This window comes from Rhinoraja longicauda, chromosome 31, assembly GCF_053455715.1.
Source record: "Rhinoraja longicauda isolate Sanriku21f chromosome 31, sRhiLon1.1, whole genome shotgun sequence".
In the NCBI taxonomy this organism is placed as follows: Eukaryota; Metazoa; Chordata; class Chondrichthyes; order Rajiformes; family Arhynchobatidae; genus Rhinoraja; species Rhinoraja longicauda.
The window spans coordinates 11,349,048-11,415,361 of NC_135983.1; the positions used below are offsets into that span (position 1 = coordinate 11,349,048).

Sequence of the window (66,314 nt, forward strand, 5' to 3'; positions counted from 1 at the left end):
TGTATAAAATAGGGTAAAAGCGTGGCCTTTTACCCAGGGTAGTGGAATCAAGAATCAGAGGACGTGGGTTTAAATTGAGAGGGGGAAAGTTTCATCGGAACCTGAGGAACAACTTTTGCACTCAGAATGGTGGGATATGGAACAAGCTTCCAAAGGAAGTAGTTGAGGCAGGTATTATAACAACATTTAAAATACCCTTGGACAGGTGCATGGATAGGAAAGCTGTAGGCGGATATGGGGCAAATACAGGCAAATGGGACTAGTTAGATGGGGCATCTTGGTCAGTATGGATGAGCTGGGCTGAAGGGCCTGTTGCCGTGCTGTATGACTCTATGACTGTACTCTGACACCAATCTTTGTAAGGCTGGCAAACTCTGATGTAATGCACCTCTTCCCTTCATCTCACCCACTAACATGCCGTCAAAAGCTAAGGGATTGGGGCCATATCAGTTTTGTTGCAATCTGCAGCTCACAAACTCTCTCATCCACACCAACTGTGATACTTATCTAAAATAATCCCATTTGCCTGCATCTCTCTGTGCCTTTTCTGTCTGAGTACCAGTCCAAATGCCTTTATAATGTTATAATTGTATCTATCGCCACCATCTCCTGTGGTAGCCTGTCTGGCCCAGCAAACCTCCTCTGGGTCATGCCATTCACTGCGAAGGTCCTACCCTGGTTTGACTCCCCAAACCGCAACAACTCATTGTCCTGGTCATCTTGTTTTGGGTCAGAGCTGGTCCTCACAAGGGATACGAGAATGGTCCTGCGTTTGAAAGCCCTGAGCCTACACTTGCTGGCGTTTACAAGGATGTCAGGGGATCTCATTGAAACATCGTATAACGAAAGTGCTAGATAGAGTGGACGTGAAAAGAATGTTTCCAGTAGTGGGAGAGCCTAGGACTGGAGGGCACAGTCTCAGAATAAAAGGACATACATTTAGAAAGGAGGAGGAGAGGAATTTCTTTAGCCAGAGGGTGGTGAATCTGTACAATTCATTGCCGTGGAGACCAAACCGTTGGGTAGTTTAAAAACTGAGATTGATAACTGTGTATCTCCAAACTAAACTAAACTAAACTAAACTAAACTAAACTAAACTAAACTAAACTAAACTAAACTAAACTAAACTAAACTAAACTCAACTAAACTAAACTAAACTCAACTCAACTAAACTAAACTAAACTCAACTCAACTTCTTGATTAGGAAGGGCATCAAAGGTTACAGGGAGAAGGTAGGAGAATGGGGTTGAGAGGAAAAAATGGATCAGCCATGATTGAATAGTGGACCAGACTTGAGAGGCTGACTGGGCTAATTCCACTCCTATGTCTTATGGTGTGTGGTGGAGATGCTCATTTTCCCTGCCCAATCCCCAGCCTGGCCTGTGGGTACAGGTTAGTGTAACATTTGAGAGGGGGGGTGGGGTGGAGAGGGGCAACTGGGTCCTTCTGCAATCTTCACCCCGATCACACCCACCAACCCAAAGGGTGGTGGGTGTATGGAATGAGCTGCCAGAGGAGGTAGTTGAGGCAGGGACTATCCCAACATTTAAGAAGCAGTTAGACAGGTACATGGAGAGGACAGGTTTGGAGGGACATGGGCCAAATGCTGGAAGGTGGGACTAGTGTAGCTGGGACATGTTGGCCGGTGTGGGCAAGTTGGGCTGAAGGGCCTGTTTCCACACTGGAAATGACTCTGTGACCCGTCCACACAATCTATGACTCTATGACCCGTCCACACAATTACTATTGTTATCGGGAAAATGCATGGTAGGATAATAAACAATAATACCAATTAGAAAAATGGGTCTTGGTGCTTTCTCACTGCATGTTCAGCTCACTCTAAAGCAAGAGTCCCTAAAAATCTACAATAAATGAGTGTAAAGAATTGGAAAATACCAGTCAAATTGAACACTGCTGCTTATACCTAGGGATCTCCCCTACTGTGGCTTTACACTGTGTGGTCTAGAAGTTGAATTCTGAGAAGTATTATCTCATTGCCAACAGAGTGAGCACTAAGGTGTGTGTTTAGTTTAATGTAGAGATACAGCGTGGAAACAGGCCCTTTAGCCCCACCGAGTCCACGCCATACTAGGGCAATTTCCAATTATACCAAGCCAATTAGCCTACAAACTTGTACGTCTTTGGAATGTGGGAGGAAACCGGAGATCCCGGAGAGAACCCACGCAGGTCACGGGGAGAACGTACAAACTCCGTACAGATGACACTCGTGGTCAGGATCGAACCGAGGTCTCCGGCGCTGTAAGGCAGCAACTCTACCGTTGCCCCTCAGTTGAGTTGTGAGTTGGCTTCACGAGGCAAAGCTCTAGTGACATGGATCAGAGCACTCTCACACAGCGCCCGATCACACCACCAAGTCATGCCACATCTCCGATCCCCAACCACCCCGGCAACCGGTCCAGAATTGGATTGAAACCAGGCCGTGAACAAGTCCTAAAAATCCTATTTTTAAATGATGGAAAGTTCCGGCGATAATTGACGGAAAGTTCTAGTGAAAGTTGTTGGAACTGTTGACGTGCAGCCCTGCAGCTGCTCTGCAAGTTTCAGCATGCGAGGGGCAGGCAGGGGGGAGCATTCAATGTCGTCGCATTAATCACGGCAAGAGACTGGGACACTCAGCTGATTCCATCCAGGCTTTTCTCAGCCCACGGACAGAATTCTTTCCTCATGGAAATATTTGATGCACAGAGTCTCTTGCCTAGTGTAGGGGAATCGAGGCCCAGAGGACATAGGTTCAAGGTGAAGGGGAAAAGATTTAATATGAATCTGAGGGGTAACCTTTCCACACAAAGGGTGGTGGGTGTATGGAACAAGTTGCCAGATGAGGTAGTTGAGGCTGGGACTATCCCAACGTTTAAGAAACAGTTAGACAGGTACATGGATAGGACTGGTTTGGAGGGATAATGGACCAAGCACAGGCAGGTGGGACTAGTGTAGCTCGATCATGTTGGCTGGTGTAGGCAAGTTGGGCCGAAGGGCCTGTTTCCACACTGTATCACTCTATGACTCTATGACTCTATTTCAGCTAAGGTGGAGCCCACAATTACCCATTTGCTTTTTTAAAAAAAATTGTATTCAACAATTCAAGAGTCAAGAGTGTTTAATTGTCATATGTGTGTGTGAAAATTCATCTAAAACATGAATTTTATTTCATGCTTTAATTTTGTTTTCAGTTATTTATTTAGATTTTTATTTAATACATTAATTAGAGTCATAGAGTGATACAGCGAGGAAACAGGCCCTTCAGCCCAACTTGCCCAATATGTCCCAGCTACACTAGTCCCACCTGCCCGCGTTTGGCCCATATCCCTCCAAACCTGTCTTTTCCCTGTAACTGTCTAACTGTTTCTTAAACATTGGGATAGTCCCAGCCTCAACTACCTCCTCCAGCAGCTTGTTCCATACACACACCACCCTTTGTGTGAATTCTGTAATCAATAAATTAATTCTGTAATTGATAAACTGCAAAGTTATTTGTCATATGTACGTGCAAAAATTAATCTAACTTTACTTTTGTTTTCAGTGATTTAATTTGATTTTTATTTAATACTTTAATTCTGTGATTAATAAACTGCAAAGGCAAAATAAAATATTTTGAAAACTTGAATAATTTTGACAGAATTATCAACTAATTATTATGCGATCTTAAAATAGGGGCCAGAGTGCTCGATAACATTTTCGGCCATGGATAAAACAGGTTGGGAGCCACTGTGCTGTATCGCCACACACAACTGGCTAGGCACCCCTGACAGCGGCTCGACCAGTTGTGCCACAGTGACGCACTATTTTTTATCGGAATCAAACAGAGTGGTTCAGTGACTGAATAAATAAAACAACTTGGGTACTGTTCATTGCAAGGTTTGCTTGGCTTTCTCCTTAAGATCACGGGTGGAGTGTGGGAGGAAACCGGAGCACTTTGGAGTGTGGGAGGAAACCGGAGCACTTTTGAAGTGTGGGAGGAAACCGGAGCACCCGGAGAAAATCCACAAGGTCACTGTGAGGAAGTACAAAGTCCGTGCAGGCAGCGCCTGCAGTCAGGATCCAATTGTGGGTCTCTGGCGCTAGAAGGCAGCAACTGTGCCACTGTGACGCCCCATTTCCAATGCAAACAAATTCAGAATTTCAAAAACACCCTCAAACAACCTTCCCACAACTGACGATAGACAGCACCTCTGGGGAGAAGGAATGGGTGACGTTTCGGGTCGAGACCCTTCTTTGCCCTGTCATGAGAGGTCACACTTGACTCCGCTCATGATGGCTCACCATGGCTTGGTGAGTAAACTTCACACCATAAAAACCTCACTTCCATCTAGGAGCTAGGCCGTTGTTTGTAAGAGTTGACATCACCCTTGTGGGGCATCTGATTAAGTCAAGGCAAAATTCGAGATGGATTTTTAAAGATGTACAACATTCCTTCCATAAGTTCATAAGGCCATAAATGATAGGAGAAGAATTAGGCCATTCAGCCTACACCGTCATTCAATTATGGCTGATCTATCTCTCTTTCTCAACCCCATTCTCCTGCATTTCTCCCCCATAACCCCTGACACCTGTACTAATCAAGAATTCTATCTATTTCTGCCTTAAAAATATCTATTGATGGCCTCCACAGCACTTCTGTGTCAATGAATTCCACAGATTCACTACTCTCTGACTGAAGAAATTCCTCCTCATCTCCTTCCTAAACCAACGTCCATTAATTCTGAGGCTATGACCTCTGGTCCTAGACTCCCTCACTAGTGAAAACGTCCTCTCCACATTGTCACTGTAAATTGTCCCCAGTGTGTCGGTGAACGTGTCAATCTGGGAGGAGTTGATGGGAAGGTGGGGAGAATACAATGGGGGAGGGTAGGATCAGTGTAAACGGGCATTTGATGGCTGATGCAGGCTCAGTGGGCCGAGGAGCCTGTTCCTGTGCTGTGTAGGACTCTACGATTCCAAAGTGACCCCACCTGCACATTCCTGCCCAATTGCTTCCTGGGTTGTGACCGTCGCTGGTGGGACTGGGATTTGTTGCCCCATCCCTAACTGATTGGAACACTCACTGACTAGGTTGGGCCGCAGGTGACCAGCTTGCCCTGACCCCCACCCAGAGTTTCCTAGTCACCATTACTCGGGCCCGTTCACTCCCTGTAACCTGGCCCCACCATGCACTTTAATGGCCTTCCTCTCTTTCTCTCACTGTACGTCTTGCTTCCCACTTCATTGAAGAAGGAGTCACAACAAATAAATGGTTCGGAGGAAAGATGGTGAGGGAAGATGTCTCGCAAGGGGAACAGGCAATGAGGCAGTCTGGCTCACGGAGTGTCTGACTGCACTGAGCTGCTGCCTGGCTGGTGTGTGGGACAGTTCCTTGTGTTAGTCAGGAGTCAAGAGTGAAGATTGCCGGCAGAATGGCACAGCGGTAGAGTTGCTGCATTGCAGCACCAGGGACCCGGGTTCAATCCTTGTTTTTAAGTTATCTGCCTTCTATAAATTGTCCCTCGGATAGTGTAGGAAAATAATTGCAGATGCTGGTTCAAATCGAAGGTAGACACAAAATGCTGGAGTAACTCAGCGGGTCAGGCAGCATCTCGGGAGAGAAGGAATGGGCGACGTATCGGGTCGAGACCCTTCTTGAGGCTGAAGAAGGGTCTCGACCCGAAACGTCACCCACTCCTTCCCTCCCGAGATGTTGCCTGACCCGCTGAGTTACCCCAGCATTTTGTGTCTAGCTCGGATAGTATAGTACACGGGTGATCGCTGATCGGTGTGGACTCGGTGGGCCGAAGGGCCTGTTTCCACGCCGCATCTCCAAAAAAATTAAACTTAAAAAAAAAAGAATTGCTTAATTGTCAAATGCACCAGAAATGGGACAATAAAATTCATACTTGATGCAGCTTTACGGGCACATTAAAAGTAACAACACAAGTAGATGTGCTATAAATTGTCAGTAATACTTGGTGCCATGGTGCAAGCTGAAGCACATGCTGCTAACTTATTCAAAGTCCATCGTACACATCATTGCTGAGGTGGGGTTGCAGTTAAGGTTGTGCTGTGTGGGTTCAAGAGCCTGATGACTGCTGAGAAGAAGTTGTTCTTGAACCTGGATGTCCTCAGGTTCCTGTACCTTCTTCCCCAAGGTACCATAGAGGTGAGGGTGTGGCCAGGGTGGTGTAGGTCTTTAATGATATTAGCCGCCTTCTTGAGGTAGATCCCTTTGATAGGTGGAGGGGGGGTGGGGGTGGGGGTGGGGGGGGGGGGCGGTCAGTCTCTGTGATGGACCAGGCAATGTCCATCACTTTCTGCAGCCTCCATCTTTGCAAGTTATCTGAGCTGAGAGTGACTTTGTGTTACAACATCTCCATTATTGGTTCACTGCTTCACCAAGCACCGACACGAAATAATCCCTGGACAGAAATTAAAATATGATCTTCGATAGTTTGGGATCTTGTGACACTGTTGCTGCCTATGGCATTTTCTTGAATGAAGTTATATTTCGAAAAAAAATCCAGGAAAGGCTTTCTCCACAGTTGTATCAGGTATCAGAAAGTATAAGGTTCAACTGGATTAGATTCAACAGGAGACTTTCAGGCTGATATCTGAAAATATCTGACAGATAAACTATCAAAACATCACAGTTATTCATCGTAATGAAATATGAGCAGGTTTCAAGGATTTGGATCAATGAATGGTGAAGCACTTCAAAGTTACAAACAATAATCTTCATGATGGCTAATTACAGTAAACAAACGTGAATGAAGCAACAAAGCTCACACCCCTCTGTTCACTGAACCTGATACGAGTGGCAGCTGATCGTAACGAGGCCCGCTGCTTTATACCCACTGGGGACTCTGGCTTGCCATGACTGGTGTTGGGACCTCGAGGGACCTGACACAGCGTTTGACAGCACTGGGCCTGTACTCGCTGGAGTTTAGAAGAATGAGGGGGGACCTCATTGAAACATACAGAATAGAGAAAGGCTTGGATTGAGTGGATGTGGACAAGATGTTTCTACTCAGTGGGAGAGTCTATGTCATAGCTTCAGACTTAAAGGGTGTTCCTTTAGGAAGGAGATGAAGAGGAATTTCTTTAGTCAGAGGGTGGTGACTCTGTGGGATTCTTTGCCACAGAAGGCTGTGGAGGGCAAATCAATGGATAATGTAAAGGAAGAGATAGATAGATTGTTAATTAGTACGGGTGTCAGGGGTTATGGGGAGAAGGCAGGAGAATAGTGTTAGGAGGGAAACATAGAAACATAGAAACAAAGAAAATAGGTGCAGGAGTAGGCCATTCGGCCCTTCGAGCCTGCACCGCCATTCAATATGATCATGGCTGATCATCCAGCTCAGTAACCTGTACCTGCCTTCTCTCCATACCCCCTGATCCCTTTAGCAAAAAGGGCCACATCTAACTCCCTCTTAAATATAGCCAATGAACTGGCATCAACTACCTTCTGTGGCAGAGAATTCCACAGACTCACCACTCTCTGTGTGAAGAAATGTTTTCTCACCTCGGTCCTAAAAGACTTCCCCCTTATCCTTAAGCTGTGACCCCTGGTTCTGGACTCCCCCAACATCGGGAACAATCTTCCCGCATCTAGCCTCTCCAACCCCTTAAGAATTTTATATGTTTCTATAAGATCCCCCCTCAGAAAGATAGATCAGCCACGGTTGAATGGCCGAGTAGACTTGATGAGCCAAATGGACTAATTCTGCTCCTGTCACTTAACTCACAAGATTAGGTTCATTAATGACTATTCACTTCAAGGCATGCAAAAACACATCACAGATAGAAGTTGCTAAAAAATTCAGAATGGAAATTCAAAACCACGTGTTATTTCCTGGTGAAACTTGCTTCATTTCAATCTGTCAGCAAGCCTTTGTCCTGAGGTTTCCAGGGACAGTGTCTCCCTCCTCAGTCAGGGACTGGAGCAAAGCAGACAGCTGCGTGTAGGAGCTTGGAGGATTTAGTTTAGTTTAGTTTTGTTTAGAGATACAGCTGGGAAACAGGCCCTTCGGCCCACCTGAGTCCGTGCCGACCAGCAATCCCCGCACACTAACACGCCAGGGACAATTTTACATTTATACCAAGCCAATTAACCTGCAATCTTTGGAGTTTGGGAGAAAATCGGAGATCCCGGAGAAAACCCACGCAGGTCACGGGGAGAACGTACAAACTCCGTACAGATGGCACCCGTAGTCAGGATCGAACCCGGACGGATCCCTGGCGCTGTAAGGTAGCAACTCTACCTCTGTGCCACCGTGCCGCCCTATAATCATTCTTGAATAATTTAAAGGGATTACAGATCTGTCCACCGCAGGCTATTGATGTCACAGCCGATCGCTAATGAGAATATAAACATTCTCAGTTACTCATGCTCCCAATGTAATATCAGCCCGTGGCGTTTTGGAGCTTGCTTCTTGTAAGATTATCTAACGTTGCTGATACTAAGAAAGATTTCTTGTGCTGTTGAGAGTATACAGATGGTTGCATCATGGACTGGAAGGCAATTCCAACATGCAGGAACACAAGTGGCACGGTGATACAACGGTAAAGTTACCGCCTTACAGCGCCAGAGACCTGGGTTCAATCCTGACCACGGGCGCTGTCTGCACAGAGTTTGTATATTCTCCTAGTGACCTGCGTTGGTTTTCTCTGCGTGCTCCAGTTTTCTTACACACTCCAAAGATGTATCGGTTTGAAGGTTAATTGGCTTCGGTAAAATTGTAAATTGTCCCTAGTATGTATGTGTAGGATAGTGTTAGAGTGCGGGGATGGCTGGTTGGCCCGGAGTCAGTGGGACAAAGGGTTTGTTTCCATTCTGTAACTCTAAAACTAAAACAAGAACGAGGCGCTGCAGAAAATGGTGGACTCAGCCCAGTCCATCATGGGTACAGCCCTCCCCTCCATCGAGAGTATCTAAATGAGGCGCTGCATCAAAACGTTGGCATCTATCATCAAGGATCTCCATCAATCATCAAGGATCATTCGGGTCACGCTCTCGTTTCACTGCTACCATCGGCAGGAGGTACAGAAGCATGAAGTCAAATGTCATAGATACAGAGACAACAGATGCATTAGTAGGCCATTTGGCCCTTCGAGCCAGCATCGCCATTCAATGTGATCATAGCTGATCATGCACAATCAGTACCCCGTTCCTGCCTTCTCCCCATATCCCTTGATTCCGCTAGCCCTAAGCGCTCTAACTAAGTCTCTTTTGAATGCATCCCGTGAATCGGCCTCCACTGCCTTCTGAAGCAGAGAATTCCACAAATTCACAACTCTCTGGGTGAAAAAGTTCTAAATGGCCTACCCATTATTCTTAAACTGTGGCCCCTGGTTCTGGACACCCCCAACATCGGGAACGTGTTTCCTGCCTCTAACGTGTCCAATCCCTTAATAATTTTATATGTTTCTATAAGATCCCCTCTCATCCTTCTAAATTCCAGTGAATCCAAGCCCAGCCGCTCCATTCTTTCAACATATGACAGTCTCGCCATCCAGCCATCCCGGGGATTAACCTCGTGAACCTACGCTGCACTCCTGCAAAAGCAAGAATGTCCTTCCTCAAATTGGGTTCCGGAACACCTATTTTCCCTCAACCATCAACCTCTCCCTCATAGCTCAGGCCCTCTTGTCCTGACAACATCCTTGCAAATCTTCTATGCACTCTCTCCAGTTTAACACCATCTTTTCTAGAGCAGTGTGACCAAAACTGAACACGATACTCCAAGTGTGACCTCATTGAAGTATTGTACAACTGTAACATAACATCCCAACTTCTATACTCAATACTCTGACTGATAAAGGACAATGTGCTAAAAGCCGTCTTCACCACCCTATCTATTTAGGACGCCACATTCAGGAAATTATATTTCACTTTTCACTGTACAATTATACAACCCTAACCCTAGAGACAAGAAACTGCAGGCGCTGGTTTACAAAAAAAAAGACACAAAGTGCTGGAGTAACTCAGCGGGTCAGGCAGCATCCCTGGAGAACATGGAGAGGCGATGCTTTGTGTTGGGATCCTTCTTCAGCCTCATCCTACCACGGCAACGGAGCATTAAAGACCACTTCTTGCATTACCATGGACGTGTTTTCTGTTTTTGCTCCAATATCTTATGTTTTGAACACTTTATTTTCACATGGGCTTCGCACAACATGGAAACAGGCCATTCAGCCCAACTTGTCCATGCTGCCCTATCACCAACAGTGACATTTTCCCACCTTTGGTCCATATCCCTCTTAACCGTTCCTATCCATGTACCTGTCCGTGTCTTTCAAGTGCTTTTATAGCATCTGCCTCAGCAACCTCCTGTTCCACATACCCACTACCCTCTGGGCCCCTCCTGTTCCTATTAAAAAGCTTTCCCCTCTCACCTTAACCCTATGTCCTCTCATTCTTGATTCCCACAGCCTGGTAAATGAAAAATGTGCATTCACCCTATTTATTCCCTTCATCATTTTAAGCACCTCTATAAAATCACCCCTCAGGGGTTCCTGTGCTCCAAGTCCTAACCTGCCCAGCCTTTCCCGATAGCTCAGTCCCTCGAGTCCTGGCAAAAATCCCGGTAACTCTTCCCTACACTCTTTCCAGCTTAACAGCGTCTTTCCAAGAGCCGGGTAACCAAAACTAAACAAGATACTCCAGGTACAGCCTCACTGAAGTGCAGTACTGCAACATAACACCCCAAAGAGTAGGAATAAATGGGTCCTTTTCAGAATGGCAGGCAGTGACTAGTGGGGTACGGCAAGGCTCAGTGCTGGGACCCCAGCTATTTACAATATATATTAATGATTTGGACGAGGGAATTGAATGCAACATCTCCAAGTTTGCGGATGGCACGAAGCTGGGGGGCAGTGTTAGCTGTGAGGAGGATGCTAGGAGGCTGCAACGTGACTTGGATAGGTTAGGTGAGTGGGCAAATGCATGGCAGATGCAGTATAATGTGGATAAATGTGAGGTTATCCACTTTGGTGGCAAGAACAGGAAAGCAGACTATTACCTGAATGGTGGCCGATTAGGAGAAGGAAAGATGCAACGAGACCTGGGTGTCGTGGTACACCAGTCATTGAAAGTAGGCATGCAGGTGCAGCAGGCAGTGAAGAAAGCGAATGGTATGTTGGCATTCATAGCGAGGGGATTTGAGTATAGGAGCTGGGAGGTTCTGCTGCAGTTGCACAGGGCATTGGTGAGACCACACCTGGAGTATTGCGTACAGTTTTGGTCTCCTCATCTGAGGAAAGACATTCTTGCCATAGAGGGAGTACAGAGAAGGTTCACCAGATTGATTCCTGGGATAGCAGGACTTTCATATGAAGAAAAACTGGATAGACTCTACTTGTACTCGCCGGAATTTAGAAGATTGAGGGGGGATCTTATAGAAACTTACAAAATTCTTAAGGGGTTGGAGAGGCTAGATGCAGGAAGATTGTTCCCGATGTTGGGGAAGTCCAGAACAAGGGGTCACAGTTTAAGGATAAGGGGGAAGTCTTTTAGGACCGAGATGAGAAAGATTTTTTTCACATAGAAAGTGGTGAATCTGTGGAATTCTCTGCAACAGAAGGTAGTTGAGGCCAGTTCATTGGCTATATTTAAGAGGGAGTTAGATGTGGCCATTGTGGCTAAAGGGATCAGGGGGTATGGAGAGAAGGCAGGTACGGGATACTGAGTTGGATGATCAGCCATGATCATATTGAATGGCGGTGCAGGCTCGAAGGGCCGAATGGCCTACTCCTGCACCTATTTTCTATGTTTCTATGTTTCTATCTTATTCACTCAACATGCTCACTGGTGAATGGCAGTGTTCCAAAAGCCTTCTTCACCACCTTATCTACCCGATGCCACTTTCAAGAAACTACATATCACACATTGCAATCCTGCCCCGAAACGTCACCGATCCTTGTTCTCCAGGGAAGCTGAATGACCCACTGAGTCACTCCATCACTTTGTGTCTTTTTTTTGTTGTAAACCTGCATCTGCAGTTCTTCATCTCCAGGATTATGGTTGTTTCCTGAATGCGGCATCACAGATAGATAGAGTGGTGAAGAAGGCTATAGCACATTGGCCTTCGTCAGTCAAGGGATAGCCGGCATCTGCAGTTCCTTGTTTCTAGATTCTGTCACCTCTCATAACTACTACCTGAACTATCTGCACTCCTTGAAACTGTGGCCTGAAATCTCTCTGTTTCCTCGATGCCCCCTCAGTTAATTAGCTACCGCCAGTGTAGGCAGTTGAAGGGCATGTGTGAGGGAGGATACATTGGACTTTAGACAAACAGCACGGCAACAGGCCCTTCGGCCCACCGTCTCCGCATCAATCAGTGATAACCCCGGACACTAGCACTATCTTACACACTCCAGGGACAATTTACAATTTTACTGAAGCCAATTAACCTACAAACCCGCACGTCTTTCGAGTGTGGGAGGAAACCGGAGCACCCGGAGAAAACCCATGGGATCACAGGGAGAAGGTACAAACTCCATACAGACAGCATCTGTAGTCAGGACCGAACCCACGTTTCTGGCGCTGTAAGACAGCAACTCTACCACTGCGCCACTGTGCTGCACACATTGCAGGAGCCGAGGAGTTAATGACGGGGAGGCAGTTTAGAGATACAGCGCGGAAACAGGCCCTTCGGCCCACCTGAGTCCGTGCCAACCAACGATCCCCACACATTACCACTATCCTACACATACCAGGGACAATTTACACTTATACCAAGCCAATTAATCTACAAACCTGTACGTCTTTGGAGCCTGAGAGGAAACTGAAGATCTCGGAGAAAACCCACGTGGTCACGGGGAGAATGTACAAACTCCGTATAGACAGCACCCGTAGCCGGGATCGAACCTGGGACAACTTAAGATGGGGCATCATGATCAGCATGGGCGAGTTGAGCCAAAGGACCTATTTCCATCCTGCACGACTCAATGATAGGTTTCACGTGCCTTTTAGGCACTTTAGTTTGTAGGTTAATTGGCTTGGTATAATTGTAAATTGTCTCTAGTGTGTAAGATAGTGTTAGTGTAAATGGACTGCTGGTCGGCGCGGACACAGTGGGCCTGTTTCCACGCTGTATCCCTAAACTAAACCACCGTACGCTGCTGCTGCAGGTTACAGGAACCATATCCTCCATTCACAAAGTCACCAGACAAATGTAGGACAGGAAGCTCATCACAGTCACCTTAACCACAAGCACCAAGAATAAAAGTCCAGTGAAAGCATTAAAACTCCGCCTGCGGTTAAAATAAATTGTCCCCACCGTTCCACCAGTGTTCCATTGCCGTATTTGATTATAGTATCTGCCTGGTGTGTTTACCTGATGAATACCCTAATCTGTGGAGTCATCAGCAGCTTGTTTTATGGTGAAGGCGCCTAGCAATGCTTTGCAAATGAGCTTATTTTAGTTTAGTTTAGTTTTGTTAAATTCAGTCCAGTTCAGTTCAGTTTAATTTAATTTAGTTTAGTTTAGTTTTGGGAAACAGGCCCTTCGGGTCTGCGCCAACCCAACTATCACTCATACACTCATTCTATCCCACACACTGGGGGCAATTTACAGAGGCCAATTAACCTACAAACCCGTACATCTTAGGAATATGGGAGGAAACCGGAGAACCCGGAGTAAACCCACACGGTCACAGGGAGAATGTACGAACACCATACGTACAGGCAGCACCCGTGGTCAGGATGGAACCCGGATATCTGGCGCTGTAAGGCAGCGACTCTACCGCTGTGCTACTGTGGCACCCCTTGCCACTCGTCTGATCGATCCCACTGCTAACAATCTCTGGGGATACACTCCAAGCTCCTCTGTTCCCCACACTGTTCCACATCCTCCCATCTATTGTTCATCCCTCTAAACTCTCCCCCCCCCCCTCTTCCCCAGTTCATTGACACTCCCAGCGTTGATACTTGTGTCATCTGCACACGTCTTGTGCGAGCCTCCTCGGGGTTATGTCCAAATTATAATGACGCGAGTACATTTCACAGAAGACAAGGAGACAAAGGAATTTGGAAATTCAGTGTTTGCCTTTTGCTGACTCATTATTTCAGCTTTGTGTGGGATGGAGGTTAGTGATGTGCACTTCCCTGTACTCAAACAGCCGATCGATTAACATTCCAGCCGCACCAGTATGTGAAAGCAAGGGCTAATCGCCTAAACCCACCTGATCTCCCGGTTGCTAAACACTTTAACTCCCCCTCCCATACCCACACTGACCTTTCTGTCCTGGGCCTCCTCCGTTGTCAGGGCGAGGCCCAGCGTAAATTAGAGGAACACCTCATATTTTGCTTGGGCAACTTACACCCCAGCGGCTTGAATATTGACCTCTAACGTCAAGTAACCTTTGCCTTCCCTCTCTCACCACCCCTCCCCCCTTCCCAATTCCTCATTTACATGTTATTTCTGTTTGCTCTGTTGTTACCTTCTCCTTGCTGAACAATTATCTATTCTACATTTTACTTGATCTCCATTCCCTTTGTCTCATTTTCACACCTTACGCTTCTTTATCCCTGTATCTCCCTCTCCCCTGACTCAGTCTGAAGAACCCGAAACGTCACCCATTCCTTTTCAGAGTTGCTGCCCGAAGGGTCTGTTTCCGTGCTGTAACTCCAAGCTAAACAAAACTAAAAACGAAACTAATAAACTGCCTGAGTTACTCCAGCATTTTGTGTCTAACTTCGATTTAAACCAGCATCTGCAGTTCCTTCCTGCAACTAATCGCGGGCTTGAGGGTGGCTTCAAAAAGTGGAACTAGTGTAGTGTGGTGTGATTACACGGTTGTCTGGGGAGCTGCCGGGTGACAATAGCATAAAAGTGGAGAGCCACATAATCATAGTCACAGAGTGATACAGCGTGGAACAGGCCCTTCAGCCCAACTTGCCCATACCGGCCAACATGTCCCAGCTACACTAGTCCCACCTGCCTGCATTTGGCCCGTATCCCTCCAAACATGTCCTATCCATGTACCTGTCTAACTGTTTCTTAAACGCTGAGATAGTCCCAGCCTCAGCTACCTCCTCTGGCAGCGTGTTCCATACACCCACCACCCTCTGTGTGAATAAGTTACCCCGCAGATTCCTATTAAATCTTTTCCCCTTCTCCTTAAACCTATGTCCTCTGGTCCTCGATTCACCTACTCTGGGCAAGAAACTCTGTGCATCTACCCAATCTATTCCTCTCATGATTTTATACACCTCTATAAGATCACCCCTCATCCTCCTGCACTGCACGGAATAGAAACCCAGCCGATTCAACCTCTCCCTATACCTCACACCCTCTAGTACTGGCAACGTCCTGGGAAATCTTCCCTGTACCCTTTCTAGATGACAACATCAGCCAGCCACATGCTGTTAACAAAGGGTGGCAGGGTGGCACAGCGGTAGAGTTGCTGCCTTACAGCGCCGGGGACCGGGGTTCGATCCTGACTACGGGTGCTGTCTGTACGGAGTTTGTACGCTCTCCCCGTGATCTACGGTTTCATCCCATACTCCAAAGATGTACAGGTGTGTAGGTTAATTGGCTTGGTCTATGTGTAAATTGTCCCTGGTGTGTGTAGGATTGTGTTAATGTGTGGGGATCGCTGGTCGGCGCGGACCCGGTGGGCCGAAGGGTCTGTTTCCGCGCTGTGCCTCTAAACTAAACTAAACTAATAAATTAAATTAAATCAGCCCAACCAAAATCCCTGCAATTTTCTCTGTCGGTTCTGAAACAATCATCATCATTGCTGCCGGCACTGTGGAGGGCGAATAATTTATTTGCCAAATTAACCAGATACATCAAGGAAAGCCACTCACACACCTTGCGGTGAGGTGGGAGAAAAGCCAGGAGATCTTCCTGCTGACAACGTTGTCTTGCATTCTGATTAACAAGCCCCGTTGCTGAGGTTCATGTTACATTTTCCTGAAAATACTTGGCATGCTCTTTGTCGCTCTCCTGCAGTACGGGGCTCCTATGAGTCACCTCATCACCTGCCCGAGTTCACTGTGAGTTCACAAGTGACTGAACAAGTGGCTGGGATCACCGCACATTCACCTGAGTACTGATCACCTGCAAGCTCCTGATCTTCCGTCTCACCATCGTCCCTGAAGGCTTGTTGCTGTGTGGAGCACAAACCAGAAAGTGCATGTTCATAAGTTACAGGGGCAGAATTAGGCCACTCTGCTGTACAATCATGGCTGATCTATCTCTCCCTCTCAACCCCAAACTTCTGCCTTGTTTATAAATTTGATATCACCCCAACACTTTAGACTTTGGAGATACAGCGCGGAAACAGGCCCTTCGGCCCACCAAGTCCACTCCGTACTCTAGCACTATCCTACACACTGGGGACAATTTACAATTATCCGAAGCCAATTAACCTGCAAATCTGTAGGTCATTGTAGTGTGAAAATAAACCGGAGCACCCGGAGAAAACCCACGCTGTCACAGGTACAGTGTCTGTACAGACAGCACCCGTAGTCAGGATTGAACCTGGGTCCCTGGCGCTGTAAGGCAGCAACTCTACCGCTGCACCACAGTGCCACCCCATCTATAAGGTTTATTGGCAGAATGCAGATCAGTGAATCCTCAACCATTATTCAAGAATCGATCACTCACTTGTGACAGCAAATGTAACCAATTGAAGGACTGGCCTGAAAACGTCATCTGTGCATTCCCTCCACAGATGCTGATTGACCTGCTGAGTTCCTCCAGAATTTAATGCCTTGCTCATGCAAGTACCTGGCATGGTGTAGGCTCAGCAATGGATTGCCAAAATCGTCTGATGATAGAGTGTTTAGTTTAGTTGAGTTTATTGTCACGTGCACTGAGGTACAGTGAAAAGCTTTTTTGTTGCGTGCTATCCAGTCGGCGGAAAAACTATAATGATTACAATCCACAGTGGGTCTGCAATGAGGAAGATAGTAGCTCAGGACCGCTCTCGAGTTGTTGATATTATACAATACAATACAATACAATACAATACAATACAATATATCTTTATTGTCATTGTACAGGGGTACAACGAGATTGGGAATGCGCCTCCCATACGATGCAATAAATTAATTAACTAGTCAGTATTAATTTAAACAACCCAATGAAACAAATTGGAACAGTTTTAAAACAGAATAAAGTGCAAGTAGATCTGTGCCGGTTCACTGTGCGATGTGACCATCCGGCTCAGCAGGACCGGTTCATAGCAGCTATGGCCCTGGGGATGAAGCTGTTCCTGAGTCTGGAGGTGCGGGCGTAGAAGGCCTTGTATCGTCTGCCCGATGGTAGAAGTTCGAACAGACTGTTGCAGGGGTGTGAAGAGTCTTTGTGGATGTTGGTGGCTTTTCTGAGGCATTGTGTGTTGTAGATACCCTCCAAGGCTGGTAGCTGTGTTCCGATGGTCCTCTGAGCTCTATGGACTACCCGCTGAAGAGCATTCCTCTCTGCCTCCGTGCAGCTGAGGTACCACACAGGGATGCCATGTGTTAGGATGCTCTCTATGGTGCAGCAGTAGAATGTCGTCAGCAGCTGTTGGGGTAGACCAGACTTTTTCAATGTTCTTAGGTAGAACAGTCGTTGCTGTGCCTTCATGACCAGCGCAGCAGTGTTATTGGACCATGTGAGGTCCTCCGAAATGTGAGTGCCCAGAAACTTGAAGCTGGATATCACGCCAGGTTCGGTTACCTGATGGCAACTGGGAAGATATTGTCCATGAATCTGGAGGTGAGTGTTTTCAAACGTCTATACCTTTGACTGATGAGAGAGGGGAGAAGCGGGAGTGACTGGGGTGAGATTCGTCCTTCACTTCCCACTCATGTCAAACTTATACACGACACCCACAAAAATAAATAACAGAGGCAATCTAATTAAAAACATGGGTGCGGCATGAATGCATTAGTTCAATTCTCCAATTAGCAGATTTGAATTGGACAGAAGCATCACTTCGGTCTTAGATAATGTAAGGGTCAGACAGAACATTGTGAAACCGACAACAGATAATCCTTGGAGCGTAGGAAAACTGAGGGTTGACCTTACAGAGGTGTATAAAATCACAAGGGACATGGAGAAGGATGGCCACATTCCTTTCCCCAGTGTAGGGGAGTCAAGAAGAAGCAGGCGTAGGTTTAAGGTGAAAGGGGAAAGTTTACAAGAGACCTTACAATAAAGGAAACATTATCGCACAGATACCCTGTGCTTGTAACCCCAGCAAGTGATAAGTTGTAGAGGGATCCTTCTTCCCCCTTGATCTCTGGCACACCATGATTGGTACTAATCTAGAGACGGAAAGGCAGTTGTAAGCAAATGGTCAGAGTAATTAGTAGTTAGAAAGGAGGGGAAATATTTCGGAAGTGATACCACAGCTGGAGTAACTCAGCGGCTCAGGCAGCATCTCTGGAGAGAAGGAATGGGTGACGTTTCGGGTGCGAAACCCTTCTTCAGACTGGTCAGGGATAAGGGAAACGAGAGATATAGACGATGATGTAGAGAGATAAAGAACAACGAATTATCATATCATATACATACAGCCGGAAACAGGCCCTTTCGGCCCACCAAGTCCGTGCCGCCCAGCGATCCCCGTATATTAACACTATCCTACACCCACTAGGGACAATTTTTACATTTACCCAGCCAATTAACCTACATACCTGTACGTCTTTGGAGTGTGGGAGGAAACCGAAGATCTCGGAGAAAACCCACGGAGGTCACGGGGAGAATGTACAAACTCCTTACAGTACAGCACCCGTAGTCAGGATCGAACCTGAGTCTCCGGCGCTGCATTCGCTGTAAAGCAGCAACTCTACCGCTGCGCTACCGTGCCGCCCGATTTATGCAAAGATATGCAAAAAAGTAATGATGATAAAGGAAACAGGCCATTGTTAGCTGTTTGTAGGGTGAAAATGAGAAGCTTGGATGGGGGAGGAATAGAGAGGGAATGCTGGGGCTGCCTGAAGTGAGAGAAATCAATATTCATACCACTGGGCTGTAAACTGCCTAAGCGAAATATGAGATGCTGCTCCTCCAATTTGCATTTAGTCTCACTCTGACAATGGAGGAGACCTACATCTGTGTAGGAATGGGAGGGGAAATTAAAGTGCCCAGCCACCGGGAGATCAGGTAGTTTCAGGCGGGCTGAGCGAAGGTGTTCCGCGAAACGATCGCCCAGTCTGCGTTTGGTCTCGCCGATGTATAAGAGTCCACATTTTGAACAACGGATACAATAGATGAGGTTGGAGGAGGTGCAAGTGAACCTCTGCCTAACCTGAAAGGACTGACAGGGTCCCTGGACAGAGTCGAGGGAGGAGATGTAGCGACAAGTGTAGCATCTTCTGCGGTTGCAGGGGAAGGTACCTGGGGAGGGGGTGGTTTGTGCTGTATGGTATTTATAACAATGATTCGGATGTGATTGCGGGTGACATAGTTAGTAAGTTTGTGGATGACACTAAAGTTGGTGGTGGAGTGGGCACTGAAGAAGGTTATCTCCGATTACAATGGGATCTTAATCAATTAAGCCAATGGGTCGAGGGATGGCAGATGGAGTTTAATTCAGATAAATGAGAGGTGTTACATTTTGAGAGGATAAAACAAGGCAGGGCTAAATGGTAGGGCCGTGGGGAGAAATGTCAAATGGAGAGACCTGGAGGGAGAGGAAAATTGCTGCTTGAAAGTGGCGACACAGGTGGACAGGGTGGTGGAAAAGGCTATTGGTACCCTTGCCTTCATTGGTCAGGGTATTGCGTAGGTGAGGACAAAGGACCTGGTCTCGGACATGGTGGTCCGCAGCACAGGGGTTCCGCAGGGAACAGTGCTAGCTCCATTCTTGTTCACCCTGTACACTGTGGACTTCAGGCACAGCTCTGCAAACTCCTATCTACAGAAGTTCTCTGACGACTCTGCCATCGTCGGCCTCATCACGGGCGACGAGGACAGGGCGTACAGAGAACTGATCAAGGAGTTTGTGGACTGGTGCCAGTGGAGCCGCCTCCGGATCAATGCGGGGAAAACCAGGGAGATGGTGGTAGATTTCCGCAGGCGCAGCCAGGTCCCCTCGACACCGGTGAACATCCAGGGAATGGACATTTGTAAGGTGGATTCTTATAAGTACCTGGGTGTCTACCTCAATAATAAACTTGACTGGACCGAAAACACAGATGCGCTATACAGAAAGGGCCTGAGCAGACTTTATCTGCTAAGGAGACTCGGGTCCTTTGGAGTGCAGGGGGCGGAAGGGAAGAGACTCGACAAGCTGGTCAGGAAGGCCAGCTCTGTCCTGGGTTGCCCCCTCGACTCAGTGCAGGCGGTGGGAGCGAGGAGGATGATGGCAAAACTAACATCGCTGCTGGACAACGACTCCCACCCCATGCAGGACACTGTCACTGCACTGAGTAGCTCCTTCAGTGACAGACTCCTTCACCCCAAGTGCGTGAAGGAGAGATATAGGAGGTCCTTCCGTCCCGCTGCTGTGAAACTGCACAACCAGCACTGCTCCCAGCAGACGAGTCAACAGTAACAGCGAAGAACACACGAAAAACTGATGACAATTTATGTATCTTCTATTTATTTATAATGAATGATCTCTTGCTCTCTTGCTATCCACTTTGCTGCTGTAACACTGTAAATTTCCCCGGTGTGGGACGAATAAAGGAAATTATTATTATTATTATTATTTTTATTATTATTATTATTATTATTATTATTATTATTATTATTATTATTATTATTATTATTATTATTATTATTATTATTATTATTATTATTATTATTATTATTATTATTATTATAATTATTATTATTATTATTATTATTATTATTATTATTATTATTATTATTATTATTATTATAATTATTATTATTATTATTATTATTATTATTATTATTATTATTATTATTATTATTATTATTATTATTATTATTGTTATTATTATTATTATAGCAAAAGCAAGCATGAAGAATGGGCCTGACCCGAGATGTTGTCTGTCCATTTCCTTCCACAGATGTTGCCTGACCCATTGAGTTCCTGCAGCAGCTTGTTTTTTTGCTAATTGATCACAGGAGTTGGGACATCACGTTACAGCTGTACAAGATATTGGGAAGGCCACATTTGGAGTAGTGTGACACGAAGTGCTGGAGTAACTCAGCGGGACAGGCAGCATCTCCGGAGAGAAGGAATGGGTGATGTTTCGGGTCAAGACGCCTTCTTCAGACTGGTTAAGGATAAGGGAAACGAGAGATAGAGACGGTGATGTGGAGAGATAAAGAACAATGAATGAAAGAATGGTAAAGTAACGATGATAAAGGAAACAGGCCATTGTTTGCTGTTTGTTGGCTGGAAACGAGAAGCTGATGCGACTTGGGTGGGGGAGGGATAGAGAGCGATGGTATGCTGGGGCTACCTGAAGTTAGAGAAATCAATATTCATACCATTAAAAAATATATATTTTTTTTAGTCCAAATTTCTTTTATTCAAACAAACACAAATACAGAGTAGTAACAAAATCAAGACTGCCATTGGCAGTTTACAATCAAACAGTTGTCAAATTAAAATGTTGTCAACTTTATCTACAATGCGCTCGACCCCCCACCCGGCGATAATATTCATAGCACTGCAGTAGTGTGTTCAGTTCTGGTTGCTCTGCTCTAGGAAGAATGGCTTTCAACTTTAAAGAGTGCAAACACAATTTACAGGGTGTTTACTGGGTCTGGAAGGTTTGGGTTATAAGGAGGTGCTGGGTCTTTGTTCCCTAGAGCTCAGGGGGCCTGAGGAGAGAACTTACAGAGATTTAGTGATTAGATCTCTTTCGAGGGCGGTGGGTATATGGAACGAGCTGCCAGAGGAAGTGGTTGAGGCAGGCAGTATAACAACATTGATGCAGGGGAGATTTAATAAAAGTGTATAAAATGATGAGGAATCGCGGAAAGAGGTCAATAGGTAACGAAAAAGGGAAGGGAATTAGGAGTGACAGGAGAGAAAGTGTTTTTACCCAACGTGTGGTTGGAACATAGATGGAGATGTGGTGATGTGTGGCTCCAATATGACCATCGGGCAGGAACAGGACAAGGATATCTTCTCTCTGAACGAGTGACCTCAGTAGTGCTGACAGATAATAATTCAGAGACCGTTTCAAGAAATCACAATGTCCCTGGGATGGGAGGTGCTTTACGAGCTCGTCGTGCACCCTGGGTAGTTCTATGGAACTGGCAAAATTTGCAGCAAAGTGTCAACTACGGTACTCCGAAGCACCAATTGCCACTTTTGACTGTTGTAGTTGACATACGAAAGAAGAAGATGACTTGTACGCGCTGGAATTTAGAAGATTGAGGGGGGGTCTTATAGAAACTTACAAAATTCTTAAGGGGTTGGACAGGCTAGATGCAGGAAGATTGTTCCCGATGTTGGGGAAGTCCAGAACAAGGGGTCACAGTTTAAGGATAAGGGGGAAGTCTTTTAGGACCGAGATGAGAAAGTTTTTTTTCACACTGAGAGTGGTGAATCTGTGGAATTCTCTGCCACAGAAGGTAGTTGAGGCCAGTTCATTGGCTATATTTAAGAGGGAGTTAGATATGGCCCTTGTGGCTAAAGGGATCAGGGGGTATGGAGAGAAGGCAGGTACGGGATACTGAGTTGGATGATCAGCCATGATCATATTGAATGGTGGTGCAGGCTGGAAGGGCCGAATGGCCTACTCCTGCACCTATTTTCTATGTTTCTATGTTTCTAAGACAATGTCCCTGAAGTGATTGGAACAAATTTAACATCAAAGCAACTAGCTTGTAACAGACTGGCATTAAAATACAAGGATGGAACCTAGACTATTTTTTTTAATGAGGTACTCTAACATTGGGACCCTGAGTAAGTGATTCCGGATGCTTCGGTTACCTCTCGCATCCTAAAGACATGTAGGTTTGCAGGTAAATTGACCTCTGTAAAACTACCCTCAGAGTGTTGGGGAGTAGGCCCTTCTTCAGACTGATTTAGTAGGGGGTTTATACTAGAAACATAGAAACGTAGAAAATAGGTGCAGGAGTAGGCCATTCGGCCCTTCGAGCCAGCACTGCCATTCAATGTGATCATGGCTGATCATCCAGAATCAGTACCCTTTTCCTGCTTTCTCCCCATATCCCTTGATTCCACTAGCCCTGAGCTATATCTAACTCTCCCTTGAATACATCCAGTGAATTGGCCTCCACTGCCTTCTGTGGCAGAGAATTCCACACATTCACAATTATCCGGCTGAAAAAGTTTTTCCTCATCTCAGTCCGACCCCCACCTTTTTTTCCTTCAATTCCTGCAACAAAATCAGTCTGGTTGTGTGCGTTTAAACTGGAGAGGGAATGGGGTGGGAACCAAATTAGTAGGTCAGATATTGGAAGGAGTGATGGCAAAGTAGAGGTTAGGAAGATAGACACAAAATGCTGGGGTAACTCAGCGGGACAGGCAGCATCTCTGGAGAGAAGGAATGGGTGACGTCTCGGGTCGAGACCCTTCTTCAGACTTACAGGGAGGGAGAGGTGAAGGAAAATGGTAATGCTGATGGGCTGAGGTGTGGTTATTTCAATGCAAGGAGTATTGTGGAGAGAGCCTCGATTGATGCTGGGGCTATGATGGAAACATGGCTGTGGGAAGGACATGAGAAAGATGAGCTGGATGGGAGAATTGGCTGCTGTCAATGACAGCTGGTGTGGATAGGTGGCAGCAGAATCAAGGGCAAGTTGTAATAAAGAATAAGTTATAGGATCAAGAATGTTTAACTGTTATACGCACCAAAACAGAACGAATAAATTCCTACCTGCTGCAGCTTTAGAGGTTCGTAAACACAATAACCCAGTGTACAGTAATCAATTATACCATAAATGATCAATTCTAGGTAAACCATTTCAAGTCAAAGTACTGAATACGTGAAGCAACCAGACTAGAGCGAAGCCCTTAGTAGATCGTTGCTGAGGTAGACTCTGTGCATCTACCCGATCTATTCATCTCATGATTTTGTATACCTATATCTCCCCTCATCCTCCTACGCTCCATGGAATAGAGACCCAGCCTACTTAACCTCTTCCTATAGCTCACACCCTCTAGTCTGGCCACACCCTCGTAAATCTTGGCCTGCCATTTGTCAACTACATTATCGATCTCCTTACTCATCATTACCCGTTGTTTGGTCAACAACGGTGGTATCATCGGCGAATTTAAAGATGGATGACATGAAGATACAGCGGTATCACAAAATGCTGGAGTAACTCAGCGGGTCAGGCAGGATCTCTGGAGAGAAGGAATGGGTGACGTTTCGGGTCGAGACATTGAAGATACAGTGGGGAATGGGGCTAAAGGTGAGCAGGGGGGGGTGGGGTGAGTGCTCCCTTCTGTGTCTGTAAGAAAGGTGATGGAGACTGGAGATGAGATGCGAGGTGTCGTGTGGTGGGGCAGGCCTGACACATGGTGCTGGCAGAAACCGTCCCCATCGTCCAGATGATGAGGCCGTTCAGGATGTGGGGATGGGCTGCCAAGGATGGGCTTGAGGTGAAGTGGAGGGGGAAACACTGGAACAAGTGGAGTTCAGGCATCATCTGATCTGGGCATTCCATGGTGTGATGTGGACGGGCAGGCTGGGGATTTGTGGTGGACAAGGGTCTCCAGGACTCCAGTGATGAAGGTGCGTGGGACAATCAAGGTGCTAGATATTGGGTGTAGGAGATCAATCCATCTGATGCCCTGCATGTGAGTACCAGGCCTCCTTCCTCTTGCCTGTGGCTTTCATTAAATAGTTTCTTGCGAACCTTGGCCCTCTGCCAAAGTCTTCAACCTGCCTGACCACATTGCCAACTCCTGATCTCCCAAAGTTACTCACCACTCTGGACTCCAGCAGCAGCCCCATCCACAAAAACAACATTTTAAATTAGAAGTTTTCCTTCCTTGTGGACACAAGGAACTGCTGATCAGACGGCACCTCTGCAGGACGTAGATAGGTGACAATTCAGGTCAGGGCCCTTCCTCAGACTGATTATAATTGGGGAGAGAAAGCTGGAAAAAGAGTGGAGGTAGGATGAAGCCTGGAAAGTGATAGTTGGACAAAAGGACACAAAGTGCTGGAGTAACTCAGCAGGTTTGGCAGTATCTCTGGAGAACTTGGAAAGGTGACATTTCGGGTTGGGACCTTAAACGTCACCTATCCATGTCCTCCAGCGATGCCGTCTGACCTGCTGAGGTGATCTAGCACTTTGTGTCATAGCCAGATTCCAGCATCAGCAGTTGTGTGCACAAGGAAGGAAAACTTCTGGGCGAGAACCTTTCTAATTTAAAATGTTGTTTTTGTGGATGGGGCTGCTGCTGGAGTCCAGAGTGGTGAGTAACTTTGGGAGATCAGGAGTTGGCAATGTGATCAGGCAGGTTGAAGACTTTGTCAGAGGGCCAAGGTTCGCAAGAAACTATTTAATGAAAGCCACAGGCAAGCGGAAGGAGGCCTGGTACTCACATGCAGGGCATCAGATGGATTGATCTCCTACACCCAATATCTAGCACCTTGATTGTCCCACGCACCTTCATCACTGGAGTCCTGGAGACCCTTGTCCCCCACAAATCCCCAGCCTGCCCGTCCACATCACACCATGGAATGCCCAGATCAGATGATGCCTGAACTCCACTTTGTACTCCAGCATATTAACCAGCATCTTGTTTCTACAGGTGATAGTTGGATACAGGTGAAGGAGTATTTTGATTGGCGGATGGGTGGACAAAGGCTAGAGGTGAAAACGAGACAAAGGGGAACTAAAGGAGACAAAAAGGAGAAGTAGACAAAAGATTGTCGATAAGGAGAGAAGAGGTTTCCTTCCTCTGCAACAGACACTTGAAGATGCCCGCTCTCGGATGTGGGACATGAGCCAGATTTACTGATGTTGACTCACACTTTATGTAACCAGCTTGCTCCAAAATCATTTAAGTCCAGATAAGTAATTTTCAAGCAGAACAACACAGCAAACTCCCAGAAGCAATAATGTGTGTCATTGATACCAACGATCTGAAAGAGAATGTACAAGGTTTGGTTAGTATGTTTACAGATGGCATTAGAGAAGGTAGTATAATTGGCAGTGAAAATGGTCATCAGTTGGACAAGTGGGCTGAGGAATGGCAAATGGATTTGTTTCAGATACGTGTGAGATGTGGCATTTTGGGAAGTGGAACCAGGACAGAATCTTCATGGTGAAGGTAGCTGAGGCAGGTTTGGAATCAAGGGATATGGGGAGAAAGCAGGAACGGGGTACTGATGTTGGATGATCAGCCATGATCATATTGAATGGCGGTGCTGGCTCGAAGGGCCAAATGGCCTACTCCTGCACTTATTTTCTATGTTTCTATGTGAACGTTAGGGCCCTGGGGTGTGTTGTAGAGCAGGGGATCTGGGTAGTGCAAGTACATAGTTCACGGAAAGTGGCGTCACAGGTAGGCAGGGTGGTGAAGAAATGGCGTCACAGGTAGGCAGGGTGGTGAAGAAGAATTCTGGTCCATGCAGCATGGAAAAGGGGCCTTCGGCTCAAACCATCCAAGATGCCCCATTTAAGCTAGACCCACTTTGCCACATTTGGCTCATCTCCCACCAAACCTTTCCTATCCATGAACCTGTCTAAATGTCCTTTAAATGTTGTAATGGTACGTGCCTCAACTACCTCTTCCGGCAGCACGTTTCGTATACCCATCACCCTCCCGTGTGAAAAAGTTGCCTCTCTAGTTAAATCTTTCCCTTCTCTCCGTAAACCTATGCCCTCTAGTTCCTCCTTCCCAAGTCAGGGAATTGAGTATAGGCACAAAAAGCTGGAGTCACTCAGCGGGACTGGCAGCATCTCTGGAGCCAGCTGTTATCAGGCAACTGAATCGTCCTACCACAACTAGAGAGCAGTCCTGAACTACTATCGACCTCATTGGTGATCCTTGGACTATCTTTGATCGGACTTTACTGGCATTATCTTGCACGTTATTCCAGTCCTTCCCTTTATCATGTATCTTACGCCACGAATGGCTTGACTGTAATCATGCATAGTCTTTCCACTGACTGGTTAGCACGCAACAAAAGCTTTTCACTGTACCTCGGTACAAGGTGGGCGGCACGGTGGCGCAGCGGTAGAGTTGCTGCCTTACAGCGAGCGCAGCGCCGGAGACTCAGGTTCGATCCTGACTACGGACGCCGTCTGTACGGAGTTTGTACGTTCTCCCCGTGACCTGCGTGGGTTTTCTCCGAGATCTTCAGTTTCCTCCCACACTCCAAAGACGTATAGGTTTGTAGGTTAATTGACTGGGTAAATGTTTTTTTTTTAAAAATTGTCCCTAATGTGTGGAGGATAGTGTTAATGTGCGGGGATCGCTGGGCGGCGTGGGCCGAAGGGCCTGTTTCCACGCTGTATCTCTAAAAATCTAAAGTGACTATAAACTCAAACTCAAATTCAAACTTTCGCTGCTACCACCTGTTTGGGCGCTGTGTATGGCAAATGTCTCTCATACAGATGAGCAGTGCTGGTTGCACATGGACCAGAAGTGGCCCCCGTGGTTTGTCGCCATTGTCAGACAGGGACAATGTAGTGTTCACCTGGAGGGCTTGGTTGTCAGATCAGGTTCCACTGACACTCAGTTTCAATTCACCAGCCGGAAGGGTATTGCCAACAATGTCAAAGTAACCAGACAGGTTTAGCATTCCTCATGATTCAGGCCCCGGCCGGCTTTTATCACTCACGTACAGGGTTGCTGAGGTAACGAAGGCTGAGCCACCTCCTCCCAATAAAAACCTGTGAAGCAGAAAGATTGGAGAGAGTGCGGGGTGTTTGCGCCAAGGTAAGTGTGAGCAGTACTGGGAATGTTCTTTGGAGTTGAGAGCAGGCGTGCGGGAAGACCTGAACCACAGCTAGCGATCATGACAAGGAGTCTTCACCTGATTCTTTGTCCACAGATGCTGCCTGACGTGCTGAGAGTCATCACGTTTTCTGTGTTTTTATCCACATATTGAGTGCAGGGTGATCTTTTTGTTTTGGGGAGTGTCCAATGTGATTCAGGAAGCTGCCAGAGCGTCCAGTGTGTATGCAGCTGAGAACAAAAACTATGCTGCTGGTGTTGCTGTTGAGGCTTCTGCTGCGGGAAGCTTGTATAGTTATGGGAAGGCGTGAAAGACTGGAGATGCTGTCATCTGGAGCAATAATCCAAAGGAGGAATTTAGAGGGTCGAGCCGCATCTGCAGGGAAAAAGGAATTGTCAATGTTTCTGGTCAGAAGCCTGCTGCAGGACTTAGAGTGGAGACGGGAGATGGCCGGTGTAGAGAGGGGAGGGAGAGTGGTGCGACAAGGACGATAGGTGATTGGTGCACTGAGGTGACACAAGGAACTGCAGATGCTGGCTTTAAAAAAAGACACAAAGTGTGGGAGTAACTCAGCGGGTCAGGTAGCATCTCTGGAGACCCTTCTTCAGACCCGAACCGAAATGTCACCTATCCATGGTCTCCAGAGACGCTGCCCGATCCGCTGAGTTAGGGTTGCTCCTCAGGTTCCTATAGAATTTGGGAGCGGCACGGTGGCGCAGCGGTAGAGTTGCTGCCTTACAGTGGCAGAGACCCCGGTTCGGTTCGTTCCTGACCACGGTTGCTGTCTGTACGGAGTTTGTACGTTCTCCCTGTGACCGCGTGGGTTTTCTCCGGGTGCTCCTGATTCCTCTCACACTCCAACGACGTGCAGATTTGTAGGTTAATTGGCTTCAGTAAAATTGTAAATTGTTCCTATTGTGTAGGATAGTGCTCGTATATTGGGTGACGGCTGATCGATGCAGACTCAGTGGGCCAAAGGGCCTGTTTCCACGCTATATCTCTAAAGTCTAAAGTCTACATCTTTTCCTTCTCACCTTCAACCTATGCCCTCTAGTTTTAGACTCACCTACCCTGGAGTAGAGTCTGTGACCATCCACCTTATGTTTGCCCTTCATGGCTTTATATGCCTCTGGAAGGTGACCTCTCACTCTCCTAGGCACCAGGGTATAAAGTCCCATCCTCTCCAGCCTCTCCTTACAACCCAAGCCCCCCAGTCCTGCTAATATCCTTGTGAATCCTTTCTGTACACGACCCAGTTTCATGACATCCTTCTTAAAGCCTGTCAGGCAGAACAGCACATTAAATTTCAATGATAGTCACAACCACCATGCAGTTTCAACGTGATGTTCCCTTGTAATGAATTCTCTGACCAACAAAGGACAGGTGCACCAAACATCTTCTTCACCACCTTGTCTACCTGTGTCACCACTTTCAGAGAACTGTACTCTGTACCTCTAGGTTTCTCTGTTCTGCAATATTTTACCATTTACAGTGTAATTTCTGCCAAAGTGGAACATCTAGCACTCGCCCGAGGTCAAACTCCATCTGCTATGCCTTGGCAGGTCAAGTTTACCAGTTCATCTATATTCTGTTGTAATCTAAGATAGCCTTCCTCACTGTCCACCACACCACCGATTTTGGGGGCATCTGCAAACTTACTAACAAAGCTACAACAATATTGTCATGGGCGGCACGGTGGCGCAGCGGTAGAGTTGCTGCCTTACAGCGAATGCAGCGCCGGAGACTCAGGTTCGATCCCGACTACAGGCGCCGTCTGTACGGAGTTTGTACGTTCTCCCCGTGACCTGCGTGTGTTTTCTCCGAGATCTTCGGTTTCCTCCCACACTCCAAAGACATACAGGTATGTAGGTTAATTGGCTGGGCAAATGTAAAATAATAAAAAATTGTCCCTAGTGTGTGTAGGATAGTGTTAATGTGCGGGGATCGCTGGGCGGCATGGACCCGGTGGGCCGAAGGGCCTGTTTCCGCGCTGTATCTCTAAATCTAAAAAATCTAAAATCTAAAATCAAATCATTAATATAGATGCCAAGCACCAGTGGACCCACAACCCCATCTCTGTGCCACATCACAAGTCAGTAGGTGGGCCATTGTCTGTACCTCTCCATGGTTGCGTTTGTCAGAGTCCGAGAAGCCCCACTTCTTCAGGTTGAGTCCGCAACGTCCCACTCCAGTGCGGAGGCGGTTTAGGGCTTTCCAGGCAGTACAAGGCAGGTGGTGCCCTGGTGCCATCTGTTGTTTGGTTTTGGTACCTGGCGCGGTTGGCTCTGGTTCCATGCAGCTCTTCAAGCCTTTCTTGGCATGTTGGTGACTGTGCAAGGGGTGACGGCGGTCTGTGTCCGCATTGAAGCGTTCTACTGCTTCACGTCTTCGTCTTCGAGATGGTTCGTCGATGCCAGCCAGCTCGTACATTTGTCGGCCTCAGGCATCCTGTGATGTTCCTGCAGGCAGCGTTCAATGCAGAGTCCACCTTGCGCGCATGTTTCGAGCGGCTCCAGACGGGGCTTGCATATTCTACCACTGAGAAACAGAGCGCCAAGGCTGCAGTGCGGATTTTGTTGGCCCACCATGCAGGAGATAGACACAAAATGCTGGAGTAACTCAGTGGGACAGGCAGCATCTCTGGAGAGAAGGAATGGGTGGCGTTTCGGGTCGAGACCCTTCTTCAGTCTTATAGAGCCAGTGTATAGGATGATGGCTGGTCGGCGCAGACTCGGCGGGCCGAAGGGCCTGTTTCCGCGCTGTAGCTCTAAAGTCTAAATCTTTCCCTTCTCACCTTCAACCTGTGCCCTCGTTTTAGACGCCCACCCTGGAGAAGAGATTGCGATCCACCATGCAGAATCTTGCCAAAGTATTTGTTAAAGTTCGCGTAGACAAGGTCTATCATCCTGCCCTCGTTAATCCTCCTCGTCATCTCTTCAGAAAGCACAATCATATTCATGAGACGCGATTACCCAGGCACACTGCTGGTACAAAGGGATCTGGGGACCTTGATACATGAACCAGACAGAGTTAGAATGCAGGTAGAGCAGGTCATGAGGGAGACTGTTAGGCCGACGGCCTTTTATTGCAAAGAGTTAACACTATTAAAGTAGGAAAGATTTGATGCGATTTTAAGAGGTCTGGTGAGACAGCGGTTGGAGTATTGTGTACAGCTTTGTCTTTGTAAACAAACAATAATAAGCATGTTTGTAAGTGCCCTTTATCTTTGTTGGCACCCTTTATCTAGCGACTATTTGCACACCCTTTATGTAGCGACTATTTGCACACCCTTTATCTAGCGACTATTTGCACACCCTTTATCTAGCGACTATTTGCACACCCTTTATGTAGCGACTATTTGCACACCCTTTATGTAGCGACTATTTGCACACCCTTTATGTAGCGACTATTTGCACACCCTTTATGTAGCGACTATTTGTGTACCCAATCAAAGAATTTCACTGTGACTTGTTACATGTGACAATAAAGTATTCATAAAGTATTCAATCATTCATTCATGCTTTGAGGGAGCGCAGAGAAGGTTGCTAGCTTAATTGCTGGGATAAAGGAACTTTTGTACAAAGAGAGTTTGCATCAATATGCAATGGAGGTAGAAGAGTGAGGGGTGATCTGATTGGAACAAATCAGGTTCTAAGATACTGACCTTTCTTGCTGCAGGCATGTTGAGAGTTTCTAGCAGTGCCTATTTTTATTTAAGGCTCTAAATGGGATTGGCAGAGTGGGTGCTGAGAGGATGTTTTCCCGGGTTGTACATGATTACAATCGAGCCATCCACTGTGTACAAATACTGTACATGATGAAGTGAACAATGTGAATAATGTTTAGTGCATGATAAAGCCAGTAAAATCCGATCAAAGATAGTCCGAGTGTCTCCAATAAGGTAGATAGTAGCTCAGGGCGGCTTTCTAGTTGTTGGTAGGATTGTTCAGTTGCCTGATAACAGCTAGGAAAATCTGTCCCTGGATCTGGAATAACAAATTAGGGGCGGCACGATGGTGCAGCGGAAGAGTTGCTGCCTTGCAGTGCTACCAGCGCCAGTGACCCGGGTTCGATCCTGGCTACAGCAGCTGTCTGTACGGAGTTTGTACGTTCTCCCCGTGACCTGCATGGGTTTTCTCCGAGAACTTCAGGTTCCTCATAGTGTTAATGTACGGGGAATGCTGGTCGGTGCGGACCCGGTGGGCCGAAAGGCCTGTTCCAATACTGAATCTTTAAACTAAACTAAGCTAAACTAAACCAAAAACTAAACTAACCTGCTGGGAAGAAATTGTCCCTGAATCTGGGAATATAGTGAAGGTGGATATATATATGTGTGAATACACTGAAGGTGGAGACTGACAGACATTTACATGGGGGTGGGGTGAGCAAGGAAAGAGTGGATCGGTTGTGATGTGATTGGAAGGAGGACTGACTTTCCCACTCCTGTTCTTGCCTCCTAGTTTTGTGTTGGATTAAGCAACACTGAGTTTACGTTGTGCTTCTGATTGTGCGTCAGGGGTGTAAACATCACGGAGGAAGGGAAGGACCACGCAGTGAAACCTTTACTATCTGTGAGTGAGAGGGTACTTTGGGCATATGACAGATCATTAATGGCAGGTTCTTTGAGTTTGAACTTTCCCGGTCAGTCTGAGGCAAGACGGAGCTGAAGGGATTTCACTTTGCATGCAACTTGTCAGGCAATATCCAGTCAGGTGCTGAGTCACACAAATAAGTTGTTTTATTCATTATTACACTCCCAGCTCTTTCGAATGAAGTGCTTCATTACTTTAGTCAGACATTCAGACTAATTGAGACAAATTTAGACTAATTCCTTTAGCCAGAAGGGTGGGAATCTGTGGAATTCCTTGCCACCGAAGGCTGTGGAGGCCAAGTCAGTGGATATATTTGAGGTGGAGATGGATAGAATCTTGGTTAGTGCGGGTGTCAGGGGTTATGGGGAGAAGGCAGGAAAATGGGGTTAGGAGAGAGAGAGAAAGATCAGCCATGATTGAATGGCAGAGTAGACCCGATGGGCCGAATGGCCTCATTCTGCTCCTATCACTTATGAACTTTGTGTCAGTACAGTGATGTTGTTGACAGGTTTTGGCGTGGAGTGTAACAAACTGTTGATGCAGTGATCAGTTCTGTGCAGTGACTGTGCTGATACCAGTGAGGGTGCACTGGCCCAGAGGGAGTTGACACTGGCAGTGATGTCTATTGTCCTGAATCATCGACCCTGGCACAACAATTGTAAAGCTGTTTGCATTGGCAGTGCATGTTAAAAACCAGACCTGAATTAAAATGTTGTTCAGAAGCTGATAACTCCACAGTAACAAATTTGGTCATAGAGTCATTGAGCTACACTGCATAGAAACCGGCCCTTCAGCCCAACTCACAACGGCACGGTGGCGCAGCGATAGCATTGCTGCCTTACAGTGCCAGAGACCTGGGTTCGAACCTGACAACAGATACTGTCTGTACGGAGTTTGCACGTTCTCCCTGTGACCTCGTGGGTTTTCTCCAGGTGTTCCGGTTTCCTCCCACATTCCAAAGACATCCAGGTTTATACGTCAATTGGCCTTGGTAAAATTGTAAATTGTCCCGAGTGTGTAGGATAGTTCTAGTGTACGGGGTATTGGCTGGTCGGCACGGACTCAGTGGGCCGAAAGGCCTGTTTCCGGGCTGTATCTCTAAAGTCTAAAGTAAAGTGTAAAATTTAAAAGTCATCTACCACTTCCTCTGTCAGCTCATTTCATACACCCATCACCCTCTGTACAGAATGTTTTTCCCTTCAAGTTCCTCTCCTTGTTTCCACTCTCACCTTAAACAATGACTTCTAGTTTAGACTCCCCTAGCCTGGGGAAAAGAATATTCACCTGATCTACGCCTGTCATGATTTTATAAACCTCTACAAGCTCTCCCCTCGGCCTCCTACACTCCGTGGCAAACAGATCCAGTCTGTCCCGCCTCTCCTGATGACTCAAACCCTGCAGATCCAGGAACATTGTTGTGAATAGTTTTTGGGACCCGTACCAATTTAGTAACACCTTCCCTGCAGTAGGATGACCAGAACTGCACACAGTGCTCCAAACCGTGGCCTTACCATCATCTTGTGCAGCCGCAACATGACGTCCAGTCTCCTGTACCAACGAAGGCTAGCTTGTGAAATCACTCGGAATACCTGTTCCTCCCCACCCTGTCTACCTGTGACACTACCTTCATGGAACCACGTACCTGAATCTATAAATATCTCTGTTTCACAACACTACCTGGAGCATCACCATTCACAACGCAAGTCCTGCCCTGGTTTGTGCTAGCAAATTGAAACACCTTGCATTATCCGATTTAAACTCCATTCCTCTGCCCAATTGGCCTCGTTGCTTACAATCCCACTGCAATCCTAGAGAAGTTTCACTGCTTACAATACCACCGGTTTTAGTGTCATCTGCAAACTTACTAACTCTGCCACCTCCATCCACATCCAAATCGTACATATAAATAAACAACAACATCAATCCCTGTGACATCACTCATTCCAAGCCTCCAGTTATCCCCCTCTTTCCTCGCCCCCTCCCACCATGCCCCACCTGGATATGCACCCATGTCTTCCCTCCCCACCCCATTCCACCTACACTCCGTCATTAAGCTTCACTCTTCAACTCTTGAATCCTTTTATCTCACATCTTCTGTCTTTTCACCTCTGGCCTTTGTCCACCATATGCCGATTGAAAACCCTCCTCACCTGTAGCAACCTGTTATGTTACAGGCTTTGGCCTGCCCCCCCCCCCCCCCACCCCCCCCCCCCCCCCCAACCCTCTTCCAGTGTTCCCCCCACCCCACTACAATCAGTCGTAAAAGGGTATCGACCTAAAAGGTCACCTATCCATGTTTTCCGGAGATGCTGCTGTCTCCAGATAGGCTGAGTTCCTCCAGCATTTTGTGTCTTTCCTTGATTAGATCAGGTTCTAGGGATTTATCTGTCTCTCTGCTTTGTAACACTCCGGACCGAGTGCAATCCGACCATCGATCACCCGTATACTGGTTCCATGTCCTATATTGGAACGTGTGAGGAAACCTCAGGATCTGGAGAAAACCCACGCAGTCACAGGAAGAACGTACGAACTCCGCACAGACAGCACCCGCAGTCGAGATGGAACCTGGGTCTCTGGGTGCTGAGGCAGCAGCTGTATTGCTCCCCACTTACCCTGTCACCTGCCCTGTTTTATTTCTTGAAAGGAGGTTGGTTTTTCCCTTTCTCTAGTCGAAACATCTAAAAATAGATTGAAAAGAATTTCCTGAATACACGTCGCAATGTCCGCCCCACCAACCCTGGGGCACTTTGGCAGTCCCAGTCAACATTGGGAAGGTAAAATAACTTGTTGTGAAACGTGAGGGAGTTCCCCTGGGAGTCTATTTTTGATTTCAAAATAGACTTTATTCAAGTAAATAAATTTATACAATAAAAAATACAGGAACCGTGCAAAAAAATTCACCCGACATTCTCGGAGGCTGCGAAAACATTCAATGCTGTTTACCCAAATGCAAATTTAACCCACACCCTTGCCACCCATGTGGCCCACTGGCGTGGAATCCCTTTCTTTATTTTGAGGGGCGTCTCTCTCCACCACACCCTGCCCCCCAAGTCCAGTAGTGGAAGGACCCTAGACTGTGGTCCTCCCCCACAGAGCCTTGGCGTTGGCTGCACCGAGCTTCAGTGCATCCCTCAGCACGTACTCCTGCAGTCTGCAGCGGGCCAGTCGGCGACATTCCTGTGCACGGTTCCAACAGATGTTATCCAGCACCAGCCATATGAACCAGGAGCACATTCCAGATGTTTGATGCAGCTCCACTGTGCACACGTGGTGAGTCTACGCGGACTGCAGGGCACTGCCATGGAGTCACACACCAGGTGATGTGCCTGTTGGTGTCACCTGCACAGGTCACATGCACAAGGCCAGGAACACAGTGGGTCTCCCACCGTGAATGAGGTTTGGGGGCTGCTTCAAACTGCATTACAGACGTACTGAGCCCAGGTGGTTCCTGTGCTGAACTCACTGCAGGAGAGCGTGAGACTACCCCTGTTGACTCAGTGTTCCCTCCAACCATCCTGAGTGCCCGTGGTCCTTAACATTCACCTCTGTGTGAGAATCACCATCCGAGACTCGTTCAAGGTGGGTGTGGTGGAACTCGCTGCCCCTGGGAAGTAGTTCTCTTGGCTCAGCTCAACCAACCTTCCGGTGCAGAATGCTGCCCAGCCCAGCAAGGAACAATTACAGAAACTAGGAACTGCAGGTGCTGCTTAACAAAAAAGACACAAAGTGATGGAACATCTAGGCATCTAGACCCTCGGACTATCCTTGATCGGACTTTACTGGATTTACCTTGCACGAAACGTTATTCCTTTATCACGTTTCTACACTCTGCAAATGGATCGACTGTAATCATGTATCGCCTTTCTACTCACTGGTTAGCACGCAACAAAAGCTTTTCATTGTACTTCCGTACACGTGACAATAAACTAAATGGCAACATCCGTGGAGAACATGGATAGGTTTAGTTTAGTTTAGTTTAGTTTAGTTTAGTTTAGAGATACAGCGCGGAAACGGGCCCTTTCGGCCCACCGGGTCCGCGCCGACCAGCGATCCCCGCACGTTAACACTATCCTATACCCACTAGGGGCAATTTTTACATTTACCAAACCAATTTACCAACAAACCTGTACGTCTTTGGAGTGTGTGAGGAAACCCAGCCAGGTCACGGGGAGAACGTATAAACTCTGTACAGACAGCGCCCGTAGTCAGGATCGAACCTGGGGGTCTCCAGCGCTGCAGTCGCTGTAAGGCAGCAACTCTACCGCTGCGCCACCACACAAAAGTGAATGTTTCGGGTCGGTACCCTTCTTCAGACTGATTGTGGTGGAATGTTGGGGGGGGGGGGGGGGGTTGGTTATGGAAGTTGGAGGAGAGAAGAAGTAGGACAAAGTGTGGCAAGTAATAGGTGGTTTAGATAGGCATGTGGTTGGACAAAGGCCAGAGATGAAAAGACAGAAAGCATGTGAATAAAAGGATTGAAGAGATGCGAATTGTGAAGCTAGAGGAAGGAATATAGGCGGATGGCGTGGGGGGGGGGGGTGAATAGAAATGGGAGTGAGTCAAGGTAACGGACAGGGGACATAGGGGGAAAAGAAAGGGATGGGAAATAAAGGGGGGGGGGGAAGGGTTGGTACTTACCTACAATTGGAGAATTCAATGTTCACTACCTTTGGGGAGTGAGCTACCCAAGCAGATTAGGAGGAACATTTATAAATCTATGGTTAGGATAGTTTGTGACACAAAACTGCCTGCGTGTTGCAGGCTCTTTCCCCTTTATGTTTATAAGTTCGTGAGCAGAAAAAGGACATTTGGCCCATCAAGTCTACTCTGCCATTCAATCATGGCTGATCTATCTTTCCCTCTCAACCCCATCCTCTTGCCTTCACCCCATTGAACCAAAGCTCCCACTTGGAGGACATAATTGTTCCACAGCCTTTGATGATCAGGCTTTGTTGTCTAAGCGCAATCAGAACCTGTCGTGCAGTGGATGAATTACATGTCAATGTAGCTCCTACAATAATGTGCAAACTCATCTTTCTTTGCTCTCCTGCCCACAGGCCCATGGGACAGAAGATCGGCATGCTCTGTGGGGGGAAGGAGGACAATGGAGGGAAATCGTCAGCTAGCAGGACCAAGTGTACGTATGCTGAGACCTTCATAAGTTCAGAAGTGATAAGAACAGAATTAGGTCATTCGGCCCATAAAGTCTACTCCGCCATTCAATTACGGCTGATCTATCTCTCCCTCTCAATCCGATTCTCCTGCCTTCTCCCCTTAACCCCTGACACCCGTACTAATCAAGAATCTATCAATCTCTGCCTTAAAAATATCCATTGACCTCCACAGCCTTCTGTGGCAAAGAATTCCACAGATTCATCACCCTCTGACTAAAGAAATCCCTCCTCATCTCTTTCCTAAAGGAACGTCCTTTAGTTCTGAGGCTATGACCACTGGTCCGAGACTCTCCCACTAGTGGAATCATCCTAGCCTCTTGTCTCTCCTGCAGCTCTGAACATCTCCATGCCTGGTCCCATCCCTCAACTCCCTCAACATCCCCCACCCCTCCGGATCTCCTCCCTGGAATTATTCTGCGACAGGCAATTCAGCGACGGAGAGCTTTGTTTTCCCAGTATATTCTGAGCAAGCTCTCGGGATCTTTCTTGGCCATGTTGTCAGCATAACATTGCAGGTTCTGTCACTGTTGACTCAAATTGCTGCTTGATTGAAGAACAATGGAGGGCCCAGAGTGGGGAGAGAAGGGAGGGGGGGGAGAACAATGGAGGACCTGGCGTGGGATACCTTTTAACTTTCATGTGGTGACTATTGCGTATCGTATGGGAGGCGCATTCCCAATCTCGTTGTACCCCTGTACAATGACAATAAAGATATATTGTATTGCATTGTATTGTATTGTACCTTGGGTGTGAAAACAAAGGATTTCACTGTGTCGTGTGTCACACGTGGCAATAAAGTATTCATAAAGTTAAAACATTTTATTTCCACTCTTCTCTCTCTTTGGGAATGGCAGCAAAACATGGCGACGCTGCATTTGTGGCTGTGTAAAAGAATTTCACTGTGCTGTGCATACGTGCATACGTGACAATTGAACCATTGGATTGGGTCAATCAGTCTTCATTAAGGGGAGGCTGTTCGGGAAGTCTAATGCAACTTTTTTATTTATTTACTTTTTGAGCGCAGGGCCTTTCAGTGCCAGGGCCGGCATTCATTGCCCATCCCGACCTCCCCTTGAGAAGGTGCAGGTATCTGCCACCTTGTACTGCCACCGGCCCTTCAGTGAGGAAGCTCCCACAGTGTCGCTGGGCAGGGAGCACCTGGATTCAGGCCCAGCTACCGTGAAGGACCGATGATACATTTCCAAATCAGGATGGCGTGCAACATGGTGGGGCCAGACATACTGGGAGAGGTTGGGCAGGCTAGGACTTCATTACTCACAGTGCAGGAGGCCAAGGGGTGATCTTGCGTATAATAGCATGAGAGGAATAGATAGGATGGATGTACGGGGTCATTTTCCCAGAGTCGGGGAATCACGAACCAGAGGGCATAGGTTTGAGGGTGAGGTGGGAAAGATTTCAGAGGAAACTAAGAAGCAACTTTTTCACATGGAAAGTGGTGGGTATATGGAATGAACTGCAGAGGTAGTTAAGGCAGGTACACTATTAACATTCAAAAGACGTTCGGGCAGGTACATGGATAGGACGGATTTTGTGTGGTATGGGCCAAGTGCAGGCAAATGGAATGATCTTAGATGGGGCATCTTGGTCGGCGTGGACGACTTGGGCCGGAGGGAGGGAATGTCTCCACACTGTATGACTCCATGAGTCCAAAGGTTTGCTCAGGATTGGGTCACGTTGGGTTGGAGATGAAAAGCTCTCACTGCCCTATGGTACCCGGACAAATACAGATGCCGATGAATGAGATGTGATCACATTGAGAAAACCCTCACCTGACTCTGCCTTTTCTCTTCTGTCTAGACCCTAAAGGCAACGATGGGAGATCTGTAACCAAGCCTGTCCACAAGGACACATCGGGTGGCAGGCAGTGTGGGCCCTGAGGGTAGAGTGGGCACTGAGGGTGCTGGGAGCTCTTCTTCTGGGCTTCCCTCAGTGCTGCCTGTCCAACAATGAACCAACCTTTGCTTTGGGTCCAGGATTCATGACGACTTGTTCACAACCTCTCAGCGCAGAACCGAACTTGTCAGAAAGTTTATTGCCTGCGGCATTGAAACAAAAGCAAAAGCAAGGAGTACTCCGAAATTAAACGCTTCAGTGTATCTGTAACTTCATCGTTGTCAGCAATAAATGTGTGCCTTCCATTCACTGGCTCGTTCCATTTTATTTGTACATTGCTCCTCTTTCTTTGATCAGTGTCTTCACCGCTGACCGCTAGCTAATGAATGGCTGAGGTTCAATGGTGTCTCAGTCTACCGACATCATGCCCTCCAACTCCCCTGGAATCACACCTAAGACAGCAGCAACGATTTGCTCACTAACCAACAACTATTTCCCCTTCCACCGATATCCACTTTCTCTGACTTCACATTTTGTGCCTCTTCTTATATTAAATAAGATCATAAGTGATAGGGGTAGAATACGCCATTCGGCCCATCAAGTCTACTCCACCATTCAATCATGGCTGATCTATCTCTCCCTCCTAACCCCATTTTCCTGCCTTCTCCCCATAACTTCTATCACATGTACTAATCAAGAATTTATCTCTACCTTAAATATATCCACTGACTTTGCCTCCACAGCCTTCTGTGGCAAAGAATCCCACAGATTCATCACTCTTCCTTCTTCTTATTCCCCTCTCTGGTCTTTGCTCACCCATCTGCCAAGCAACCCCCGCACCTCTGCATCCGCCTATCACTTGTCAGGGTATTTCAAGTCTGAAGAAGGGTCTCGACCCGAAACGTCACCCATTCCTTCTCTCCAGAGATGCTGCCTGTCCCGTTGAGTTACCTGGGCATTTTGCATCTACCTTCGATTTAAACCAGCATCTGCAGTTCTTTCCTACAGATTTTGTTTTAGGAGAGTATCGACTTCATTCCACCTTGCTGCTCTTCCAGCTTTCTCCCCCACTTCTACGGCCAGTCTGCAGAAGGGTATCAACATGAAACGTTGCCCATCAATGTCCTCCAGAGATGCTGTCTGATCCGCTCAGTTACTCCAGCACTTTGTGGCTTTTGTTTCGTGAACCAGCATGCACAGTTCCTTGTGCCTAGCAATGATTTGGTCTCCTCTTACAATCCTCCACTGGCCTCCCGGAAGCGCATTGGAATGCGACTGAACGTGTTCCGCTCACAGTTTTGCATCGTCGCCTGAATCTAAGTGATGTTCTGTGCTTTTGAGGGCTGTACTGTCACTGGCAGGGATTGGGCCTGGCAGTTCTGTGAGTGCCAGTGTTTACGCTGTGCGAACCGTTGCAGTTACTGAGCTCAGCCCCTCGCTCCAGGTTTGCCCACTGTCAGTAGGAAGGAACTGCAGATGCTGGTTTAAATCGAGGATAGACACAAAATGCTGGAGTAACTCAGCGGGACAGGCAGCATCTCTGGAGAGAAGCAATGGGTGACATCTCTCGAGAGATGCTGCCTGTCCCGCTGAGTTACTCCAACCTTTTTGAGTCCATCTTCGATAAAACAGGAACAATGTCTGTGTGCTGATCATTATGCCAAGTTCAACTGATCTCATCTGCCTGCATGTGATCCATGTCTCTCCATTCCCTGCATATCCATGTGCCTATCAAAATCATCTTAAACGCCACTATGATATCTGCCTCCACCACCACCCCTGGCAATGCAAACCAGGCTCCCCACAAACCTCAGGGTTGGTTAGTTCAGTGCCCTGGTGAGACAGAAAGGGTTGATTTTACTGAATGTGTCAGGTACTGAGGGATCATGTGGCAGCTCCAGCCCTATCATCCATGACTATCTCCCCAACGTGATTCATGGACACCACGCCTCAGATCAGGCTTCACTGACACCCAGTTTAAACTCATCAGCCAGCAGGGTGTTGCCAATAATCTCAAAGTAACCGGTCAAGTTTAGCAATCGATGGAGGAGCTATAGCTCCCTGGTCCTCGGTCACTGCCGGCTCTATCCCTCATGTACACGGTTGCTGGGGTAATGAAGGGTATGTCACTGCCTCCTAATAACATCCTGCAACCAGAACGATCGGCGTGAGTTTGGGTATTGGCACCAGGGTAAGTGGGAGCAGCACTGGGGATGGATGTTCTTTGGGGGGCGTTGAGAGCAGGTGTGTGGGGCTCCTGCAGGTTTCCTGTTCTGGTTCGGGCTTGAACCAAGTTCTACAACTTGTGACAAGGAGCTTTCACCTGTTTCTCTGTCCACAGATGCTGCCCGACCGGCTGAGAGTTGTCACATTTTCTGTTTTTTTTCTATCCACATATTGAGTGCAGGGTGATCTTTTTGTTTTGGGGAGTGTCCGATTTGATTCAGGAAGCTGCCAGAGCCCCCAGTTTGTCTGCAGCTGAGAACAAAAACTTGCTCTTGAGGCTTCTTGAGGTGTTGCTCTTGAGGCTTCTGCTGTGGGAAGCTTGTATAGTTATGCGGAGATGTGAAAGACTGCAGATGCTGTAATTGGGAGCAATAATCCACAGGAGGAATTTAGAGAGGCGAGCAATATCTATGGGGGGGACGGGAGGGGGGGGGACAGGAATAATCAATGTTTCTGGTCAAAAGCCTGCAACGGGGTTGAGAATGGAGAAGAGTGATGGCCGTTGTAGAGAGGAGAGGGTGAGAGGTGAGACTGGGACCAGAGGTGATTGGTGCACTTAGAAGTCAAGAGGAACTGCAATTGGTGGCTTACAAAAAAAAATAGATACAAAGTACGGAGTAACTCAGCGGGTCAGGCAGCATCTCTGGCGAGAGGTCAAGTCAAATTGAATTACTGTCATGGGCACGTGTACGGTGAGGTACAGGTACAATGAAGATCTTACTTGCAGCAACATCACAAGCACATAGACTTAGACAACACCAAATATAAATTCCACATAGATTACACGTAACATTTCTAAAAGAAAGTAGACTGTGCAAAACACAATAGTTAAAAAACAGAATTAGAAAAATAAACCAGTCCATAGCAGTGCAAGAGATGGTCCCTGGTGTTCTGTTGTCGTGATAGGACTAAGGGTGACTGTGCAGAAACTGCAGATGCTGGTTTACAAAGAAGGGCACAAAGTGATAGAGTAACTCAACAGGTCAGGCGGCATCTCTGGAGAACATGGGGAGGTGAGGTTTCGAGTCGTTCTGTGGAGGTTGGTTTGAGATCTTGATAGTAAGTGGAAAGTAGGTGATTGGTGGACCGAAGATGGATGAAAGATGATGGGGTTTGCAAAGTCTTCGCCTGTTCCTTTCTCCACAGATGCTGCCTGACCAGCTGAGAATTTCCACTTTTTCGGTTTTTCATTCAAAATTGAGCGCAGGGTGATTATTTTGTTTTGGGGACGTCCTTTGTGATATATAGCTAGCTACCAGAGTCTCCAGTATGTCTGCACCTGATAATGAAACTGTGGTGCTGACGTCACTGACAGGCTTTTTGATTGAAGGAATACTGTGCTGTTACGGACTGTGTGCAGACAGACTGACTGTTCTCAGGTGAAGTGAGGCTTTTTGTTCTTCAGCTTCCCACAAAGGATCAAAGGCTGTGGACAGTGCTAGGGACACGGCAACTGAAACACACGTTGTGCCCGAGTGTGGGAGCAAAGACAACCATGGTGTGACTGATCATTAATGGTGAGTTCTTCAAGTTTCAACTTTCTTATTTAGTCTGAGACAGGACGAAGGTGCAGGGAGTTTGCTGAGTCACCCAAAGAAGTTGATGCTTTATCAATAATCACACTCCCTGCTCTTTCCAATAAAGACGTATGGTGTGTGCTTCTGACTTTGTGCAGTGCAGTGATGTTGTTGATTGTAACAAGCTGTTGAGGCATTGATCAGTTTTGTGCCATGACTGTGTGCTGATCACTGTCTCAGAGTGGATAATAACCCCCTGCTGCTCTCCCTTTCTCCTGCCTCTCACTCCCACACTGGTGCACATCATCTTTCCCACCATCTCAGTCTCCCCTGCTCCTCTCCCATCTCCGAGTGCCACACTTCCTTTCATTCCCCTCCCCTCCTCCTGTCCCCTTCAGCCATATCACTCCCTCCGGCTTTTATTTGCACTCTACTTCTCTCCTTACATGACACCTTTTAATCTCCTTTATAGTTCTGGCCTTTGTCGCTCACTTTAGCCATCTGTCAACCAATCCCCACCTGTAGAAACAAGGAACTGTAGATGCTGGTTTATAGAAACATAGAAACATAGAAAATAGGTGCAGGAGTAGGCCATTCGGCCCTTCGAGCCTGCACCGCCATTCAATATGATTATGGCTGATCATCCAACTCAGTATCCCGTACCTGCCTTCTCTCCATACCCCCTGATCCCTTTAGCCACAATGGCCACATCTAACTCCCTCTTAAATATAGCCAATGAACTGTCCTCAACTACCTTCCGTGGCAGAGAATTCCACAGACTCACCACTCTCTGTGTGAAGAAATGTTTTCTCATCTCTATCTATATACCAAAGATAGACACAAAGTGCTGGAGTAACTCAGCGAGTCAGGCAGCATCTCTGGAGAAAAAGAATAGGTGACTTTTCGGGTCAAAACCCTTCTTCAGGGTTGGCAGCAGAGGTTAAAAACCAGACCACAGGTCTGAAGAAGGGTCTCGACCCGAAATGTCACCCATTCCTTCTATCCTGAGATGCTGCCTGACCTGCTGAGTTACTCCAGCATTTTGTGAATAAATACCTTCTATTTGTACCAGCATCTGCAGTTATTTTCTTACACTACCTGTTGCTCCACTGCGATTTCTCCTCAAGGTATGTCCACTTTGAAGAATTTCTCCTCCTCTCTTCGACGAGAGTTTAGCAACATGCTCTCTCACTGCTCCCCCTCTGTGATTTCTCCTGCCCTCCTGCTCTACGACCACATTTTGACACAGACCCGCTACCACAGCCACATCTGCTTTCTTGGGACTTGCCTCAGTCTGAAGAAGGGTCTCGTCCCGAAACGTCACCCATTCCTTCTCTCCTGAGATGCTTCCTGACCGGCTGAGTTACTCCAGCATTTTGTGAAAAAAGACCACAGGTAAAATAGTGTTCAGAGGCTTTTAAATCCAAAGTTAAGTGTGCTGTAGCAGTAGAGTTACTGCCTTACAGCGACAAAGACCCGGGTTCGATGCTGACTTTGGGTGCTTGTCTGTACGGTGATTGCACGATCTCCCCGTGACCTGTGTGGGTTTTCTCTGGGTGCTCCGGTTTCCTCCCACACTCCAAAGAAGTGCAGGTTTGTAGGCTAATTGGCTTCATATAATTGCAAATTGTCCCTGGTGTGCGTAGAATAGTGTTAGTGTGTGGAGATCGCTGGTGGGCACAGACTCGGTGGACCGAAGGGCCTGTTTCCGCACTTGATCTCTAAACTAAACTAAACTAAACCCTCCCCATCTCCTCCTATGTCGACTTTATCTACACTTCATGCTACCCCGGGAAAGCAGGTATTAATGTATGGTGTACAGTATCTGATCTGTTTGGATAGCATGCAAAACAAAGCTTTACCCTGTTTGTTATGTGACAATAATAAACCTAAACCGAATGAAGGACTCATTCCCTCTTCTCCCCTCTCCTGACAAGCAGTAGATACAAAAGCTTGAAAGCATGTACCGCCACCTTCAGGAACAGCTTCGTGCCCACTGATATCAGACTACTGAATGGACCTCCCAAAAGCTAAATCTTCCAACCTATCCTGTTACAGCCTTTGCACTTTTTTTAATAAAAGAAAACTGCACTTTCTCATGCAGGATGTCATTGTTCCACGGCCTTTCAGGGTTTGTCAATTACCATTTATCCTGAATCTATACCCTTTATCCTGCATCTGTACACTGTGGACGTTTTGACTGTAATCATTTAAAGTATTTTTGTTGACTGGATAGCAAGCAACAAGCTTTTCTCTGTGCCATCGTACTCATGACAATAATAAATTAAATTAAATTTACACTGTGTTTTCTCAATAAACCCAATCAGAACAAGAATCCGGAGACACAAGCGACTGCAGATGTTGGAATCTTCAGTAAAAAGCCTTGCCTGTCCATTTACTTCCACAGATGCTACCTGGTCTGTTGAGTTACTCCAGCACTTTGTTTCCTGCAGAACAAGTATCTGCCAGTGAATTACATCTTATTCAAGTGATGTACAAACCCTGTCTTTCTTTGCTCTCAAGCCTGCAGGTACGTGGGACAGAAGATCGCCGCTCTCTGTGGGAGGAAGAGGGACGATGGAGTGGTGCCCACAAAACCTGCAGCTTCAGTCAGTCAGACTAAGTGTACGTACGCTGAGATCATGACCCTCCTACAGCTCTGAACACCTTCATGCCTGGCCGATCCCCTTTCAATCCCCTTGATCCCTGCCCTAGGAGGTTCCCCGACAGGCAGCCGGTGACAGGTCTGGTTTTCTCAGAAACCTCAGGGCAGGCTCTCATGGTCACCCAGCTATCAGAAGGATGTCATTAAGTTGGAAAGGGTACAGAAGAGATTCACCATGTTACTTGGGCATGTGGGCTTCAGTTACCAGGTCATGTTATCTGGGCTGGGACTATTTTCTTTAGAACGTAAGAGATTGAAGGGTGGCTTTATTGAGGGGCATGGACAAAGAGAACATTCACAGTGTTTTTCCCGGGGTAGTGGATACTAAAACTAGAGGGCTTAAGTTTAATAAGAAGATAACTGCAGATGCTGGTACAAATCGAAGGTATTTATTCAGTCTGAAGAAGGGTCTCGACCCGAAACGTCACCCATTCCTTCTCTCCCGAGATGCTGGTTCTGCAATGCTGTTGTCAGCATGACTGAGCAGGTTTTGACACTATTGACAAATTGCAGCTTTAGGGAGGTTGGATCATGTTACCGAAACAGGTTGAATGCCTCTGCCAGTGATATTATCGTCTTTTAAATGTTGTTATTGCACCTCCCTCTGCAGGTAGAGGCAGGTACAGTAACAATATTTAAAGGATATTCAGACAGGTACATGCAGAGGAAAGATTGAGTGATATGGGTCAAACCTGGGTAAACAGGCGTAGCTTAGATGAGGCATCTTGGTCAGGATGGAAGAAATGGGCCATGCTGTTGGAGCCCATGACTCTAAACGTTTCCTCACGGTTGGGTCACCTGGAGTTGAAGAAGTAAACCTCTCACTATTATCCGGACAAATAGAGAGGTGGATGAGTGAGAGGTGATGACATTGAGAAAAGCCTCACCTGACTCTGCCTTTTCTCTTCTGTCTAGACCCCAACGGCATCAGTGATGGGAGATCTGTAACCAAGCCTGTCCACAAGGACACATCTCGTGACGTGCAGTGTGGGCCCTGAGGGTAGAGGGGGCACTTGAGGGTGAGGAGGGGCTCCTCTTCTGGCCCTCCCTCAGTGCTGCCCGTCCAACAATGAACCAACCTTTGCTTTGGGTCCAGGATCCATGATGACTTGTTCACAACCTCTCAGCGCAGAACCGGACTTGTCTGAAAATGTATTGCCTGCGGCATGGAAACTAAAGCAAAAGCAAGGAGTACTCCAAAATTAAACGCTTCAGTGTACCTGTAACTGACACTAATAAACTGGTTTATATTCCGTTCACTGGCTCATTTTGTTTTATTTGTACATTGTTCCTCTTTGTTTCGTCAGTGCTTTCCCCGTTGAGAACTTGCTGATGGCTCAGTGGTGCTTCATTCCCCTTGAGACCATGCCCTTTAACTGATGGTCATAGAGTTATAGAGTGATACTGCGTGGAAACAGGCTCTTCAGCCCAATGTCCCCACACTGGCCAACAATGTCCCAGCTACACTAGATTTAGATTTTAGATTTAGAGATACAGCGCAGAAACAGGCCCTTCGGCCCACCGGGTCGGCGCCGCTCAGCGATCCCCGCACACTAACACTATCCTACACACACTAGGGACAATTTTTACATTTGCCCAGCCAATTAACCTACAAAAACTGTACGTCTTCGGAGTGTGGGAGGAAACCGAAGATCTCGGAGAAAACTCACGCAGGTCACGGGGAGAACGTACAAACTCCGTACAGACGGCGCCCGTAGTCAGGATCAAACCTGAGTCTCCGGCGCTGCATTCGCTGTAAGGCAGCAACTCTACCGCTGCGCCACCGTGTCTCAGTCTACCGACATCATGCCCTCCAACTCCCCTGGAATGACACCTAAGGCAGCAGCAATGATTTGCTCACTAACCAACAACTATTTCCCCTTCCACCGATATCCACTTTCTCTGACTTCACATTTCGTGCCTCTTCGTATATTAAATAAGATCATAAGTGATAGGGGTAGAATACGCCATTCGGCCCATCAAGTCTACTCCACCATTCAATCATGGCTGATCTATCTCTCCCTCCTAACCCCATTCTCCTGCATTCTCCCCATAACCTCTAGCACACGTACTAATCAAGTATTTATCTCTACCTTAAATATATCCACTGACTTTGCCTCCACAGCCTTCTGTGGCAAAGAATCCCACAGATTCACCACCCTTCCTTCTTCTTATTCCCCTCTCTGGCCTTTGCTCACCCATCTGCCAAGCAACCCCCGCACCTCTGCATCCACCTATCACTTGTCAGGGTATTTCAAGTCTGAAGAAGGGTCTCGACCCGAAACGTCACCCATTCCTTCTCTCCAGAGATGCTGCCTGTCCCGCTGAGTTACTCCAGCATTTTGCATCTACCTTCGATTTAAACCAGCATCTGCAGTTCTCTCCTACAGATTTTGTTTTAAGAGAGTATCGACTTCATTCCACCTTGCTGCTCTTCCAGCTTTCTCCCCCACTTCTACGGCCAGTCTGCAGAAGGGTATCAACATGAAACGTTGCCCATCAATATCCTCCAGAGATGCTGTCTGATCGGCTCAGTTACTCCAGCACTTTGTGGCTTTTGTTTCGTGAACCAGCATGCACAGTTCCTTGTGCCGAGCAATGATTTGGTCTCCTCTTACAATCCTCCACTAGCCTCCCGGAAGCGCATTGGAATGCGACTGAACGTGTTCCGCTCACAGTTTTGCATCGTCGCCTGAATCTAATTGATGTTCTGTGCTTTTGACTGGCAGGGATTGGACCTGGCAGTTCTGTGAGTGCCAGTGTTTCCGGTGAGTGAACAGTTGCAGTTACTGAGCTCAGCCCCTCGCTCCAGGTTTGCCCACTGTCAGTAGGAAGGAACTGCAGATGCTGGTTTAAATCGAGGATAGACACAAAACGCTGGAGTAACTCAGCGGGACAGGCAGCATCTCTGGAGAGAAGGAATGGGTGACATCTCTCGAGAGATGCTGCCTGTCCCGCTGAGTTACTCCAGCATTTTGAGTCCATCTTCGATAAAACAGGAACGGGCCCTTCGGCCCACAATGTGTGATCATTATGCTAAGTTCAACTGATCTCATCTACCTGCATGTGATCCATGTCTCTCCATTCCCTGCATATCCATGTGCCTATCAAAATCATCTTAAACGCCATTATGATATCTGCCTCCACCTCCACCCCTGGCAATGCAAACCAGGCTCCCCACAAACCTCAGGGTTGGTTAGTTCAGTGCCCTGGTGAGACAGAAAGGGTTGATTTTACTGAATGTGTCAGGTACTGAGGGACCATGTGGCAGCTCCAGCCCTATCATCCATGACTATCTCCCCAACGTGATTCATGGACACCACGCCTCTGATCAGGCTTCACTGACACCCAGTTTAAACTCATCAGCCAGCAGGGTGTTGCCAATAATCTCAAAGTAACCGGTCAAGTTTCGCAATCGATGGAGGAGCTATAGCTCCCTGGTCCTCGGTCACTGCCGGCTCTATCCCTCACGTACACGGTTGCTGGGGTAATGAAGGGTGTGTCACTGCCTCCTAATAACATCCTGCAACAAGAACGATCGGCGTGAGTTTGGGTATTGGCACCAGGGTAAGTGGGAACAGCACTGGGGATGGATGTTCTTTGGGGGGCGTTGAGAGCAGGTGTGTGGGGCTCCTGCAGGTTTCCTGTTCTGGTTCGGGCTTGAACCAAGTTCTACAGCTTGTGACAAGGAGCTTTCACCTGTTTCTCTGTCCACAGATGCTGCCCGACCGGCTGAGAGTTGTCACATTTTCTGTGTTTTTATCCACGTATTGAGTGCAGGGTGATCTTTTTGTTTTGGGGAGTGTGATTCAGGAAGCTGCCAGAGCCCCCAGTTTGTCTGCAGCTGAGAACAAAAACTTGCTCTTGAGGCTTCTTGAGGTGTTGCTCTTGAGCCTTCTGCTGTGGGAAGCTTGTATAGTTATGCGGAGATGTGAAAGACTGCAGATGCTGTAATTGGGAGCAATAATCCACAGGAGGAATTTAGAGAGGCGAGCAATATCTATGGGGGGGACGGGAGGGGGGGGGACAGGAATAATCAATGTTTCTGGTCAAAAGCCTGCAACGGGGTTGAGAATGGAGAAAGGTGATGGCCGTTGTAGAGAGGAGAGGGTGAGAGGTGAGACTGGGACCAGAGGTGATTGGTGCACTTAGAAGTCAAGAGGAACTGCAATTGGTGGCTTACAAAAAAAAATAGATACAAAGTACGGGAGTAACTCAGCGGGTCAGGCAGCATCTCTGGCGAGAGGTCAAGTCAAATTGAATTACTGTCATGGGCACGTGTACGGTGAGGTACAGGTACAATGAAGATCTTACTTGCAGCAGCATCGCAAGCACATAGGCTTATACAACACCAAATATAAATTCCACATAGATTACACGTAACATTTCTAAAAGAAAGTAGACTGTGCAAAACACAAGTCATTAGTTAAAAAACAGAATTAGAAAAATAAACCAGTCCATAGCAGTGCAAGAGATGGTCCCTGGTGTTCTGTTGTCGTGATAGGACTAAGGGTGACTGTGCAGAAACTGCAGATGCTGGTTTACAAAGAAGGGCACAAAGTGATAGAGTAACTCAACAGGTCAGGCGGCATCTCTGGAGAACATGGGGAGGTGAGGTTTCGAGTCGTTCTGTGGAGGTTGGTTTGAGATCTTGATAGTAAGTGGAAAGTAGGTGATTGGTGGACCGAAGATGGATGAAAGATGATGGGGTTTGCAAAGTCTTCGCCTGTTCCTCTCTCCACAGATGCTGCCTGACCAGCTGAGAATTTCCACTTTTTCGGTTTTTCATTCAAAATTGAGCGCAGGGTGATTATTTTGTTTTGGGGACGTCCTTTGTGATATATAGCTAGCTACCAGAGTCTCCAGGTGTGTCTGCACCTGATAATGAAACTGTGGTGCTGACGTCACTGACAGGCTTTTTGATTGAAGGAATACTGCGCTGTTACGGACTGTGTGCAGACAGACTGACTGTTCTCAGGTGAAGTGAGGCTTTTTGTTCTTCAGCTTCCCACAAAGGATCAAAGGCTGTGGACAGTGCCAGGGACACGGCAACTGAAACACACGTTGTGCCCGAGTGTGGGAGCAAAGACAACCATGGTGTGACTGATCATTAATGGTGAGTTCTTCAAGTTTCAACTTTCTTATTTAGTCTGAGACAGGACGAAGGTGCAGGGAGTTTGCTGAGTCACCCAAAGAAGTTGATGCTTTATCAATAATCACACTCCCTGCTCTTTCCAATAAAGACGTATGGTGTGTGCTTCTGACTTTGTGCAGTGCAGTGATGTTGTTGATTGTAACAAGCTGTTGAGGCATTGATCAGTTTTGTGCCATGACTGTGTGCTGATCACTGTCTCAGAGTGGATAATAACCCCCTGCTGCTCTCCCTTTCTCCTGCCTCTCACTCCCACACTGGTGCACATCATCTTTGCCACCATCTCAGTCTCCCCTGCTCCTCTCCCATCTCCGAGTGCCACACTTCCTTTCATTCCCCTCCCCTCCTCCTGTCCCCTTCAGCCATATCACTCCCTCCGGCTTTTATTTGCACTCTACTTCTCTCCTTACATGACACCTTTTAATCTCCTTTATAGTTCTGGCCTTTGTCGCTCACTTTAGCCATCTGTCAACCAATCCCCACCTGTAGAAACAAGGAACTGTAGATGCTGGTTTATAGAAACATAGAAACATAGAAAATAGGTGCAGGAGTAGGCCATTCGGCCCTTCGAGCCTGCACCGCCATTCAATATGATTATGGCTGATCATCCAACTCAGTATCCCGTACCTGCCTTCTCTCCATACCCCCTGATCCCTTTAGCCACAATGGCCACATCTAACTCCCTCTTAAATATAGCCAATGAACTGTCCTCAACTACCTTCCGTGGCAGAGAATTCCACAGACTCACCACTCTCTGTGTGAAGAAATGTTTTCTCATCTCTATCTATATACCAAAGATAGACACAAAGTGCTGGAGTAACTCAGCGAGTCAGGCAGCATCTCTGGAGAAAAAGAATAGGTGACTTTTCGGGTCAAAACCCTTCTTCAGGGTTGGCAGCAGAGGTTAAAAACCAGACCACAGGTCTGAAGAAGGGTCTCGACCCGAAATGTCACCCATTCCTTCTATCCTGAGATGCTGCCTGACCTGCTGAGTTACTCCAGCATTTTGTGAATAAATACCTTCTATTTGTACCAGCATCTGCAGTTATTTTCTTACACTACCTGTTGCTCCACTGCGATTTCTCCTCAAGGTATGTCCACTTTGAAGAATTTCTCCTCCTCTCTTCGACGAGAGTTTAGCAACATGCTCTCTCACTGCTCCCCCTCTGTGATTTCTCCTGCCCTCCTGCTCTACGACCACATTTTGACACAGACCCGCTACCACAGCCACATCTGCTTTCTTGGGACTTGCCTCAGTCTGAAGAAGGGTCTCGTCCCGAAACGTCACCCATTCCTTCTCTCCTGAGATGCTTCCTGACCGGCTGAGTTACTCCAGCATTTTGTGAAAAAAGACCACAGGTAAAATAGTGTTCAGAGGCTTTTAAATCCAAAGTTAAGTGTGCTGTAGCAGTAGAGTTACTGCCTTACAGCGACAAAGACCCGGGTTCGATGCTGACTTTGGGTGCTTGTCTGTACGGTGATTGCACGATCTCCCCGTGACCTGTGTGGGTTTTCTCTGGGTGCTCCGGTTTCCTCCCACACTCCAAAGAAGTGCAGGTTTGTAGGCTAATTGGCTTCATATAATTGCAAATTGTCCCTGGTGTGCGTAGAATAGTGTTAGTGTGTGGAGATCGCTGGTGGGCACAGACTCGGTGGACCGAAGGGCCTGTTTCCGCACTTGATCTCTAAACTAAACTAAACTAAACCCTCCCCATCTCCTCCTATGTCGACTTTATCTACACTTCATGCTACCCCGGGAAAGCAGGTATTAATGTATGGTGTACAGTATCTGATCTGTTTGGATAGCATGCAAAACAAAGCTTTACCCTGTTTGTTATGTGACAATAATAAACCTAAACCGAATGAAGGACTCATTCCCTCTTCTCCCCTCTCCTGACAAGCAGTAGATACAAAAGCTTGAAAGCATGTACCGCCACCTTCAGGAACAGCTTCGTGCCCACTGATATCAGACTACTGAATGGACCTCCCAAAAGCTAAATCTTCCAACCTATCCTGTTACAGCCTTTGCACTTTTTTTAATAAAAGAAAACTGCACTTTCTCATGCAGGATGTCATTGTTCCACGGCCTTTCAGGGTTTGTCAATTACCATTTATCCTGAATCTATACCCTTTATCCTGCATCTGTACACTGTGGACGTTTTGACTGTAATCATTTAAAGTATTTTTGTTGACTGGATAGCAAGCAACAAGCTTTTCTCTGTGCCATCGTACTCATGACAATAATAAATTAAATTAAATTTACACTGTGTTTTCTCAATAAACCCAATCAGAACAAGAATCCGGAGACACAAGCGACTGCAGATGTTGGAATCTTCAGTAAAAAGCCTTGCCTGTCCATTTACTTCCACAGATGCTACCTGGTCTGTTGAGTTACTCCAGCACTTTGTTTCCTGCAGAACAAGTATCTGCCAGTGAATTACATCTTATTCAAGTGATGTACAAACCCTGTCTTTCTTTGCTCTCAAGCCTGCAGGTACGTGGGACAGAAGATCGCCGCTCTCTGTGGGAGGAAGAGGGACGATGGAGTGGTGCCCACAAAACCTGCAGCTTCAGTCAGTCAGACTAAGTGTACGTACGCTGAGATCATGACCCTCCTACAGCTCTGAACACCTTCATGCCTGGCCGATCCCCTTTCAATCCCCTTGATCCCTGCCCTAGGAGGTTCCCCGACAGGCAGCCGGTGACAGGTCTGGTTTTCTCAGAAACCTCAGGGCAGGCTCTCATGGTCACCCAGCTATCAGAAGGATGTCATTAAGTTGGAAAGGGTACAGAAGAGATTCACCATGTTACTTGGGCATGTGGGCTTCAGTTACCAGGTCATGTTATCTGGGCTGGGACTATTTTCTTTAGAACGTAAGAGATTGAAGGGTGGCTTTATTGAGGGGCATGGACAAAGAGAACATTCACAGTGTTTTTCCCGGGGTAGTGGATACTAAAACTAGAGGGCTTAAGTTTAATAAGAAGATAACTGCAGATGCTGGTACAAATCGAAGGTATTTATTCAGTCTGAAGAAGGGTCTCGACCCGAAACGTCACCCATTCCTTCTCTCCCGAGATGCTGGTTCTGCAATGCTGTTGTCAGCATGACTGAGCAGGTTTTGACACTATTGACAAATTGCAGCTTTAGGGAGGTTGGATCATGTTACCGAAACAGGTTGAATGCCTCTGCCAGTGATATTATCGTCTTTTAAATGTTGTTATTGCACCTCCCTCTGCAGGTAGAGGCAGGTACAGTAACAATATTTAAAGGATATTCAGACAGGTACATGCAGAGGAAAGATTGAGTGATATGGGTCAAACCTGGGTAAACAGGCGTAGCTTAGATGAGGCATCTTGGTCAGGATGGAAGAAATGGGCCATGCTGTTGGAGCCCATGACTCTAAACGTTTCCTCACGGTTGGGTCACCTGGAGTTGAAGAAGTAAACCTCTCACTATTATCCGGACAAATAGAGAGGTGGATGAGTGAGAGGTGATGACATTGAGAAAAGCCTCACCTGACTCTGCCTTTTCTCTTCTGTCTAGACCCCAACGGCATCAGTGATGGGAGATCTGTAACCAAGCCTGTCCACAAGGACACATCTCGTGACGTGCAGTGTGGGCCCTGAGGGTAGAGGGGGCACTTGAGGGTGAGGAGGGGCTCCTCTTCTGGCCCTCCCTCAGTGCTGCCCGTCCAACAATGAACCAACCTTTGCTTTGGGTCCAGGATCCATGATGACTTGTTCACAACCTCTCAGCGCAGAACCGGACTTGTCTGAAAATGTATTGCCTGCGGCATGGAAACTAAAGCAAAAGCAAGGAGTACTCCAAAATTAAACGCTTCAGTGTACCTGTAACTGACACTAATAAACTGGTTTATATTCCGTTCACTGGCTCATTTTGTTTTATTTGTACATTGTTCCTCTTTGTTTCGTCAGTGCTTTCCCCGTTGAGAACTTGCTGATGGCTCAGTGGTGCTTCATTCCCCTTGAGACCATGCCCTTTAACTGATGGTCATAGAGTTATAGAGTGATACTGCGTGGAAACAGGCTCTTCAGCCCAATGTCCCCACACTGGCCAACAATGTCCCAGCTACACTAGATTTAGATTTTAGATTTAGAGATACAGCGCAGAAACAGGCCCTTCGGCCCACCGGGTCGGCGCCGCTCAGCGATCCCCGCACACTAACACTATCCTACACACACTAGGGACAATTTTTACATTTGCCCAGCCAATTAACCTACAAAAACTGTACGTCTTCGGAGTGTGGGAGGAAACCGAAGATCTCGGAGAAAACTCACGCAGGTCACGGGGAGAACGTACAAACTCCGTACAGACGGCGCCCGTAGTCAGGATCAAACCTGAGTCTCCGGCGCTGCATTCGCTGTAAGGCAGCAACTCTACCGCTGCGCCACCGTGTCTCAGTCTACCGACATCATGCCCTCCAACTCCCCTGGAATGACACCTAAGGCAGCAGCAATGATTTGCTCACTAACCAACAACTATTTCCCCTTCCACCGATATCCACTTTCTCTGACTTCACATTTCGTGCCTCTTCGTATATTAAATAAGATCATAAGTGATAGGGGTAGAATACGCCATTCGGCCCATCAAGTCTACTCCACCATTCAATCATGGCTGATCTATCTCTCCCTCCTAACCCCATTCTCCTGCATTCTCCCCATAACCTCTAGCACACGTACTAATCAAGTATTTATCTCTACCTTAAATATATCCACTGACTTTGCCTCCACAGCCTTCTGTGGCAAAGAATCCCACAGATTCACCACCCTTCCTTCTTCTTATTCCCCTCTCTGGCCTTTGCTCACCCATCTGCCAAGCAACCCCCGCACCTCTGCATCCACCTATCACTTGTCAGGGTATTTCAAGTCTGAAGAAGGGTCTCGACCCGAAACGTCACCCATTCCTTCTCTCCAGAGATGCTGCCTGTCCCGCTGAGTTACTCCAGCATTTTGCATCTACCTTCGATTTAAACCAGCATCTGCAGTTCTCTCCTACAGATTTTGTTTTAAGAGAGTATCGACTTCATTCCACCTTGCTGCTCTTCCAGCTTTCTCCCCCACTTCTACGGCCAGTCTGCAGAAGGGTATCAACATGAAACGTTGCCCATCAATATCCTCCAGAGATGCTGTCTGATCGGCTCAGTTACTCCAGCACTTTGTGGCTTTTGTTTCGTGAACCAGCATGCACAGTTCCTTGTGCCGAGCAATGATTTGGTCTCCTCTTACAATCCTCCACTAGCCTCCCGGAAGCGCATTGGAATGCGACTGAACGTGTTCCGCTCACAGTTTTGCATCGTCGCCTGAATCTAATTGATGTTCTGTGCTTTTGACTGGCAGGGATTGGACCTGGCAGTTCTGTGAGTGCCAGTGTTTCCGGTGAGTGAACAGTTGCAGTTACTGAGCTCAGCCCCTCGCTCCAGGTTTGCCCACTGTCAGTAGGAAGGAACTGCAGATGCTGGTTTAAATCGAGGATAGACACAAAACGCTGGAGTAACTCAGCGGGACAGGCAGCATCTCTGGAGAGAAGGAATGGGTGACATCTCTCGAGAGATGCTGCCTGTCCCGCTGAGTTACTCCAGCATTTTGAGTCCATCTTCGATAAAACAGGAACGGGCCCTTCGGCCCACAATGTGTGATCATTATGCTAAGTTCAACTGATCTCATCTACCTGCATGTGATCCATGTCTCTCCATTCCCTGCATATCCATGTGCCTATCAAAATCATCTTAAACGCCATTATGATATCTGCCTCCACCTCCACCCCTGGCAATGCAAACCAGGCTCCCCACAAACCTCAGGGTTGGTTAGTTCAGTGCCCTGGTGAGACAGAAAGGGTTGATTTTACTGAATGTGTCAGGTACTGAGGGACCATGTGGCAGCTCCAGCCCTATCATCCATGACTATCTCCCCAACGTGATTCATGGACACCACGCCTCTGATCAGGCTTCACTGACACCCAGTTTAAACTCATCAGCCAGCAGGGTGTTGCCAATAATCTCAAAGTAACCGGTCAAGTTTCGCAATCGATGGAGGAGCTATAGCTCCCTGGTCCTCGGTCACTGCCGGCTCTATCCCTCACGTACACGGTTGCTGGGGTAATGAAGGGTGTGTCACTGCCTCCTAATAACATCCTGCAACAAGAACGATCGGCGTGAGTTTGGGTATTGGCACCAGGGTAAGTGGGAACAGCACTGGGGATGGATGTTCTTTGGGGGGCGTTGAGAGCAGGTGTGTGGGGCTCCTGCAGGTTTCCTGTTCTGGTTCGGGCTTGAACCAAGTTCTACAGCTTGTGACAAGGAGCTTTCACCTGTTTCTCTGTCCACAGATGCTGCCCGACCGGCTGAGAGTTGTCACATTTTCTGTGTTTTTATCCACGTATTGAGTGCAGGGTGATCTTTTTGTTTTGGGGAGTGTGATTCAGGAAGCTGCCAGAGCCCCCAGTTTGTCTGCAGCTGAGAACAAAAACTTGCTCTTGAGGCTTCTTGAGGTGTTGCTCTTGAGCCTTCTGCTGTGGGAAGCTTGTATAGTTATGCGGAGATGTGAAAGACTGCAGATGCTGTAATTGGGAGCAATAATCCACAGGAGGAATTTAGAGAGGCGAGCAATATCTATGGGGGGGACGGGAGGGGGGGGGACAGGAATAATCAATGTTTCTGGTCAAAAGCCTGCAACGGGGTTGAGAATGGAGAAAGGTGATGGCCGTTGTAGAGAGGAGAGGGTGAGAGGTGAGACTGGGACCAGAGGTGATTGGTGCACTTAGAAGTCAAGAGGAACTGCAATTGGTGGCTTACAAAAAAAAATAGATACAAAGTACGGGAGTAACTCAGCGGGTCAGGCAGCATCTCTGGCGAGAGGTCAAGTCAAATTGAATTACTGTCATGGGCACGTGTACGGTGAGGTACAGGTACAATGAAGATCTTACTTGCAGCAGCATCGCAAGCACATAGGCTTAGACAACACCAAATATAAATTCCACATAGATTACACGTAACATTTCTAAAAGAAAGTAGACTGTGCAAAACACAAGTCATTAGTTAAAAAACAGAATTAGAAAAATAAACCAGTCCATAGCAGTGCAAGAGATGGTCCCTGGTGTTCTGTTGTCGTGATAGGACTAAGGGTGACTGTGCAGAAACTGCAGATGCTGGTTTACAAAGAAGGGCACAAAGTGATAGAGTAACTCAACAGGTCAGGCGGCATCTCTGGAGAACATGGGGAGGTGAGGTTTCGAGTCGTTCTGTGGAGGTTGGTTTGAGATCTTGATAGTAAGTGGAAAGTAGGTGATTGGTGGACCGAAGATGGATGAAAGATGATGGGGTTTGCAAAGTCTTCGCCTGTTCCTCTCTCCACAGATGCTGCCTGACCAGCTGAGAATTTCCACTTTTTCGGTTTTTCATTCAAAATTGAGCGCAGGGTGATTATTTTGTTTTGGGGACGTCCTTTGTGATATATAGCTAGCTACCAGAGTCTCCAGTATGTCTGCACCTGATAATGAAACTGTGGTGCTGACGTCACTGACAGGCTTTTTGATTGAAGGAATACTGCGCTGTTACGGACTGTGTGCAGACAGACTGACTGTTCTCAGGTGAAGTGAGGCTTTTTGTTCTTCAGCTTCCCACAAAGGATCAAAGGCTGTGGACAGTGCCAGGGACACGGCAACTGAAACACACGTTGTGCCCGAGTGTGGGAGCAAAGACAACCATGGTGTGACTGATCATTAATGGTGAGTTCTTCAAGTTTCAACTTTCTTATTTAGTCTGAGACAGGACGAAGGTGCAGGGAGTTTGCTGAGTCACCCAAAGAAGTTGATGCTTTATCAATAATCACACTCCCTGCTCTTTCCAATAAAGACGTATGGTGTGTGCTTCTGACTTTGTGCAGTGCAGTGATGTTGTTGATTGTAACAAGCTGTTGAGGCATTGATCAGTTTTGTGCCATGACTGTGTGCTGATCACTGTCTCAGAGTGGATAATAACCCCCTGCTGCTCTCCCTTTCTCCTGCCTCTCACTCCCACACTGGTGCACATCATCTTTCCCACCATCTCAGTCTCCCCTGCTCCTCTCCCATCTCCGAGTGCCACACTTCCTTTCATTCCCCTCCCCTCCTCCTGTCCCCTTCAGCCATATCACTCCCTCCGGCTTTTATTTGCACTCTACTTCTCTCCTTACATGACACCTTTTAATCTCCTTTATAGTTCTGGCCTTTGTCGCTCACTTTAGCCATCTGTCAACCAACCCCCACCTGTAGAAACAAGGAACTGTAGATGCTGGTTTATAGAAACATAGAAACATAGAAAATAGGTGCAGGAGTAGGCCATTCGGCCCTTCGAGCCTGCACCGCCATTCAATATGATTATGGCTGATCATCCAACTCAGTATCCCGTACCTGCCTTCTCTCCATACCCCCTGATCCCTTTAGCCACAATGGCCACATCTAACTCCCTCTTAAATATAGCCAATGAACTGGCCTCAACTACCTTCCGTGGCAGAGAATTCCACAGACTCACCACTCTCTGTGTGAAGAAATGTTTTCTCATCTCTATCTTTATACCAAAGATAGACACAAAGTGCTGGAGTAACTCAGCGAGTCAGGCAGCATCTCTGGAGAAAAAGAATAGGTGACTTTTCGGGTCAAAACCCTTCTTCAGGGTTGGCAGCAGAGGTTAAAAACCAGACCACAGGTCTGAAGAAGGGTCTCGACCCGAAATGTCACCCATTCCTTCTATCCTGAGATGCTGCCTGACCTGCTGAGTTACTCCAGCATTTTGTGAATAAATACCTTCTATTTGTACCAGCATCTGCAGTTATTTTCTTACACTACCTGTTGCTCCACTGCGATTTCTCCTCAAGGTATGTCCACTTTGAAGAATTTCTCCTCCTCTCTTCGACGAGAGTTTAGCAACATGCTCTCTCACTGCTCCCCCTCTGTGATTTCTCCTGCCCTCCTGCTCTACGACCACATTTTGACACAGACCCGCTACCACAGCCACATCTGCTTTCTTGGGACTTGCCTCAGTCTGAGGAAGGGTCTCGTCCCGAAACGTCACCCATTCCTTCTCTCCTGAGATGCTTCCTGACCGGCTGAGTTACTCCAGCATTTTGTGAAAAAAGACCACAGGTAAAATAGTGTTCAGAGGCTTTTAAATCCAAAGTTAAGTGTGCTGTAGCAGTAGAGTTACTGCCTTACAGCGACAAAGACCCGGGTTCGATGCTGACTTTGGGTGCTTGTCTGTACGGTGATTGCACGATCTCCCCGTGACCTGTGTGGGTTTTCTCTGGGTGCTCCGGTTTCCTCCCACACTCCAAAGAAGTGCAGGTTTGTAGGCTAATTGGCTTCATATAATTGCAAATTGTCCCTGGTGTGCGTAGAATAGTGTTAGTGTGTGGAGATCGCTGGTGGGCACAGACTCGGTGGACCGAAGGGCCTGTTTCCGCACTTGATCTCTAAACTAAACTAAACTAAACCCTCCCCATCTCCTCCTATGTCGACTTTATCTACACTTCATGCTACCCCGGGAAAGCAGGTATTAATGTATGGTGCACAGTATCTGATCTGTTTGGATAGCATGCAAAACAAAGCTTTACCCTGTTTGTTATGTGACAATAATAAACCTAAACCGAATGAAGGACTCATTCCCTCTTCTCCCCTCTCCTGACAAGCAGTAGATACAAAAGCTTGAAAGCATGTACCGCCACCTTCAGGAACAGCTTCGTGCCCACTGATATCAGACTACTGAATGGACCTCCCAAAAGCTAAATCTTCCAACCTATCCTGTTACAGCCTTTGCACTTTTTTTAATAAAAGAAAACTGCACTTTCTCATGCAGGATGTCATTGTTCCACGGCCTTTCAGGGTTTGTCAATTACTATTTATCCTGAATCTATACCCTTTATCCTGCATCTGTACACTGTGGACGTTTTGACTGTAATCATTTAAAGTATTTTTGTTGACTGGATAGCAAGCAACAAGCTTTTCTCTGTGCCATCGTGCTCATGACAATAATAAATTAAATTAAATTTACACTGTGTTTTCTCAATAAACCCAATCAGAACAAGAATCCGGAGACACAAGCGACTGCAGATGTTGGAATCTTCAGTAAAAAGCCTTGCCTGTCCATTTACATCCACAGATGCTACCTGGTCTGTTGAGTTACTCCAGCACTTTGTTTCCTGCAGAACAAGTATCTGCCAGTGAATTACATCTTATTCAAGTGATGTACAAACCCTGTCTTTCTTTGCTCTCAAGCCTGCAGGTACGTGGGACAGAAGATCGCCGCTCTCTGTGGGAGGAAGAGGGACGATGGAGTGGTGCCCACAAAACCTGCAGCTTCAGTCAGTCAGACTAAGTGTACGTACGCTGAGATCATGACCCTCCTACAGCTCTGAACACCTTCATGCCTGGCCGATCCCCTTTCAATCCCCTTGATCCCTGCCCTAGGAGGTTCCCCGACAGGCAGCCGGTCACAGGTCTGGTTTTCTCAGAAACCTCAGGGCAGGCTCTCATGGTCACCCAGCTATCAGAAGGATGTCATTAAGTTGGAAAGGGTACAGAAGAGATTCACCATGTTACTTGGGCATGTGGGCTTCAGTTACCAGGTCATGTTATCTGGGCTGGGACTATTTTCTTTAGAACGTAAGAGATTGAAGGGTGGCTTTATTGAGGGGCATGGACAAAGAGAACATTCACAGTGTTTTTCCCGGGGTAGTGGATACTAATAATAATAATAATAATAATAATATTCATTTATTGTCATTGCAACGAGTACAACGAAATTAAAAAATAGCCAATCCTGACGGTGCGTACAAACATATATGCAATAAATGCAAAAACAAATAAATACATAAATACAATTAAATACAATTATATTAAGTACAAGATTTTTTAACGGTGTTGCCTAGTGCAAAGGTAGTGTTCAGTTCTCGTATGGCCCTGGGGTAAAAACTGTTCTTAAGTCTGTTTGTTCGGGATTTGATCGACCTGAAACGTCGACCAGAGGGCAGATGAACAAACAGACGGTGGCCGGGGTGGGATGGATCTTTTATTATTTTGCCTGCTCTACTGAGGCAGCGTAGTCTGAACAGGTGCTCCAGGGAGGGCAGTGAGCAGCCGATGATCTTCTGGGCCGTCGTGATGACCCTCTGAAGGGCCTTCCTGTCCTTTTCTGAGCAGCTGGCATACCATGTGGTTATACAGTATGCCAGCACACTCTCGATGGAGCAGCGATAGAAGGACAACATGAGCTTCTCCTGCAGGTTGGTTTTCCTGAGGATCCTCAGGAAGTGGAGTCTCTGCTGTGCCTTCTTTACTGTGGTGATGGTGTTGGTAGACCAGGTAAGATCCTCTGCGATGTGCGTACCCAGGAACCTGAAAGCTGGTACCCTTTCCACACAGACCCCATTGATGTAGAGTGGGTCGTAATCTCCACTGGTTTTTCTAAAGTCAATTATAAGTTCCTTTGTTTTGGAGGAGTTCAGGACCAGATTGTTCACTGAACACCATGCTGCCAGCCTTTGGATTTCATCCCTATAGGCTGTCTCATCTCCTTCTGAGATGAGTCCAACCACAGTCGTGTCATCCGCGAACTTGATGATGGTGTTGGTGGGATGGGTGGGGGCGCAGTCGTGAGTGTAGAGGGAGTAAAGGATGGGGCTCAACACACAGCCCTGTGGTGAGCCGGTGCTCAGTGTAATGGTGGAGGAGAGGTGAGGGCCTATTTTGACGGTCTGGGGGCGGTTGGTCAGGAAGTCCTTGATCCATTGGCAGATGGTTTGGGAAAATCCAAGGTCGGAAAGTTTGGTGACCAGTCTGCTCGGGATGACCGTGTTAAAGGCAGAGCTGAAGTCGAGGAAGAGCATCCTCACATAGCTCCCCTGGTGTTCAAGGTGGGTCAGTGCAGTGTGAAGAGCAGTGTCGATGGCATCCCCTGTAGACCTATTTGCTCTGTAGGCAAACTGGTGTGGGTCGAAGGTGACTTGTTCATAACCTCTCAGCGCAGAACCGGACTTGTCTGAAAATGTATTGCCTGCGGCATGGAAACTAAAACTAGAGGGCTTAAGTTTAATAAGAAGATAACTGCAGATGCTGGTACAAATCGAAGGTATTTATTCAGTCTGAAGAAGGGTCTCGACCCGAAACGTCACCCATTCCTTCTCTCCCGAGATGCTGGTTCTGCAATGCTGTTGTCAGCATGACTGAGCAGGTTTTGACACTATTGACAAATTGCAGCTTTAGGGAGGTTGGATCATGTTACCGAAACAGGTTGAATGCCTCTGCCAGTGATATTATCGTCTTTTAAATGTTGTTATTGCACCTCCCTCTGCAGGTAGAGGCAGGTACAGTAACAATATTTAAAGGATATTCAGACAGGTACATGCAGAGGAAAGATTGAGTGATATGGGTCAAACCTGGGTAAACAGGCGTAGCTTAGATGAGGCATCTTGGTCAGGATGGAAGAAATGGGCCATGCTGTTGGAGCCCATGACTCTAAACGTTTCCTCACGGTTGGGTCACCTGGAGTTGAAGAAGTAAACCTCTCACTATTATCCGGACAAATAGAGAGGTGGATGAGTGAGAGGTGATCACATTGAGAAAAGCCTCACCTGACTCTGCCTTTCTCTTCTGTCTAGACCCCAACGGCATCAGTGATGGGAGATCTGTAACCAAGCCTGTCCACAAGGACACATCTCGTGACGTGCAGTGTGGGCCCTGAGGGTAGAGGGGGCACTTGAGGGTGAGGAGGGGCTCCTCTTCTGGCCCTCCCTCAGTGCTGCCCGTCCAACAATGAACCAACCTTTGCTTTGGGTCCAGGATCCATGATGACTTGTTCATAACCTCTCAGCGCAGAACCGGACTTGTCTGAAAATGTATTGCCTGCGGCATGGAAACTAAAGCAAAAGCAAGGAGTACTCCGAAATTAAACGCTTCAGTGTACCTGTAACTGACACTAATAAACTGGTTTATATTCCGTTCACTGGCTCATTTTGTTTTATTTGTACATTGTTCCTCTTTGTTTCGACAGTGCTTTCCCCGTTGACAACTTGCTGATGGCTCAGTGGTGCTTCATTCCCCTTGAGACCATGCCCTTTAATTGATGGTCATAGAGTTATAGAGTGATACTGCATGGAAACAGGCTCTTCGGCCCAATGTCCCCACACTGGCCAACAATGTCCCAGCTACACTAGATTTAGATTTTAGATTTAGAGATACAGCGCAGAAACAGGCCCTTCGGCCCACCGGGTCGGCGCCGCGCAGCGATCCCCACACACTAACACTATCCTACACACTAGGGACAATTTTTACATTTGCCCAGCCAATTAACCTACAAAACCTGTACGTCTTCGGAGTGTCTGAGGAAACCGAAGATCTCGGAGAAAACTCACGCAGGTCACGGGGAGAACGTACAAACTCCGTACAGACGGCGCCCGTAGTCAGGATCGAACCTGAGTCTCCGGCACTGCATTCGCTGTAAGGCAGCAACTCTACCACTGCGCCACCGTGCCGCCCTGTAGTCCCACCTGCCTGCGTTTGGTCCATATCCCTCCAAACCTGTCCTATCCATGCATCTGGAGAACTTGATGGTATACTGGGTCTCGCTGCCTCACTAGTTTTCAAACTCCATTCCACATTTTAACAAAGATCAGTCAAAAATAAACTTCCCACTCACCCCAGCCCTAACACTGGCACTGTTGCAGATCTGCTATCCCGGCACGGATCCTGCGGTCATTCTCTTGACTAGACGTCTGCTGTCTAAGTAGCATAATGAATTCTGAAGCGTATGGACGCATCCTATCTGCTCAAGTTCAAACAAATGCCTCAAAACTCATTGGCCGGCCGTTCATTCTACAGCAAGACAATGATCCCAAACATACTGCTAAAGCAACAAAGGAGTTTTTCAAAGCTTAAAAAATGGTCAATTCTTGAGTGGCCAAGTCAATCACCCGATCTGAACCCAATTGAGCATGCGTTTTATATGCTGAAGGGAAAACTGAAGGGTACTAGCCCCCAAAACAAGAATTAGCTAAAAATGGCTGTAATACAGGCCTGGCAGAGCATCACCAGAGAAGACACCCAGCAACTGGTGATGTCCATGAATCGCAGACTTCAAGCAGTCATTGCATGCAAAGGATTTGCAAAATACTGAATATGACTACTTTCATTTACATGACATTGCTGTGTCCCAAACATTATGGTGCCCTGAAAGGGGGGGACTTTGTATAAACACTGCTGTAATTTCTACATGGAGAAACCAAAATGTATAAAAATGACCTTTATTAAAATCTGACAATGTGCACTGTAACCACACGTGATTTTTTTCTATTACAAATCTCAAATTGTGGAGTAGAGGCAAATAAATAAATGATGGGTCTTTGTCCCAAACATTATGTATGACACAGAAACAGGCCCTTCGGCTGTCTGAATTCGTACTATCAAACATAGCACAGAATGCCAGATCCTTTTTTCCCCTGTGGCTATCAAACTGTACAACTCCTCCCCCCTTCTATCGTGGGACCCCCCTTCTATCGTGGGACTCCCCTCCCCCCTCCCCATCCAATCTTTGCACATCCCCAATCCTGGACTTTCCACTCGTCACTTTAATTTTATGTTTCATGTATCTTATTGAAACATATAAAATTCTTAAGGGGTTGGAGAGGCTAGATGCGGGAAGATTGTTCCCGATGTTGGGGAAGTCCAGAACCAGGGGTCACAGCTTAAGGATAAGGGGGAAGTCTTTTAGGACCGAGATGAGAAAACATTTCTTCACACAGAGTGGTGAGTCTGTGGAATTCTCTGCCACAGGAGGTAGTTGAGGTCAGTTCATTGGCTATATTTAAGAGGGAGTTAGATGTGGCCCTTGTGGCTAAAGGGATCAGGGGGTATGGAGAGAAGGCAGGTACAGGTTACTGAGCTGGATGATCAGCCATGATCATATTGAATGGCGGTGCAGGCTCAAAGGGCCGAATGGCCTACTCCTGCACCTATTTTCTATGTTTCTATCCTGTTGTGTTTTATGACTGTTGGCAGAATATCCACTGCCCTACTCTCATCAATCATCTTCACCTACAAATACTCCATTAGGTTTGTAAGATGTGACTTGCCTGTTACGCCCATGATTCTACGTCCTACCCTTTCAGTTCTCCCTGTGTATCGCCTCATATTTGTCAGGATTAAATTCCATCTGCCACGGCCTTGCCCACCTTACTAACTAATCCATATCATCCTGCAGCTTAAGGCTAGCCTCCTTGCTCACACCGCTAATGTTCATGCCATCTATGAACTTACTAATCATACTGTCTACATTCACATC

The 66,314-nt window shown here is 47.2% G+C and overlaps 4 long non-coding RNA genes across 5 annotated transcripts; all 4 read left to right on the top strand.

Moving 5' to 3' along the window:
• Positions 1 to 27,655: 27,655 nt before the first annotated feature.
• On the top strand, positions 27,656 to 39,722 carry LOC144608455 (uncharacterized). 2 transcript variants are annotated; one of them, XR_013549199.1, is made up of 3 exons: positions 27,656 to 27,789; positions 37,458 to 37,537; positions 39,393 to 39,722. It is a non-coding gene; the product is annotated as an uncharacterized LOC144608455 (long non-coding RNA). The 2 variants fall into 2 exon arrangements; XR_013549200.1 differs by lacking the exon at positions 27,656 to 27,789 and adding an exon at positions 32,280 to 32,379.
• Positions 39,723 to 43,012: 3,290 nt separating this feature from the next.
• LOC144608471 (uncharacterized) lies at positions 43,013 to 47,062 on the top strand. The gene is made up of 3 exons (XR_013549205.1): positions 43,013 to 43,171; positions 45,695 to 45,796; positions 46,752 to 47,062. It is a non-coding gene; the product is annotated as an uncharacterized LOC144608471 (long non-coding RNA).
• Positions 47,063 to 50,789: 3,727 nt separating this feature from the next.
• On the top strand, positions 50,790 to 54,843 carry LOC144608461 (uncharacterized). The gene is made up of 3 exons (XR_013549202.1): positions 50,790 to 50,952; positions 53,476 to 53,577; positions 54,533 to 54,843. It is a non-coding gene; the product is annotated as an uncharacterized LOC144608461 (long non-coding RNA).
• A 3,739-nt stretch (positions 54,844 to 58,582) lies between these two features.
• LOC144608470 (uncharacterized) lies at positions 58,583 to 63,958 on the top strand. The gene is made up of 3 exons (XR_013549204.1): positions 58,583 to 58,732; positions 61,256 to 61,357; positions 63,637 to 63,958. It is a non-coding gene; the product is annotated as an uncharacterized LOC144608470 (long non-coding RNA).
• Positions 63,959 to 66,314: the final 2,356 nt, after the last annotated feature.